This window comes from Eubalaena glacialis, chromosome 14 (genome assembly GCF_028564815.1).
Source record: "Eubalaena glacialis isolate mEubGla1 chromosome 14, mEubGla1.1.hap2.+ XY, whole genome shotgun sequence".
Lineage (NCBI taxonomy): Eukaryota > Metazoa > Chordata > Mammalia > Artiodactyla > Balaenidae > Eubalaena > Eubalaena glacialis.
Genome location: NC_083729.1, coordinates 68515668 through 68587756, shown reverse-complemented (window position 1 = coordinate 68587756; position 72089 = coordinate 68515668).

Below are 72089 nucleotides of genomic sequence, written 5' to 3'. Positions count from 1 at the left end.
CGTTTCTTTTTATGGCTGAGTAATATTCCATTGTATATATGTGCCACATCTTCTCTATCCATTCATCCATTGATGGACACTTAGGTTGCTTCCATGTCCTGGATATCGGAAATAGAGCTGCAATGAACATTTTGGTACATGACTCTTTCTGAATTATGGTTTTCTCAGGGTATATGCCCAGTAGTGGGATTGCTGGGTCGTATGGTAGTTCTATTTTTAGTTTTTTAAGCAACCTCCATACTGTTCTCCATAGTGGCTCCATAGTATCAATTTACATTACCACCAACAGTTCAAGAGTGTTCCCTTTTCTCCACACCCTCTCCAGCATTTATTGTTTCTCGATTTTTTGATGATGGCCACTGTGACCGGTGTGAGATGATATCTCATTGGAGTTTTGATTTGCATTTCTCTAATGATTAAGGAAATTGAGCATTCTTTCATGTGTTTGTTGGCAATCTGTATACCTTCTGTGGAGAAATGTCTATTTAGGTCTTCTGCCCATTTTTGGATTGGGTTGTTTGTTCTTTTGTTCTTGAGCTGCATGAGCTGCTTGTAAACCTTGGAGATTAATCCTTTGTCAGTTGCTTCAATTGCAAATATTTTCTCCCGTTCTGAGGGTTGTCTTTTGGTCTTGTTTATGGTTTCCTTTGCTGTGCAAAAGCTTTTAAGGTTCTTTAGGTCCCATTGGTTTATTTTTGTTTTTATTTCCATTTTTCTAGGAGGTGGGTCAAAAAGGATCTTGCTGTGATTTATGTTATAGAGTGTTCTCCCTAGGTTTTCCTCTAAGAGTTTGATAGTGTCTGGCCTTACATTTAGGTCTTTAATCCATTTGGAGTTTATTTTTGTGTATGGTGTTAGGGAGTGTTCTAATTTCATACTTTTACAGGTACCTGTCCAACTTTCCCAGCACCACTTATTGAAGAGGCTGTCTTTTCTAGACTGTATATGCTTGCCTCCTTTATCAAAGATAAGGTGACCATATGTGCGTGGGTTTATCTCTGGGCTTTCTATCCTGTTCCATTGATCTATGTTTCTGTTCTTGTGCCAGTGCCATACTGTCTTGATTACTGTAGCTTTGTAGTATACTCTGAAGTCAGGGAGCCTGATTCCTCCAGCTCCATCTTTCGTTCTCAGGATTGCTTTGGCTATTCGGAGTCTTTTGTGTTTCCATACAAATTGTGAAATTTTTTGTTCTAGTTCTCTGAAAAATGCCAGTGGTAGTTTGATAGGGATTGCATTGAATCTGTAGATTGCTTTGGGTAGTAGAGTCATTTTCACAATGTTGATTCTTCCAATCCAAGAACATGGTATATCTCTCCATCTATTTGTATCATCTTTAATTTCTTTCATCAGTGTCTTATAATTTTCTGCATACAGGTCTTTTGTCTCCTTAGGTAGGTTTATTCCTAGATATTATATTCTTTCTGTTGCAATGGTAAATGGGACTGTTTTCTTAAATTCACTTTCAGATTTTTCATCTTTAGTGTATAGGAATGCCAGAGATTTCTGTGCATTAATTTTGTATCCTGCTACTTTACCAAAGTCATTGATTAGCTCTAGTAGTTTTCTGGTGGCATCTTTAGAATCCTCTGTGTAGAGTATCATGTCATCTGCAAACAGTGACAGCTTTACTTCTTCTTTTCCGATTTGGATTCCTTTTATTTCTTTTTCTTCTCTGAGTGCTGTGGCGAAAACTTCCAAAAGTATGTGCAATAATAGTCGTGAGAGTGGGCAACCTTGTCTTGTTCCTGATCTTAGTGGAAATGGTTTCAGTTTTTCACCATTGAGGACGGTGTTGAGTGTGGGTTTGTCATATATGGCCTTTATTATGTTGAGGAAAGTTCCCTCTAGGCCTACTTTCTGCAGGGTTTTTATCATAAATGGGTGTTGAATTTTGTCAAAAGCTTTCTCTGCATCTATTGAGATGATCACATGGTTTTTCTCCTTCAATTTGTTAATATGGTGTATCACGTTGACTGATTGGCGTATATTGAAGAATCCTTGCATTCCTGGAATAAACGCCACTTGATCATGGTGTATGATCCTTTTAACGTGCTGTTGGATTCTGTTTGCTAGTATTTTGTTGAGGATTTTGCATCTCTGTTCATCAGTGATATTGGCCTGTAGTTTGCTTTCTTTGTGATATCTTTGTCTGGTTTTGGTATCAGGATGGTGTTGACCCCGAAGAATGAGTTTGGGAGTGTTCCTCCCTCTGCTATGTTTTGGAAGAGTCTGAGAAGGATAGGTGTTAGCTCTTCTCTAAATGTTTGATAGAATTCACCTGTGAAGCCATCTGTTCCTGTGGTTTTGTTTGTGTGAAGATTTTAAATCACAGCCTCAATTTCAGTGCTTGTGACTGGTCTGTTCATATTTTCTCTTTCTTCCTGGTTCAGTCCCGGCAGGTTGTGCATTTCTAAGAATCTGTCCATTTCTTCCAGGTTGTCCATTTTATTGGCATGCAGTTGCTTGTAGTAATCTCTCATGATCGTTTGTATTTCTGCAGTGTCCGTGGTTACTTCTCCTTTTTCATTTCTAATTCTATTGATTTGAGTCTTCTCGCATTTTTTCTTGAGGAGTCTGGTTAATGGTTTATCAATTTTGTTTATCTTCTCAAAGAACCAGCTTTTCGTTTTATTGATCTTTGCTATCGTTTCCTTCATTTCTTTTTCATTTAGTTCTGATCTGATCTTTATGATTTCTTTCCTTCTGCTAACTTTGGGGTTTTTTTGTTCTTCTTTCTCTAATTGCTTTAGGTGCAAGGTTAGGTTGTTTATTTGAGATGTTTCCTGTTTCTTGAGGTAGGCTTGTAGTGTTATAAACTTCCCTCTTTGAACTGCTTTTGCTGCATCCCATAGGTTTTGGGTTATCGTGTCTCCATTTTCATTTGTTTCTAGGTAGTTTTTGATTTCCCTTTTGATTTCTTCAGTGATCACTTCGTTATTAAGTAGTGTATTGTTTAGCCTCCATGGGTTTGTATTTTTTACAGATCTTTTCCTGTAATTGATATCTAGTCTCATAGTGTTGTGGTCGGAAAAGATACTTGATATGATTTCAATTTTCTTAGATTTACCAAGGCTTGATTTGTGACCCAAGATATGATCTATCCTGGAGAATGTTCCATGAGCACTTGAGAAAAATGTGTATTCTGTTGTTTTGGGTGGAATGTCCTACAGATATCAATTAAGTCCATCTTGTTTAATGAATCATTTAAAGCTTGTGTTTCCTTATTTATTTTCATTTTGGATGATCTGTCCATTGGCGAAAGTGGGCTGTTAAAGTCCCCTACTATGACTGTGTTCCTGTCAATTTCCCCTTTTATGGCTGTTAGAATTTGCCTTATGTATTGATGTGCTCCTATGTTGGGTGCATAAATATTTACAATTGCTATATCTTCTTCTTGGATAAATCCCTTGATCATTATGTCGTGTCCTTCTTTGCCTCTTGTAATAGTCTTTATTTTAAAGTCCATTTTGTCTGATATGAGAATTGCTACTCCAGCTTTCTTTTGCTCTCCATTTGTTTGGAATATCTTTTTCCATCCCCTCACTTTCAGTCTGTATGTTTCCCTAGGTCTGAAGTGGGTCTCTTGTAGACAGCATATATACAGGTCTTGTTTTTGTATCCATTCAGCCAGTCTATGTCTTTGGTGGGAGCATTGAATTCCCTTATGTTTAAGATAGTTATCAATATGTGTGTTCCCATTACCATTTTCTTAATTGTTTTTGGTTTGTAACTGTAGGTGTTTTCCTTTTGTTGTGTTTCCCACCTAGAGAAGTTCCTTTACTATTTGTTGTAAAGCTGGTTTGGTGGTATTGAATTCTCTTAGCTTTTGCTTCTGTGTAAATGATCTGATTTCTCCATTGAATCTGAATGAATCCTTGTTGAGTAGAGTAATCTTGCTTGTAGGTTTTTCTCTTTCATCCCTTTAAATATGTCCTTCCACGCCCTTCCAGCTTGCCGAGTTTCTGCTGAAAGATCAGCTGTTAACCTTATGGGGATTCCCTTGTATGGTATTTCTTGCTTTTCCCTTGCTGCTTTTAATATTTTTTCTTTGTATTTAATTGTTGTAATCTGATTAATATATGTCTTGGCGTGTTTCTCCTTGGATTTATCCTCTTTGGGACTCTGTGCTTCCTGGACTTGATTGACTGTTTCCTTTCACATATTACGGAAGTTGTCAATTATAATCTCTTCAAATATTTTCTCAGTCCCTTTTTTTTCCTCTTCTTCTTCTGCAACCCTTATAATTTGAATGCTGGTGTATTTAATGTTCTCTCAGAGGTCTCTGAGCCTGTCCTCAATTCTTTTCATTCTTTCTTCTTTATTCTGCTCTGTGGTAGTGATTTCCACTGTTTTATCTTCCAGGTCTCCTTTTTTTTTCAGATGAACTGATTACTTTATTGGCCAGGAACAAATTGCCCAGTTTTATCACTCCACAAAGAGTAGAAAAGTCATTAGCGATGGACCTTGTCTCACAGCCCCAACTCTACTTTTGAGAAAAATTATATAGAAATAATAAATTAGTGCTTAAACATTTGTTATAGTAAGATTATTGTGAACCATAATACTGCTTTGTGGTCATCTTTCCAAGAAAAACATGACTGGACTAGAAAAATGAAAGTGTATATATATATATATATATATATACATATATATATTTATATATATATATTTATATATATATATTATTATGTTACTTTTTTAACATCTTTATTGGAGTATAAGTGCTTTACAATGGTGTGTTTGTTAGTTTCTGCTTTATAACAAAGTGAATGAGTTATACATATACATATGTTCCCATATCACTTCCCTCTTGGATCTCCTTCCGTCCTACCCTCCCTATGCCACCCCTCTAGGTGGTCACAAAGCACCGAGCTGATGTCCCTCTGCTATACGGTTGCTTGCCACTAGCTATCTCTTTTACGTTTGGTAGTGTATATATGTCCATGCCACTCTCTCACTTTGTCACAGCTTACCCTTCTCCCTCCCCATATCCTCAAGTCCATTCTCTAGTAGGTCTGTGTCTTTATTCCCGTCTTACCCCTAGGTTCTTCATGACCTTTTTTCTTTTTCCTTCGATTCCATATATATGTGTTAGCATACGGTATTTGTTTTTCTCTTTCTGACTTACTTCACTCTGTATGACAGACTCTACGTCCATCCACCTCACTACAAATATCTCAATTTCGTTTCTTTTTATGGCTGAGTAATATTCCATTGTATATATGTGCCACATCTTCTCTATCCATTCATCCGATGATGGACACTTAGGTTGCTTCCATGTCCTGGCTATTGGAAATAGAGCTGCAATGAACATTTTGGTACATGACTCTTTCTGAATTATGGTTTTCTCAGGGTATATGCCCAGTAGTGGGATTGCTGGGTCGTATGGTAGTTCTATTTTTAGTTTCTTAAGCAACCTCCATACTGTTCTCCATAGTGGCTCCATAGTATCAATTTACATTACCACCAACAGTTCAAGAGTGTTCCCTTTTCTCCACACCCTCTCCAGCATTTATTGTTTCTCGATTTTTTGATGATGGCCATTGTGACCGGTGTGAGATGATATCTCATTGGAGTTTTGATTTGCATTTCTCTAATGATTAATGAAATTGAGCATTCTTTCATGTGTTTGTTGGTAATCTGTATACCTTCTGTGGAGAAATGTCTATTTAGGTCTTCTGCCCATTTTTGGATTGGGTTGTTTGTTCTTTTGTTCTTGAGCTGCATGAGCTGCTTGTAAACCTTGGAGATTAATCCTTTGTCAGTTGCTTCAATTGCAAATATTTTCTCCCATTCTGAGGGTTGTCTTTTGGTCTTGTTTATGGTTTCCTTTGCTGTGCAAAAGCTTTTAAGGTTCTTTAGGTCCCATTGGTTTATTTTTGTTTTTATTTCCATTTTTCTAGGAGGTGGGTCAAAAAGGATCTTGCTGTGATTTATGTTATAGAGTGTTCTCCTTACGTTTTCCTCTAAGAGTTTGATAGTGTCTGGCCTTACATTTAGGTCTTTAATCCATTTGGAGTTTATTTTTGTGTATGGTGTTAGGGAGTGTTCTAATTTCATACTTTTACAGGTACCTGTCCAATTTTCCCAGCACCACTTATTGAAGAGGCTGTCTTTTCTAATCTGTATATGCTTGCCTCCTTTATCAAAGATAAGGTGACCATATGTGTGTGGGTTTATCTCTGGGCTTTCTATCCTGTTCCATTGATCTATGTTTCTGTTCTTGTGCCAGTGCCATACTGTCTTGATTACTGTAGCTTTGTAGTATACTCTGAAGTCAGGGAGCCTGATTCCTCCAGCTCCATCTTTCGTTCTCAGGATTGCTTTGGCTATTCGGAGTCTTTTGTGTTTCCATACAAGTTGTGAAATTTTTTGTTCTAGTTCTCTGAAAAATGCCAGTGGTAGTTTGATAGGGATTGCATTGAATCTGTAGATTGCTTTGGGTAGTAGAGTCATTTTCACAATGTTGATTCTTCCAATCCAAGAACATGGTATATCTCTCCATCTATTTGTATCATCTTTAATTTCTTTCATCAGTGTCTTATAATTTTCTGCATACAGGTTTTTTGTCTCCTTAGGTAGGTTTATTCCTAGATATTTTATTCTTTCTGTTGCAATGGTAAATGGGACTGTTTTCTTAAATTCACTTTCAGATTTTTCATCTTTAGTGTATAGGAATGCCAGAGATTTCTGTGCATTAATTTTGTATCCTGCTACTTTACCAAAGTCATTAATTAGCTGTAGTAGTTTTCTGGTAGCATCTTTAGGATTCTCTATGTAGAGTATCATGTCATCTGCAAACAGTGACAGCTTTACTTCTTCTTTTCCGATTTGGATTCCTTTTATTTCTTTTTCTTCTCTGAGTGCTGTGGCGAAAACTTCCAAAAGTATGTGGAATAATAGTCGTGAGAGTGGGCAACCTTGTCTTGTTCCTGATCTTAGTGGAAATGGTTTCAGTTTTTCACCATTGAGGACAATGTTGAGTGTGGGTTTGTCATATATGGCGTTTATTATGTTGAGGAAAGTTCCCTCTAGGCCCGCTTTCTGCAGGGCTTTTATCATAAATGGGTGTTGAATTTTGCCAAAAGTTTTCTCTGCATCTATTGAGATGATCATATGGTTTTTGTCCTTCAATTTGTTAATGTGGTGTATCACGTTGACTGATTGGCGTATATTGAAGAATCCTTGCATTCCTGGAATAAACCCCACTTGATCATGGTGTATGATCCTTTTAACGTGCTGTTGGATTCTGTTTACTAGTATTTTGTTGAGGATTTTTGCATCTCTGGTCATCAGTGATATTGGCCTGTAGTTTTCTTTCTTTGTGATATCTTTGTCTGGTTTTGGTATCAGGATGATGGTGGCCGTTAAGAATGAGTTTGGGAGTGTTCCTCCCTCTGCTATGTTTTTGAAGTGTTTGAGAAGGATAGGTGCTAGCTCTTCTCTAAATGCATGATAGAATTCACCTGTGAAGCCATCTGTTCCTGTGGTTTTGTTTGTGTGAAGATTTTTAATCCCAGCCTCAATTTCAGTGCTTGTGACTGGTCTGTTCATATTTTCTCTTTCTTCCTGGTTCAGTCGCGGCAGGTTGTGCATTTCTAAGAATCTGTCCATTTCTTCCAGGTTGTCCATTTTATTGGCATGCAGTTGCTTGTAGTAATCTCTCATGATCGTTTGTATTTCTGCAGTGTCCGTGGTTACTTCTCCTTTTTCATTTCTAATTCTATTGATTTGAGTCTTCTCCCATTTTTTCTTGAGGAGTCTGGTTAATGGATTATCAATTTTGTTTATCTTCTCAAAGAACCAGCTTTTCGTTTTATTGATCTTTGCTATCGTTTCCTTCATTTCTTTTTCATGTAGTTCTGATCTGATCTTTATGATTTCTTTCCTTCTGCTAACTTTGGGGTTTTTTTGTTCTTCTTTCTCTAATTGCTTTAGGTGCAAGGTTAGGTTGTTTATTTGAGATGTTTCCTGTTTCTTGAGGTAGGCTTTTAGTGTAATAAACTTCCCTCTTTGAACTGCTTTTGCTGCATCCCCTAGGTTTTGGGTCATCCTGTCTCCATTATCATTTGTTTCTAGGTAGTTTTTGATTTCCCTTTTGATTTCTTCAGTGATCACTTCGTTATTAAGTAGTGTATTGTTTACCTCCATGGGTTTGAATTTTTTACAGATATTTCCTGTAATTGATATCTAGTCTCATAGTGTTGTGGTCAGAAAAGATACTTGATATGATTTCAATTTTCTTAGATTTACCAAGGCTTGATTTGTGAGCCAAGATATGATCTATCCTGGAGAATGTTCCATGAGCACTTGAGAAATTGTGTATTCTGTTGTTTTGGGTGGAATGTCCTACAGATATCAATTAAGTCCATCTTGTTTAATGAATCATTTAAAGCTTGTGTTTCCTTATTTATTTTCATTTTGGATGATCTGTCCGTTGGCGAAAGTGGGCTGTTAAAGTCCCCTACTATGACTGTGTTCCTGTCAATTTCCCCTTTTATGGCTGTTAGAATTTGCCTTATGTATTGATGTGCTCCTATGTTGGGTGCAGAAATATTTACAATTGCTATATCTTCTTCTTGGATAGATCCCTTGATCATTAGGTCGTGTCCTTCTTTGCCTCTTGTAATAGTCTTTATTTTAAAGTCTATTTTGTCTGATATGAGAATTGCTACTCCAGCTTTCTTTTGCTTTCCATTTGTTTGGAATATCTTTTTCCATCCCCTCACTTTCAGTCTGTATGTTTCCCTAGGTCTGAAGTGGGTCTCTTGTAGACAGCATATATACAGGTCTTGTTTTTGTATCCATTCAGCCAGTCTATGTCTTTGGTGGGAGCATTGAATTCCCTTATGTTTAAGATAGTTATCAATATGTGTGTTCCCATTACCATTTTCTTAATTGTTTTTGGTTTGTAACTCTAGGTGTTTTCCTTTTGTTGTGTTTCCCGCCTAGAGAAGTTCCTTTACTATTTGTTGTAAAGCTGGTTTGGTGGTACTGAATTCTCTTAGCTTTTGCTTCTGTGTAAATGATCTGATTTCTCCATTGAATCTGAATGAATCCTTGTTGAGTAGAGTAATCTTGCTTGTAGGTTTTTCTCTTTCATCCCTTTAAATATGTCCTTCCACGCCCTTCCAGCTTGCCGAGTTTCTGCTGAAAGATCAGCTGTTAACCTTATGGGGATTCCCTTGTATGGTATTTCTTGCTTTTCCCTTGCTGCTTTTAATATTTTTTCTTTGTATTTAATTGTTGTAATCTGATTAATATATGTCTTGGCGTGTTTCTCCTTGGATTTATCCTCTTTGGGACTCTGTGCTTCCTGGACTTGATTGACTGTTTCCTTTCACATATTACGGAAGTTGTCAATTATAATCTCTTCAAATATTTTCTCAGTCCCTTTTTTTTCCTCTTCTTCTTCTGCAACCCTTATAATTTGAATGCTGGTGTATTTAATGTTGTCTCAGAGGTCTCTGAGCCTGTCCTCAATTCTTTTCATTCTTTCTTCTTTATTCTGCTCTGTGGTAGTGATTTCCACTGTTTTATCTTCCAGGTCTCTTTTTTTTTTCAGATGAACTGATTACTTTATTGGCCAGGAACACATTGTCCAGTTTTATCACTCCACAAAGAGTAGAAAAGTCATTAGCGATGGACCTTGTCTCACAGCCCCAACTCTACTTTTGAGAAAAATTATATAGAAATAATAAATTTGTGCTTAAACTTTTGTTATAGTAATATTACTGTGAACCCTAATACTGCTTTGTGGTCATCTTTCCAAGAAAAACATGACTGGACTAGAAAAATGAAAGTGTATATATATATATATATATATATATATATATTTATATATTATTATGTTACTTTTTTAACATCTTTATTGGAGTATAAGTGCTTTACAATGGTGTGTTTGTTAGTTTCTGCTTTATAACAAAGTGAATCAGTTATACATATACATATGTTGCCATATCTCTTCCCTCTTGGATCTCCTTCCCTCCCACGATCCCTATCCCACCCCTCTAGGTGGTCACAAAGCACCGAGCTGATGTCCCTCTGCTATGCGGTTGCTTGCCACTAGCTATCTCTTTTACGTTTGGTTGTGTAAATATGTCCATGCCACTCTCTCATTTTGTCACAGCTTACCCTTCTCCCTCCCCATATCCTCAAGTCCATTCTTTAGTAGGTCTGTGTCTTTATTCCCGTCTTACCCCTAGGTTCTTCATGACCTTTTTTCTTTTTCCTTAGATTCCATATATATGTGTTAGCATACGGTATTTGTTTTTCTCTTTCTGACTTACTTCACTCTGTATGACAGACTCTACATCCATCCACCTCACTACAAATATCTCAATTTCGTTTCTTTTTATGGCTGAGTAATATTCCATTGTATATATGTGCCACATCTTCTCTATCCATTCATCCATTGATGGACACTTAGGTTGCTTCCATGTCCTGGATATCGGAAATAGAGCTGCAATGAACATTTTGGTACATGACTCTTTCTGAATTATGGTTTTCTCAGGGTATATGCCCAGTAGTGGGATTGCTGGGTCGTATGGTAGTTCTATTTTTAGTTTTTTAAGCAACCTCCATACTGTTCTCCATAGTGGCTCCATAGTATCAATTTACATTACCACCAACAGTTCAAGAGTGTTCCCTTTTCTCCACACCCTCTCCAGCATTTATTGTTTCTCGATTTTTTGATGATGGCCACTGTGACCGGTGTGAGATGATATCTCATTGGAGTTTTGATTTGCATTTCTCTAATGATTAAGGAAATTGAGCATTCTTTCATGTGTTTGTTGGCAATCTGTATACCTTCTGTGGAGAAATGTCTATTTAGGTCTTCTGCCCATTTTTGGATTGGGTTGTTTGTTCTTTTGTTCTTGAGCTGCATGAGCTGCTTGTAAACCTTGGAGATTAATCCTTTGTCAGTTGCTTCAATTGCAAATATTTTCTCCCGTTCTGAGGGTTGTCTTTTGGTCTTGTTTATGGTTTCCTTTGCTGTGCAAAAGCTTTTAAGGTTCTTTAGGTCCCATTGGTTTATTTTTGTTTTTATTTCCATTTTTCTAGGAGGTGGGTCAAAAAGGATCTTGCTGTGATTTATGTTATAGAGTGTTCTCCCTAGGTTTTCCTCTAAGAGTTTGATAGTGTCTGGCCTTACATTTAGGTCTTTAATCCATTTGGAGTTTATTTTTGTGTATGGTGTTAGGGAGTGTTCTAATTTCATACTTTTACAGGTACCTGTCCAACTTTCCCAGCACCACTTATTGAAGAGGCTGTCTTTTCTAGACTGTATATGCTTGCCTCCTTTATCAAAGATAAGGTGACCATATGTGCGTGGGTTTATCTCTGGGCTTTCTATCCTGTTCCATTGATCTATGTTTCTGTTCTTGTGCCAGTGCCATACTGTCTTGATTACTGTAGCTTTGTAGTATACTCTGAAGTCAGGGAGCCTGATTCCTCCAGCTCCATCTTTCGTTCTCAGGATTGCTTTGGCTATTCGGAGTCTTTTGTGTTTCCATACAAATTGTGAAATTTTTTGTTCTAGTTCTCTGAAAAATGCCAGTGGTAGTTTGATAGGGATTGCATTGAATCTGTAGATTGCTTTGGGTAGTAGAGTCATTTTCACAATGTTGATTCTTCCAATCCAAGAACATGGTATATCTCTCCATCTATTTGTATCATCTTTAATTTCTTTCATCAGTGTCTTATAATTTTCTGCATACAGGTCTTTTGTCTCCTTAGGTAGGTTTATTCCTAGATATTATATTCTTTCTGTTGCAATGGTAAATGGGACTGTTTTCTTAAATTCACTTTCAGATTTTTCATCTTTAGTGTATAGGAATGCCAGAGATTTCTGTGCATTAATTTTGTATCCTGCTACTTTACCAAAGTCATTGATTAGCTCTAGTAGTTTTCTGGTGGCATCTTTAGAATCCTCTGTGTAGAGTATCATGTCATCTGCAAACAGTGACAGCTTTACTTCTTCTTTTCCGATTTGGATTCCTTTTATTTCTTTTTCTTCTCTGAGTGCTGTGGCGAAAACTTCCAAAAGTATGTGCAATAATAGTCGTGAGAGTGGGCAACCTTGTCTTGTTCCTGATCTTAGTGGAAATGGTTTCAGTTTTTCACCATTGAGGACGGTGTTGAGTGTGGGTTTGTCATATATGGCCTTTATTATGTTGAGGAAAGTTCCCTCTAGGCCTACTTTCTGCAGGGTTTTTATCATAAATGGGTGTTGAATTTTGTCAAAAGCTTTCTCTGCATCTATTGAGATGATCACATGGTTTTTCTCCTTCAATTTGTTAATATGGTGTATCACGTTGACTGATTGGCGTATATTGAAGAATCCTTGCATTCCTGGAATAAACGCCACTTGATCATGGTGTATGATCCTTTTAACGTGCTGTTGGATTCTGTTTGCTAGTATTTTGTTGAGGATTTTGCATCTCTGTTCATCAGTGATATTGGCCTGTAGTTTGCTTTCTTTGTGATATCTTTGTCTGGTTTTGGTATCAGGATGGTGTTGACCCCGAAGAATGAGTTTGGGAGTGTTCCTCCCTCTGCTATGTTTTGGAAGAGTCTGAGAAGGATAGGTGTTAGCTCTTCTCTAAATGTTTGATAGAATTCACCTGTGAAGCCATCTGTTCCTGTGGTTTTGTTTGTGTGAAGATTTTAAATCACAGCCTCAATTTCAGTGCTTGTGACTGGTCTGTTCATATTTTCTCTTTCTTCCTGGTTCAGTCCCGGCAGGTTGTGCATTTCTAAGAATCTGTCCATTTCTTCCAGGTTGTCCATTTTATTGGCATGCAGTTGCTTGTAGTAATCTCTCATGATCGTTTGTATTTCTGCAGTGTCCGTGGTTACTTCTCCTTTTTCATTTCTAATTCTATTGATTTGAGTCTTCTCGCATTTTTTCTTGAGGAGTCTGGTTAATGGTTTATCAATTTTGTTTATCTTCTCAAAGAACCAGCTTTTCGTTTTATTGATCTTTGCTATCGTTTCCTTCATTTCTTTTTCATTTAGTTCTGATCTGATCTTTATGATTTCTTTCCTTCTGCTAACTTTGGGGTTTTTTTGTTCTTCTTTCTCTAATTGCTTTAGGTGCAAGGTTAGGTTGTTTATTTGAGATGTTTCCTGTTTCTTGAGGTAGGCTTGTAGTGTTATAAACTTCCCTCTTTGAACTGCTTTTGCTGCATCCCATAGGTTTTGGGTTATCGTGTCTCCATTTTCATTTGTTTCTAGGTAGTTTTTGATTTCCCTTTTGATTTCTTCAGTGATCACTTCGTTATTAAGTAGTGTATTGTTTAGCCTCCATGGGTTTGTATTTTTTACAGATCTTTTCCTGTAATTGATATCTAGTCTCATAGTGTTGTGGTCGGAAAAGATACTTGATATGATTTCAATTTTCTTAGATTTACCAAGGCTTGATTTGTGACCCAAGATATGATCTATCCTGGAGAATGTTCCATGAGCACTTGAGAAAAATGTGTATTCTGTTGTTTTGGGTGGAATGTCCTACAGATATCAATTAAGTCCATCTTGTTTAATGAATCATTTAAAGCTTGTGTTTCCTTATTTATTTTCATTTTGGATGATCTGTCCATTGGCGAAAGTGGGCTGTTAAAGTCCCCTACTATGACTGTGTTCCTGTCAATTTCCCCTTTTATGGCTGTTAGAATTTGCCTTATGTATTGATGTGCTCCTATGTTGGGTGCATAAATATTTACAATTGCTATATCTTCTTCTTGGATAAATCCCTTGATCATTATGTCGTGTCCTTCTTTGCCTCTTGTAATAGTCTTTATTTTAAAGTCCATTTTGTCTGATATGAGAATTGCTACTCCAGCTTTCTTTTGCTCTCCATTTGTTTGGAATATCTTTTTCCATCCCCTCACTTTCAGTCTGTATGTTTCCCTAGGTCTGAAGTGGGTCTCTTGTAGACAGCATATATACAGGTCTTGTTTTTGTATCCATTCAGCCAGTCTATGTCTTTGGTGGGAGCATTGAATTCCCTTATGTTTAAGATAGTTATCAATATGTGTGTTCCCATTACCATTTTCTTAATTGTTTTTGGTTTGTAACTGTAGGTGTTTTCCTTTTGTTGTGTTTCCCACCTAGAGAAGTTCCTTTACTATTTGTTGTAAAGCTGGTTTGGTGGTATTGAATTCTCTTAGCTTTTGCTTCTGTGTAAATGATCTGATTTCTCCATTGAATCTGAATGAATCCTTGTTGAGTAGAGTAATCTTGCTTGTAGGTTTTTCTCTTTCATCCCTTTAAATATGTCCTTCCACGCCCTTCCAGCTTGCCGAGTTTCTGCTGAAAGATCAGCTGTTAACCTTATGGGGATTCCCTTGTATGGTATTTCTTGCTTTTCCCTTGCTGCTTTTAATATTTTTTCTTTGTATTTAATTGTTGTAATCTGATTAATATATGTCTTGGCGTGTTTCTCCTTGGATTTATCCTCTTTGGGACTCTGTGCTTCCTGGACTTGATTGACTGTTTCCTTTCACATATTACGGAAGTTGTCAATTATAATCTCTTCAAATATTTTCTCAGTCCCTTTTTTTTCCTCTTCTTCTTCTGCAACCCTTATAATTTGAATGCTGGTGTATTTAATGTTCTCTCAGAGGTCTCTGAGCCTGTCCTCAATTCTTTTCATTCTTTCTTCTTTATTCTGCTCTGTGGTAGTGATTTCCACTGTTTTATCTTCCAGGTCTCCTTTTTTTTTCAGATGAACTGATTACTTTATTGGCCAGGAACAAATTGCCCAGTTTTATCACTCCACAAAGAGTAGAAAAGTCATTAGCGATGGACCTTGTCTCACAGCCCCAACTCTACTTTTGAGAAAAATTATATAGAAATAATAAATTAGTGCTTAAACATTTGTTATAGTAAGATTATTGTGAACCATAATACTGCTTTGTGGTCATCTTTCCAAGAAAAACATGACTGGACTAGAAAAATGAAAGTGTATATATATATATATATATATACATATATATATTTATATATATATATTTATATATATATATTATTATGTTACTTTTTTAACATCTTTATTGGAGTATAAGTGCTTTACAATGGTGTGTTTGTTAGTTTCTGCTTTATAACAAAGTGAATGAGTTATACATATACATTTGTTCCCATATCACTTCCCTCTTGGATCTCCTTCCGTCCTACCCTCCCTATGCCACCCCTCTAGGTGGTCACAAAGCACCGAGCTGATGTCCCTCTGCTATACGGTTGCTTGCCACTAGCTATCTCTTTTACGTTTGGTAGTGTATATATGTCCATGCCACTCTCTCACTTTGTCACAGCTTACCCTTCTCCCTCCCCATATCCTCAAGTCCATTCTCTAGTAGGTCTGTGTCTTTATTCCCGTCTTACCCCTAGGTTCTTCATGACCTTTTTTCTTTTTCCTTCGATTCCATATATATGTGTTAGCATACGGTATTTGTTTTTCTCTTTCTGACTTACTTCACTCTGTATGACAGACTCTACGTCCATCCACCTCACTACAAATATCTCAATTTCGTTTCTTTTTATGGCTGAGTAATATTCCATTGTATATATGTGCCACATCTTCTCTATCCATTCATCCGATGATGGACACTTAGGTTGCTTCCATGTCCTGGCTATTGGAAATAGAGCTGCAATGAACATTTTGGTACATGACTCTTTCTGAATTATGGTTTTCTCAGGGTATATGCCCAGTAGTGGGATTGCTGGGTCGTATGGTAGTTCTATTTTTAGTTTCTTAAGCAACCTCCATACTGTTCTCCATAGTGGCTCCATAGTATCAATTTACATTACCACCAACAGTTCAAGAGTGTTCCCTTTTCTCCACACCCTCTCCAGCATTTATTGTTTCTCGATTTTTTGATGATGGCCATTGTGACCGGTGTGAGATGATATCTCATTGGAGTTTTGATTTGCATTTCTCTAATGATTAATGAAATTGAGCATTCTTTCATGTGTTTGTTGGTAATCTGTATACCTTCTGTGGAGAAATGTCTATTTAGGTCTTCTGCCCATTTTTGGATTGGGTTGTTTGTTCTTTTGTTCTTGAGCTGCATGAGCTGCTTGTAAACCTTGGAGATTAATCCTTTGTCAGTTGCTTCAATTGCAAATATTTTCTCCCATTCTGAGGGTTGTCTTTTGGTCTTGTTTATGGTTTCCTTTGCTGTGCAAAAGCTTTTAAGGTTCTTTAGGTCCCATTGGTTTATTTTTGTTTTTATTTCCATTTTTCTAGGAGGTGGGTCAAAAAGGATCTTGCTGTGATTTATGTTATAGAGTGTTCTCCTTACGTTTTCCTCTAAGAGTTTGATAGTGTCTGGCCTTACATTTAGGTCTTTAATCCATTTGGAGTTTATTTTTGTGTATGGTGTTAGGGAGTGTTCTAATTTCATACTTTTACAGGTACCTGTCCAATTTTCCCAGCACCACTTATTGAAGAGGCTGTCTTTTCTAATCTGTATATGCTTGCCTCCTTTATCAAAGATAAGGTGACCATATGTGTGTGGGTTTATCTCTGGGCTTTCTATCCTGTTCCTTTGATCTATGTTTCTGTTCTTGTGCCAGTGCCATACTGTCTTGATTACTGTAGCTTTGTAGTATACTCTGAAGTCAGGGAGCCTGATTCCTCCAGCTCCATCTTTCGTTCTCAGGATTGCTTTGGCTATTCGGAGTCTTTTGTGTTTCCATACAAGTTGTGAAATTTTTTGTTCTAGTTCTCTGAAAAATGCCAGTGGTAGTTTGATAGGGATTGCATTGAATCTGTAGATTGCTTTGGGTAGTAGAGTCATTTTCACAATGTTGATTCTTCCAATCCAAGAACATGGTATATCTCTCCATCTATTTGTATCATCTTTAATTTCTTTCATCAGTGTCTTATAATTTTCTGCATACAGGTTTTTTGTCTCCTTAGGTAGGTTTATTCCTAGATATTTTATTCTTTCTGTTGCAATGGTAAATGGGACTGTTTTCTTAAATTCACTTTCAGATTTTTCATCTTTAGTGTATAGGAATGCCAGAGATTTCTGTGCATTAATTTTGTATCCTGCTACTTTACCAAAGTCATTAATTAGCTGTAGTAGTTTTCTGGTAGCATCTTTAGGATTCTCTATGTAGAGTATCATGTCATCTGCAAACAGTGACAGCTTTACTTCTTCTTTTCCGATTTGGATTCCTTTTATTTCTTTTTCTTCTCTGAGTGCTGTGGCGAAAACTTCCAAAAGTATGTGGAATAATAGTCGTGAGAGTGGGCAACCTTGTCTTGTTCCTGATCTTAGTGGAAATGGTTTCAGTTTTTCACCATTGAGGACAATGTTGAGTGTGGGTTTGTCATATATGGCGTTTATTATGTTGAGGAAAGTTCCCTCTAGGCCCGCTTTCTGCAGGGCTTTTATCATAAATGGGTGTTGAATTTTGCCAAAAGTTTTCTCTGCATCTATTGAGATGATCATATGGTTTTTGTCCTTCAATTTGTTAATGTGGTGTATCACGTTGACTGATTGGCGTATATTGAAGAATCCTTGCATTCCTGGAATAAACCCCACTTGATCATGGTGTATGATCCTTTTAACGTGCTGTTGGATTCTGTTTACTAGTATTTTGTTGAGGATTTTTGCATCTCTGGTCATCAGTGATATTGGCCTGTAGTTTTCTTTCTTTGTGATATCTTTGTCTGGTTTTGGTATCAGGATGATGGTGGCCGTTAAGAATGAGTTTGGGAGTGTTCCTCCCTCTGCTATGTTTTGGAAGTGTTTGAGAAGGATAGGTGTTAGCTCTTCTCTAAATGCATGATAGAATTCACCTGTGAAGCCATCTGTTCCTGTGGTTTTGTTTGTGTGAAGATTTTTAATCCCAGCCTCAATTTCAGTGCTTGTGACTGGTCTGTTCATATTTTCTCTTTCTTCCTGGTTCAGTCGCGGCAGGTTGTGCATTTCTAAGAATCTGTCCATTTCTTCCAGGTTGTCCATTTTATTGGCATGCAGTTGCTTGTAGTAATCTCTCATGATCGTTTGTATTTCTGCAGTGTCCGTGGTTACTTCTCCTTTTTCATTTCTAATTCTATTGATTTGAGTCTTCTCCCATTTTTTCTTGAGGAGTCTGGTTAATGGATTATCAATTTTGTTTATCTTCTCAAAGAACCAGCTTTTCGTTTTATTGATCTTTGCTATCGTTTCCTTCATTTCTTTTTCATGTAGTTCTGATCTGATCTTTATGATTTCTTTCCTTCTGCTAACTTTGGGGTTTTTTTGTTCTTCTTTCTCTAATTGCTTTAGGTGCAAGGTTAGGTTGTTTATTTGAGATGTTTCCTGTTTCTTGAGGTAGGCTTTTAGTGTAATAAACTTCCCTCTTTGAACTGCTTTTGCTGCATCCCCTAGGTTTTGGGTCATCCTGTCTCCATTATCATTTGTTTCTAGGTAGTTTTTGATTTCCCTTTTGATTTCTTCAGTGATCACTTCGTTATTAAGTAGTGTATTGTTTACCTCCATGGGTTTGAATTTTTTACAGATATTTCCTGTAATTGATATCTAGTCTCATAGTGTTGTGGTCAGAAAAGATACTTGATATGATTTCAATTTTCTTAGATTTACCAAGGCTTGATTTGTGAGCCAAGATATGATCTATCCTGGAGAATGTTCCATGAGCACTTGAGAAATTGTGTATTCTGTTGTTTTGGGTGGAATGTCCTACAGATATCAATTAAGTCCATCTTGTTTAATGAATCATTTAAAGCTTGTGTTTCCTTATTTATTTTCATTTTGGATGATCTGTCCGTTGGTGAAAGTGGGCTGTTAAAGTCCCCTACTATGACTGTGTTCCTGTCAATTTCCCCTTTTATGGCTGTTAGAATTTGCCTTATGTATTGATGTGCTCCTATGTTGGGTGCATAAATATTTACAATTGCTATATCTTCTTCTTGGATAGATCCCTTGATCATTGTGTCGTGTCCTTCTTTGCCTCTTCTAATAGTCTTTATTTTAAAGTCTATTTTGTCTGATATGAGAATTGCTACTCCAGCTTTCTTTTGCTTTCCATTTGTTTGGAATATCTTTTTCCATCCCCTCAATTTCAGTCTGTATGTTTCCCTTGGTTTGAAGTGGGTCTCTTGTAGACAGCATATATACAGGTCTTGTTTTTGTATCCATTCAGCCAGTCTATGTCTTTGGTGGGAGCATTGAATTCCCTTATGTTTAAGATAGTTATCAATATGTGTGTTCCCATTACCATTTTCTTAATTGTTTTTGGTTTGTAACTGTAGGTGTTTTCCTTTTGTTGTGTTTCCCGCCTAGAGAAGTTCCTTTACTATTTGTTGTAAAGCTGGTTTGGTGGTATTGAATTCTCTTAGCTTTTGCTTCTGTGTAAATGATCTGATTTCTCCATTGAATCTGAATGAATCCTTGTTGAGTAGAGTAATCTTGCTTGTAGGTTTTTCTCTTTCATCCCTTTAAATATGTCCTTCCACGCCCTTCCAGCTTGCCGAGTTTCTGCTGAAAGATCAGCTGTTAACCTTATGGGGATTCCCTTGTATGGTATTTCTTGCTTTTCCCTTGCTGCTTTTAATATTTTTTCTTTGTATTTAATTGTTGTAATCTGATTAATATATGTCTTGGCGTGTTTCTCCTTGGATTTATCCTCTTTGGGACTCTGTGCTTCCTGGACTTGATTGACTGTTTCCTTTCACATATTACGGAAGTTGTCAATTATAATCTCTTCAAATATTTTCTCAGTCCCTTTTTTTTCCTCTTCTTCTTCTGCAACCCTTATAATTTGAATGCTGGTGTATTTAATGTTGTCTCAGAGGTCTCTGAGCCTGTCCTCAATTCTTTTCATTCTTTCTTCTTTATTCTGCTCTGTGGTAGTGATTTCCACTGTTTTATCTTCCAGGTCTCCTTTTTCTTTCAGATGAACTGATTACTTTATTGGCCAGGAACAAATTGCCCAGTTTTATCACTCCACAAAGAGTAGAAAAGTCATTAGCGATGGACCTTGTCTCACAGCCCCAACTCTACTTTTGAGAAAAATTATATAGAAATAATAAATTAGTGCTTAAACATTTGTTATAGTAATATTACTGTGAACCATAATACTGCTTTGTGGTCATCTTTCCAAGAAACACATGACTGGACTAGAAAAATGAATGTGTATATATATATATATATATATATATATATATATATATATATATATATACACACATATATTTATTATTATATTACTTTTTGAACATCTTTATTGGAGTATAATTGCTTTACAATGGTGTGTTTGTTAGTTTCTGCTTTATAACAAAGTGAATCATTTATACATACACATATGTTCCCATATCTCTTCCTCTTGGATCTCCTTCCCTCCCACCCTCCCTATCCCACCACTCTAGGTGGTCACAAAGCACCGAGCTGGTGTCCCTCTGCTATGCGGTTGCTTGCCACTAGCTATCTCTTTTACGTTTTGTAGTGTATATATGGCCATTTCACTCTCTCACTTTGTCACAGCTTACCCTTCTCCCTCCCCATATCCTGAAGTCCATTCTCTAGTAGGTCTGTGTCTTTATTCCCGTCTTACCCCTAGGTTCTTCATGACCTTTTTTCTTTTTCCAAAATTCCATATATATGTGTTAGCATACGGTATTTGTTTTTCTCTTTCTGACTTACTTCACTCTGTATGACAGACTCTACGTCCATCCACCTCACTACAAATATCTCAATTTCCTTTCTTTTTATGGCTGAGTAATATTCCATTGTATATATGTGCCACATCTTCTCTCTCCATTCATCCGATGATGAACACTTAGGTTGCTTCCATGTACTGGCTATTGGAAATAGAGTGGCAATGAACATTTTGGTACATGACTCTTTCTGAATTATGGTTTTCTCAGGGTATATGCCCAGTGGTGGGATTGCTGGGTCGTATGGTAGTTCTATTTTTAGTTTTTTAAGGAAACTCCATACTGTTCTCCATAGTGGCTGTATCAATTTACATTACCACCAACAGTTCAAGAGTGTTTCCTTTTCTCCACACCCTCTCCAGCATTTATTGTTTCTCGATTTTTTGATGATGGCCATTGTGACCGGTTTGAGATGATATCTCATTGGAGTTATGATTTGCATTTCTCTAATTATTAATGAAATTGAGCATCCTTTCATGTGTTTGTTGGCAATCTGTATACCTTCTGTGGAGAAATGTCTATTTAGGTCTTCTGCCCATTTCTGGATTGGGTTGTTTGTTCCTTTGTTCTTGAGCTGCATGAGCTGCTTGTAAACCTTGGAGATTAATCCTTTGTCAGTTGCTTCATTTGCAAATGTTTTCTCCCATTCTGAGGGTTGTCTTTTGGTCTTGTTTATAGTTTCCTTTGCTGTGCAAAAGCTTTTAAGGTTCTTTAGGTCCCATTGGTATATTTTTGTTTTTATTTCCAATTTTCTAGGAGGTGGGTCAAAAAGGATCTTGCTGTGATTTATGTTATAGAGTGTTCTCCCTAGGTTTTCCTCTAAGAGTGTGATAGTGTCTGGCCTTACATTTAGGTCTTTAATCCATTTGGAGTTTATTTTTGTGTATGGTGTTAGGGAGTGTTCTAATTTCATACTTTTACAGGTACCTGTCCAATTTTCCCAGCACCACTTATTGAAGAGGCTGTCTTTTCTAGACTGTATATGCTTGCCTCCTTTATCAAAGATAAGGTGACCATATGTGCGTGGGTTTATCTCTGGGCTTTCTATCCTGTTCCATTGATCTATGTTTCTGTTCTTGTGCCAGTGCCATACTGTCTTGATTACTGTAGCTTTGTAGTATACTCTGAAGTCAGGGAGCCTGATTCCTCCAGCTCCATCTTTCGTTCTCAGGATTGCTTTGGCTATTCGGAGTCTTTTGTGTTTCCATACAAATTGTGAAATTTTTTGTTCTAGTTCTCTGAAAAATGCCAGTGGTAGTTTGATAGGGATTGCATTGAATCTGTAGATTGCTTTGGGTAGTAGAGTCATTTTCACAATGTTGATTCTTCCAATCCAAGAACATGGTATATCTCTCCATCTATTTGTATCATCTTTAATTTCTTTCATCAGTGTCTTATAATTTTCTGCATACAGGTCTTTTGTCTCCTTAGGTAGGTTTATTCGAAGATATGAAATTCTTTCTGTTGCAATGGTAAATGGGAGTGTTTTCTTATTTTCCTTTTCAGATTTTTCATCTTTAGTGTATAGGAATGCCAAAGATTTCTGTGCATTAATTTTGTATCCTGATACTTTACCAAATACATTGATTAGCTCTAGTAGTTTTCTGGTAGCATCTTTAGGATTCTGTGTGTACAGTATCATGTCATCTGCAAACAGTGACAGCTTTACTTCTTCTTTTCCGATTTGGATTCCTTTTATTTCTTTTTCTTCTCTGAGTGCTGTGGCGAAAACTTCCAAAACTATGTGGAATAATAGTGGTGAGAGTGGGCAACCTTTTCTTGTTCCTGATCTTAGTGGAAATGGTTTCATTTTTCACAATTGAGGATGATGTTGAGTGTGGGTTTGTCATATATGGCCTTTATTATGTTGAGGAAAGTTCCCTCTAGGCCTACTTTCTGCAGGGTTTTTATCATAAATGGGTGTTGAATTTTGTCAAAAGCTTTCTCTGCATCTATTGAGATGATCATATGGTTTTTCTCCTTCAATTTGTTAATATGGTGTATCACGTTGACTGATTGGCGTATATTGAAGAATCCTTGCATTCCTGGAATAAACGCCACTTGATCATGGTGTATGATCCTTTTAACGTGCTGTTGGATTCTGTTTGCTAGTATTTTGTTGAGGATTTTTGCATCTCTGTTCATCAGTGATATTGGCCTGTAGTTTGCTTTCTTTGTGATATCTTTGTCTGGTTTTGGTATCAGGATGGTGTTGGCCCCGAAGAATGAGTTTGGGAGTGTTCCTCCCTCTGCTATGTTTTGGAAGAGTCTGAGAAGGATAGGTGTTAGCTCTTCTCTAAATGTTTGATAGAATTCACCTGTGAAGCCATCTGTTCCTGGGGTTTTGTTTGTGTGAAGATTTTAAATCACAGCCTCAATTTCAGTGCTTGTGACTGGTCTGTTCATATTTTCTCTTTCTTCCTGGTTCAGTCCCGGCAGGTTGTGCATTTCTAAGAATCTGTCCATTTCTTCCAGGTTGTCCATTTTATTGGCATGCAGTTGCTTGTAGTAATCTCTCATGATCGTTTGTATTTCTGCAGTGTCCGTGGTTACTTCTCCTTTTTCATTTCTAATTCTATTGATTTGAGTCTTCTCGCATTTTTTCTTGAGGAGTCTGGTTAATGGTTTATCAATTTTGTTTATCTTCTCAAAGAACCAGCTTTTCGTTTTATTGATCTTTGCTATCGTTTCCTTCATTTCTTTTTCATTTAGTTCTGATCTGATCTTTATGATTTCTTTCCTTCTGCTAACTTTGGGGTTTTTTTGTTCTTCTTTCTCTAATTGCTTTAGGTGCAAGGTTAGGTTGTTTATTTGAGATGTTTCCTGTTTCTTGAGGTAGGCTTGTAGTGTTATAAACTTCCCTCTTTGAACTGCTTTTGCTGCATCCCATAGGTTTTGGGTTATCGTGTCTCCATTTTCATTTGTTTCTAGGTAGTTTTTGATTTCCCTTTTGATTTCTTCAGTGATCACTTCGTTATTAAGTAGTGTATTGTTTAGCCTCCATGGGTTTGTATTTTTTACAGATCTTTTCCTGTAATTGATATCTAGTCTCATAGTGTTGTGGTCGGAAAAGATACTTGATATGATTTCAATTTTCTTAGATTTACCAAGGCTTGATTTGTGACCCAAGATATGATCTATCCTGGAGAATGTTCCATGAACACTTGAGAAAAATGTGTATTCTGTTGTTTTGGGTGGAATGTCCTACAGATATCAATTAAGTCCATCTTGTTTAATGTATCATTTAAAGCTTGTGTTTCCTTATTTATTTTCATTTTGGATGATCTGTCCATTGGCGAAAGTGGGCTGTTAAAGTCCCCTCCTATGACTGTGTTCCTGTCAATTTCCCCTTTTATGGCTGTTAGAATTTGACTTATGTATTGATGTGCTCCTATGTTGGGTGCATAAATATTTACAATTGCTATATCTTCTTCTTGAATAGATCCCTTGATCATTATGTCGTGTCCTTCTTTGCCTCTTGTAATAGTCTTTATTTTAAAGTCTATTTTGTCTGATATGAGAATTGCTACTCCAGCTTTCTTTTGCTTTCCATTTGTTTGGAATATCTTTTTCCATCCCCTCACTTTCAGTCTGTATGTTTCCCTAGGTCTGAAGTGGGTCTCTTGTAGACAGCATATATACAGGTCTTGTTTTTGTATCCATTCAGCCAGTCTATGTCTTTGGTGGGAGCATTGAATTCCCTTATGTTTAAGATAGTTATCAATATGTGTGTTCCCATTACCATTTTCTTAATTCTTTTTGGTTTGTTACTGTAGGTCTTTTCCTTTTGTTGTGTTTCCCGCCTAGAGAAGTTCCTTTACTATTTGTTGTAAAGCTGGTTTGGTGGTACTGAATTCTCTTAGCTTTTGCTTCTGTGTAAATGATCTGATTTCTCCATTGAATCTGAATGAATCCTTGTTGAGTAGAGTAATCTTGCTTGTAGGTTTTTCTCTTTCATCCCTTTAAATATGTCCTTCCACGCCCTTCCAGCTTGCCGAGTTTCTGCTTAAAGATCAGCTGTTAACCTTATGGGGATTCCCTTGTATGGTATTTCTTGCTTTTCCCTTGCTGCTTTTAATATTTTTTCTTTGTATTTAATTGTTGTAATCTGATTAATATATGTCTTGGCGTGTTTCTCCTTGAATTTATCCTCTTTGGGACTCTGTGCTTCCTGGACTTGATTGACTGTTTCCTTTCACATATTACGGATGTTGTCAATTATAATCTCTTCAAATATTTTCTCAGTCCCTTTTTTTTCCTCTTCTTCTTCTGCAACCCTTATAATTTGAATGCTGGTGTATTTAATGTTGTCTCAGAGGTCTCTGAGCCTGTCCTCAATTCTTTTCATTCTTTCTTCTTTATTCTGCTCTGTGGTAGATATTTCCACTGTTTTATCTTCCAGGTCTCTTTTTTTTTTTCAGATGAACTGATTACTTTATTGGCCAGGAACAAATTGCCCAGGTTTATCACTCCACAAAGAGTAGAAAAGTCATTAGCGATGGATCTTGTCTCACAGCCCCAACTCTACTTTTGAGAAAAATTTTATAAAACTAATAAATTTGTGCTTAAACATTTGTTATAGTAATATTACTGTGAACCCTAATACTGCTTTGTGGTCATCTTTCCAAGAAAAACATGACTGGACTAGAAAAATGAAAGTGTGTATACACATATATATATATATATATATATAATTATGTTATTTTTTAACATCTTTATTGGAGTATAAGTGCTTTACAATGGTGTGTTTGTTAGTTTCTGCTTTATAACAAAGTGAATCAGTTATACATATACATATGTTCCCATATCTCTTCCTCTTGGATCTCCTTCCCTCCCAACCTCCCTATCCCACCCCTATTGGTGGTCACAAAGCACCGAGCTGATGTCCCTCTGCTATGCAGTAGCTTGCCACTAGCTATCTCTTTTACATTTGGTAGTGTATATATGTCCATGCCACTCTCTCACTTTGTCACAGCTTCCCCTTCTCCCTCCCCATATCCTCAAGTCCATTCTCTAGTAGGTCTGTGTCTTTATTCCCGTCTTACCCCTAGGTTCTTCATGACCTTTTTTCTTTTTCCTTAGATTCCATATATATGTGTTAGCATACGGTATTTGTTTTTCTCTTTCTGACTTACTTCACTCTGTATGACAGACTCTACATCCATCCACCTCACTACAAATATCTCAATTTCATTTCTTTTTATGGCTGAGTAATATTCCATTGTATATATGTGCCACATCTTCTCTATCCATTCATCCGTTGATGGACACTTAGGTTGCTTCCATGTCCTGGCTATTGGAAATAGAGCTGCAATGAACATTTTGGTACATGACTCTTTCTGAATTTTGGTTTTCTCAGGGTATATGCCCAGTAGTGGGATTGCTGGGTCGTATGGTAGTTCTATTTTTAGTTTTTTAAGCAACCTCCATCCTGTTCTCCATAGTGGCTCCATAGTATCAATTTACATTACCACCAACAGTTCTAGAGTGTTCCCTTTTCTCCACACCCTCTCCAGCATTTATTGTTTCTCGATTTTTTTGATGATGGCCATTGTGACCGGTGTGAGATAATATCTCATTGGAGTTTTGATTTGCATTTCTCTAATGATCAATGAAATTGAGTATCTTTCATGTGTTTGTTGGCAATCTGTATACCTTCTGTGGAGAAATGTCTATTTAGGTCTTCTGCCCATTTTTGGATTGGGTTGTTTGTTCTTTTGTTCTTGAGCTGCATGAGCTGCTTGTAAACCTTGGAGATTAATCCTTTGCCAGTTGCTTCAATTGCAAATATTTTCTCCCATTCTGAGGGTTGTCTTTTGGTCTTGTTTATGGTTTCCTTTGCTGTGCAAAAGCTTTTAAGGTTCTTTAGGTCCCACTGGTTTATTTTGTTTTCATTTCCATTTTTCTAGGAGGTGGGTCAAAAAGGATCTTGTTGTGATTTATGTTATAGAGTGTTCTCCTTACGTTTTCCTCTAAGAGTTTGATAGTGTCTGGCCTTACATTTAGGTCTTTAATCCATTTGGAGTTTATTTTTGTGTATGGTGTTAGGGAGTGTTCAAATTTCATACTTTTACAGGTACCTGTCCAACTTTCCCAGCACCACTTATTGAAGAGGCTGTCTTTTCTAGACTGTATATGCTTGCCTCCTTTATCAAAGATAAGGTGACCATATGTGTGTGGGTTTATCTTTGGGCTTTCTATCCTGTTCCATTGATCTATGTTTCTGTTCTTGTGCCAGTGCCATACTGTCTTGATTACTGTAGCTTTGTAGTATACTCTGAAGTCAGGGAGCCTGATTCCTCCAGCTCCATTTTTCGTTCTCAGGATTGCTTTGGCTATTCGGAGTCTTTTGTGTTTCCATACAAATTGTGAAATTTTTTGTTCTAGTTTTCTGAAAAATGCCAGTGGTAGTTTGATAGGGATTGCATTGAATCTGTAGATTGCTTTGGGTAGTAGAGTCATTTTCACAATGTTGATTCTTCCAATCCAAGAACATGGTATATCTCTCCATCTATTTGTATCATCTTTAATTTCTTTCATCAGTGTCTTATAATTTTCTGCATACAGGTCTTTTGTCTCCTTAGGTAGGTTTATTCCTAGATATTTTATTCTTTCTGTTGCAGTGGTAAATGGGAGTGTTTTCTTAAATTCACTTTCAGATTTTTCATCTTTAGTGTATAGGAATGCCAGAGATTTCTGTGCATTAATTTTGTATCCTGCTACTTTACCAAAGTCATTGATTAGCTCTAGTAGTTTTCTGGTAGCATCTTTAGAATTCTCTGTGTAGAGTATCATGTCATCTGCAAACAGTGACAGCTTTACTTCTTCTTTTCCGCTTTGGATTCCTTTTATTTCTTTTTCTTCTCTGAGTGCTGTGGCTAAAACTTCCAAAAGTATGTGGAATAATAGACGTGAGAGTGGGAAACCTTGTCTTGTTCCTGATCTTAGTGGAAATGTTTTCATTTTTCACAATTGAGGATGATGTTGAGTGTGGGTTTGTCATATATGGCCTTTATTATGTTGAGGAAAGTTCCCTCTAGGCCTACTTTCTGTAGGGTTTTTATCATAAATGGGTGTTGAATTTTGTCAAAAGCTTTCTCTGCATCTATTGAGATGATCATATGGTTTTTCTCCTTCAATTTGTTAATATGGTGTATCACGTTGACTGATTGGCGTATATTGAAGAATCCTTGCATTCCTGGAATAAACGCCACTTGATCATGGTGTATGATCCTTTTAACGTGCTGTTGGATTCTGTTTGCTAGTATTTTGTTGAGGATTTTTGCATCTCTGTTCATCAGTGATATTGGCCTGTAGTTTGCTTTCTTTGTGATATCTTTGTCTGGTTTTGGTATCAGGATGGTGTTGGCCCCGAAGAATGAGTTTGGGAGTGTTCCTCCCTCTGCTATGTTTTGGAAGAGTCTGAGAAGGATAGGTGTTAGCTCTTCTCTAAATGTTTGATAGAATTCACCTGTGAAGCCATCTGTTCCTGGGGTTTTGTTTGTGTGAAGATTTTAAATCACAGCCTCAATTTCAGTGCTTGTGACTGGTCTGTTCATATTTTCTCTTTCTTCCTGGTTCAGTCCCGGCAGGTTGTGCATTTCTAAGAATCTGTCCATTTCTTCCAGGTTGTCCATTTTATTGGCATGCAGTTGCTTGTAGTAATCTCTCATGATCGTTTGTATTTCTGCAGTGTCCGTGGTTACTTCTCCTTTTTCATTTCTAATTCTATTGATTTGAGTCTTCTCGCATTTTTTCTTGAGGAGTCTGGTTAATGGTTTATCAATTTTGTTTATCTTCTCAAAGAACCAGCTTTTCGTTTTATTGATCTTTGCTATCGTTTCCTTCATTTCTTTTTCATTTAGTTCTGATCTGATCTTTATGATTTCTTTCCTTCTGCTAACTTTGGGGTTTTTTTGTTCTTCTTTTTCTAATTGCTTTAGGTGCAAGGTTAGGTTGTTTATTTGAGATGTTTCCTGTTTCTTGAGGTAGGCTTATAGTGTTATAAACTTCCCTCTTTGAACTGCTTTTGCTGCATCCCATAGGTTTTGGGTTATCGTGTCTCCATTTTCATTTGTTTCTAGATAGTTTTTGATTTCCCTTTTGATCTCTTCAGTGATCACTTCTTTATTAAGTAGAGTATTGTTTAGCCTCCACGGGTTTGTATTTTTTACATATCTTTTCCTGTAATTGATATCTAGTCTCATAGTGTTGTGGTCGGAAAAGGTACTTGATATGATTTCAATTTTCTTAGATTTACCAAGGCTTGATTTGTGACCCAAGATATGATCTATCCTGGAGAATGTTCCATGAGCACTTGAGAACAATGTGTATTCTGTTGTTTTGGGTGGAATGTCCTACAGATATCAATTAAGTCCATCTTGTTTAATGAATCATTTAAAGCTTGTGTTTCCTTATTTATTTTCATTTTGGATGATCTGTCCGTTGGCGAAAGTGGGCTGTTAAAGTCCCCTACTATGACTGTGTTCCTGTCAATTTCCCCTTTTATGGCTGTTAGAATTTGCCTTATGTATTGATGTGCTCCTATGTTGGGTGCAGAAATATTTACAATTGCTATATCTTCTTCTTGGATAGATCCCTTGATCATTATGTCGTGTCCTTCTTTGCCTCTTGTAATAGTCTTTATTTTAAAGTCTATTTTGTCTGATATGAGAATTGCTACTCCAGCTTTCTTTTGCTTTCCATTTGTTTGGAATATCTTTTTCCATCCCCTCACTTTCAGTCTGTATGTTTCCCTAGGTCTGAAGTGGGTCTCTTGTAGACAGCATATATACAGGTCTTGTTTTTGTATCCATTCAGCCAGTCTATGTCTTTGGTGGGAGCATTGAATTCCCTTATGTTTAAGATAGTTATCAATATGTGTGTTCCCATTACCATTTTCTTAATTGTTTTTGGTTTGTAACTGTAGGTGTTTTCCTTTTGTTGTGTTTCCCGCCTAGAGAAGTTCCTTTACTATTTGTTGTAAAGCTGGTTTGGAGGTACTGAATTCTCTTAGCTTTTGCTTCTGTGTAAATGATCTGATTTCTCCATTGAATCTGAATGAATCCTTGTTGAGTAGAGTAATCTTGCTTGTAGGTTTTTCTCTTTCATCCCTTTAAATATGTCCTTCCACGCCCTTCCAGCTTGCCGAGTTTCTGCTGAAAGATCAGCTGTTAACCTTATGGGGATTCCCTTGTATGGTATTTCTTGCTTTTCCTTGCTGCTTTTAATATTTTTTCTTTGTATTTAATTGTTGTAATCTGATTAATATATGTCTTGGCGTGTTTCTCCTTGGATTTATCCTCTTTGGGACTCTGTGCTTCCTGGACTTGATTGACTGTTTCCTTTCACATATTACGGAAGTTGTCAATTATAATCTCTTCAAATATTTTCTCAGTCCCTTTTTTTTCCTCTTCTTCTTCTGCAACCCTTATAATTTGAATGCTGGTGTATTTAATGTTGTCTCAGAGGTCTCTGAGCCTGTCGTCAATTCTTTTCATTCTTTCTTCTTTATTCTGCTCTGTGGTAGTTATTTCCACTGTTTTATCTTCCAGGTCTCTTTTTTTTTTCAGATGAACTGATTACTTTATTGGCCAGGAACACATTGCCCAGGTTTATCACTCCACAAAGAGTAGAAAAGTCATTAGCGATGGACCTTGTCTCACAGCCCCAACTCTACTTTTGAGAAAAATTATATAGAAATAATAAATTTGTGCTTAAACATTTGTTATAGTAATATTACTGTGAACCTTAATACTGCTTTGTGGTCATCTTTCCAAGAAAAACATGACTGGACTAGAAAAATAAAAGTGTATATATATATATATATATATATATATATATATATATATATATATATATATATATATTTATATATATATTATTATGTTACTTTTTTAACATCTTTATTGGAGTATAAGTGCTTTACAATGGTGTGTTTGTTAGTTTCTGCTTTATAACAAAGTGAATCAGTTATACATATACATATGTTGCCATATCTCTTCCCTCTTGGATCTCCTTCCCTCCCACGATCCCTATCCCACCCCTCTAGGTGGTCACAAAGCACCGAGCTGATGTCCCTCTGCTATGCGGTTGCTTGCCACTAGCTATCTCTTTTACGTTTGGTTGTGTATATATGTCCATGCCACTCTCTCACTTTGTCACAGCTTACCCTTCTCCCTCCCCATATCCTCAAGTCCATTCTTTAGTAGGTCTGTGTCTTTATTCCCGTCTTACCCCTAGGTTCTTCATGACCTTTTTTCTTTTTCCTTAGATTCCATATATATGTGTTAGCATACGGTATTTGTTTTTCTCTTTCTGACTTACTTCACTCTGTATGACAGACTCTACGTCCATCCACCTCACTACAAATATCTCAATTTCGTTTCTTTTTATGGCTGAGTAATATTCCATTGTATATATGTGCCACATCTTCTCTATCCATTCATCCATTGATGGACACTTAGGTTGCTTCCATGTCCTGGATATCGGAAATAGAGCTGCAATGAACATTTTGGTACATGACTCTTTCTGAATTATGGTTTTCTCAGGGTATATGCCCAGTAGTGGGATTGCTGGGTCGTATGGTAGTTCTATTTTTAGTTTTTTAAGCAACCTCCATACTGTTCTCCATAGTGGCTCCATAGTATCAATTTACATTACCACCAACAGTTCAAGAGTGTTCCCTTTTCTCCACACCCTCTCCAGCATTTATTGTTTCTCGATTTTTTGATGATGGCCACTGTGACCGGTGTGAGATGATATCTCATTGGAGTTTTGATTTGCATTTCTCTAATGATTAAGGAAATTGAGCATTCTTTCATGTGTTTGTTGGCAATCTGTATACCTTCTGTGGAGAAATGTCTATTTAGGTCTTCTGCCCATTTTTGGATTGGGTTGTTTGTTCTTTTGTTCTTGAGCTGCATGAGCTGCTTGTAAACCTTGGAGATTAATCCTTTGTCAGTTGCTTCAATTGCAAATATTTTCTTCCATTCTGAGGGTTGTCTTTTGGTCTTGTTTATGGTTTCCTTTGCTGTGCAAAAGCTTTTAAGGTTCTTTAGGTCCCACTGGTTTATTTTGTTTTCATTTCCATTTTTCTAGGAGGTGGGTCAAAAAGGATCTTGCTGTGATTTATGTTATAGAGTGTTCTCCTTACGTTTTCCTCTAAGAGTTTGATAGTGTCTGGCCTTACATTTAGGTCTTTAATCCATTTGGAGTTTATTTTTGTGTATGGTGTTAGGGAGTGTTCAAATTTCATACTTTTACAGGTACCTGTCCAACTTTCCCAGCACCACTTATTGAAGAGGCTGTCTTTTCTAGACTGTATATGCTTGCCTCCTTTATCAAAGATAAGGTGACCATATGTGTGTGGGTTTATCTTTGGGCTTTCTATCCTGTTCCATTGATCTATGTTTCTGTTCTTGTGCCAGTGCCATACTGTCTTGATTACTGTAGCTTTGTAGTATACTCTGAAGTCAGGGAGCCTGATTCCTCCAGCTCCATTTTTCGTTCTCAGGATTGCTTTGGCTATTCGGAGTCTTTTGTGTTTCCATACAAATTGTGAAATTTTTTGTTCTAGTTTTCTGAAAAATGCCAGTGGTAGTTTGATAGGGATTGCATTGAATCTGTAGATTGCTTTGGGTAGTAGAGTCATTTTCACAATGTTGATTCTTCCAATCCAAGAACATGGTATATCTCTCCATCTATTTGTATCATCTTTAATTTCTTTCATCAGTGTCTTATAATTTTCTGCATACAGGTCTTTTCTCTCCTTAGGTAGGTTTATTCCTAGATATTTTATTCTTTCTGTTGCAGTGGTAAATGGGAGTGTTTTCTTAAATTCACTTTCAGATTTTTCATCTTTAGTGTATAGGAATGCCAGAGATTTCTGTGCATTAATTTTGTATCCTGCTACTTTACCAAAGTCATTGATTAGCTCTAGTAGTTTTCTGGTAGCATCTTTAGAATTCTCTGTGTAGAGTATCATGTCATCTGCAAACAGTGACAGCTTTACTTCTTCTTTTCCGCTTTGGATTCCTTTTATTTCTTTTTCTTCTCTGAGTGCTGTGGCTAAAACTTCCAAAAGTATGTGGAATAATAGACGTGAGAGTGGGAAACCTTGTCTTGTTCCTGATCTTAGTGGAAATGTTTTCATTTTTCACAATTGAGGATGATGTTGAGTGTGGGTTTGTCATATATGGCCTTTATTATGTTGAGGAAAGTTCCCTCTAGGCCTACTTTCTGTAGGGTTTTTATCATAAATGGGTGTTGAATTTTGTCAAAAGCTTTCTCTGCATCTATTGAGATGATCATAGGGTTTTTCTCCTTCAATTTGTTAATATGGTGTATCACGTTGACTGATTGGCGTATATTGAAGAATCCTTGCATTCCTGGAATAAACGCCACTTGATCATGGTGTATGATCCTTTTAACGTGCTGTTGGATTCTATTTGCTAGTATTTTGTTGAGGATTTTTGCATCTCTGTTCATCAGTGATATTGGCCTGTAGTTTGCTTTCTTTGTGATATCTTTGTCTGGTTTTGGTATCAGGATGGTGTTGGCCCCGAAGAATGAGTTTGGGAGTGTTCCTCCCTCTGCTATGTTTTGGAAGAGTCTGAGAAGGATAGGTGTTAGCTCTTCTCTAAATGTTTGATAGAATTCACCTGTGAAGCCATCTGTTCCTGGGGTTTTGTTTGTGTGAAGATTTTAAATCACAGCCTCAATTTCAGTGCTTGTGACTGGTCTGTTCATATTTTCTCTTTCTTCCTGGTTCAGTCCCGGCAGGTTGTGCATTTCTAAGAATCTGTCCATTTCTTCCAGGTTGTCCATTTTATTGGCATGCAGTTGCTTGTAGTAATCTCTCATGATCGTTTGTATTTCTGCAGTGTCCGTGGTTACTTCTCCTTTTTCATTTCTAATTCTATTGATTTGAGTCTTCTCGCATTTTTTCTTGAGGAGTCTGGTTAATGGTTTATCAATTTTGTTTATCTTCTCAAAGAACCAGCTTTTCGTTTTATTGATCTTTGCTATCGTTTCCTTCATTTCTTTTTCATTTAGTTCTGATCTGATCTTTATGATTTCTTTCCTTCTGCTAACTTTGGGGTTTTTTTGTTCTTCTTTTTCTAATTGCTTTAGGTGCAAGGTTAGGTTGTTTATTTGAGATGTTTCCTGTTTCTTGAGGTAGGCTTATAGTGTTATAAACTTCCCTCTTTGAACTGCTTTTGCTGCATCCCATAGGTTTTGGGTTATCGTGTCTCCATTTTCATTTGTTTCTAGGTAGTTTTTGATTTCCCTTTTGATCTCTTCAGTGATCACTTCTTTATTAAGTAGAGTATTGTTTAGCCTCCACGGGTTTGTATTTTTTACATATCTTTTCCTGTAATTGATATCTAGTCTCATAGTGTTGTGGTCGGAAAAGGTACTTGATATGATTTCAATTTTCTTAGATTTACCAAGGCTTGATTTGTGACCCAAGATATGATCTATCCTGGAGAATGTTCCATGAGCACTTGAGAACAATGTGTATTCTGTTGTTTTGGGTGGAATGTCCTACAGATATCAATTAAGTCCATCTTGTTTAATGAATCATTTAAAGCTTGTGTTTCCTTATTTATTTTCATTTTGGATGATCTGTCCGTTGGCGAAAGTGGGCTGTTAAAGTCCCCTACTATGACTGTGTTCCTGTCAATTTCCCCTTTTATGGCTGTTAGAATTTGCCTTATGTATTGATGTGCTCCTATGTTGGGTGCAGAAATATTTACAATTGCTATATCTTCTTCTTGGATAGATCCCTTGATCATTAGGTCGTGTCCTTCTTTGCCTCTTGTAATAGTCTTTATTTTAAAGTCTATTTTGTCTGATATGAGAATTGCTACTCCAGCTTTCTTTTGCTTTCCATTTGTTTGGAATATCTTTTTCCATCCCCTCACTTTCAGTCTGTATGTTTCCCTAGGTCTGAAGTGGGTCTCTTGTAGACAGCATATATACAGGTCTTGTTTTTGTATCCATTCAGCCAGTCTATGTCTTTGGTGGGAGCATTGAATTCCCTTATGTTTAAGATAGTTATCAATATGTGTGTTCCCATTACCATTTTCTTAATTGTTTTTGGTTTGTAACTCTAGGTGTTTTCCTTTTGTTGTGTTTCCCGCCTAGAGAAGTTCCTTTACTATTTGTTGTAAAGCTGGTTTGGAGGTACTGAATTCTCTTAGCTTTTGCTTCTGTGTAAATGATCTGATTTCTCCATTGAATCTGAATGAATCCTTGTTGAGTAGAGTAATCTTGCTTGTAGGTTTTTCTCTTTCATCCCTTTAAATATGTCCTTCCACGCCCTTCCAGCTTGCCGAGTTTCTGCTGAAAGATCAGCTGTTAACCTTATGGGGATTCCCTTGTATGGTATTTCTTGCTTTTCCCTTGCTGCTTTTAATATTTTTTCTTTGTATTTAATTGTTGTAATCTGATTAATATATGTCTTGGCGTGTTTCTCCTTGGATTTATCCTCTTTGGGACTCTGTGCTTCCTGGACTTGATTGACTGTTTCCTTTCACATATTACGGAAGTTGTCAATTATAATCTCTTCAAATATTTTCTCAGTCCCTTTTTTTTCCTCTTCTTCTTCTGCAACCCTTATAATTTGAATGCTGGTGTATTTAATGTTGTCTCAGAGGTCTCTGAGCCTGTCGTCAATTCTTTTCATTCTTTCTTCTTTATTCTGCTCTGTGGTAGTTATTTCCACTGTTTTATCTTCCAGGTCTCTTTTTTTTTTTCAGATGAACTGATTACTTTATTGGCCAGGAACACATTGCCCAGGTTTATCACTCCACAAAGAGTAGAAAAGTCATTAGCGATGGACCTTGTCTCACAGCCCCAACTCTACTTTTGAGAAAAATTATATAGAAATAATAAATTTGTGCTTAAACATTTGTTATAGTAATATTACTGTGAACCTTAATACTGCTTTGTGGTCATCTTTCCAAGAAAAACATGACTGCACTAGAAAAATAAAAGTGTATATATATATATATATATATATATATATATATATATATATATATATTTATATATACATTATTATGTTACTTTTTTAACATCTTTATTGGAGTATAAGTGCTTTACAATGGTGTGTTTGTTAGTTTCTGCTTTATAACAAAGTGAATCAGTTATACATATACATATGTTGCCATATCTCTTCCCTCTTGGATCTCCTTCCCTCCCACGATCCCTATCCCACCCCTCTAGGTGGTCACAAAGCACCGAGCTGATGTCCCTCTGCTATGCGGTTGCTTGCCACTAGCTATCTCTTTTACGTTTGGTTGTGTATATATGTCCATGCCACTCTCTCACTTTGTCACAGCTTACCCTTCTCCCTCCCCATATCCTCAAGTCCATTCTTTAGTAGGTCTGTGTCTTTATTCCCGTCTTACCCCTAGGTTCTTCATGACCTTTTTTCTTTTTCCTTAGATTCCATATATATGTGTTAGCATACGGTATTTGTTTTTCTCTTTCTGACTTACTTCACTCTGTATGACAGACTCTACGTCCATCCACCTCACTACAAATATCTCAATTTCGTTTCTTTTTATGGCTGAGTAATATTCCATTGTATATATGTGCCACATCTTCTCTATCCATTCATCCATTGATGGACACTTAGGTTGCTTCCATGTCCTGGATATCGGAAATAGAGCTGCAATGAACATTTTGGTACATGACTCTTTCTGAATTATGGTTTTCTCAGGGTATATGCCCAGTAGTGGGATTGCTGGGTCGTATGGTAGTTCTATTTTTAGTTTTTTAAGCAACCTCCATACTGTTCTCCATAGTGGCTCCATAGTATCAATTTACATTACCACCAACAGTTCAAGAGTGTTCCCTTTTCTCCACACCCTCTCCAGCATTTATTGTTTCTCGATTTTTTGATGATGGCCACTGTGACCGGTGTGAGATGATATCTCATTGGAGTTTTGATTTGCATTTCTCTAATGATTAAGGAAATTGAGCATTCTTTCATGTGTTTGTTGGCAATCTGTATACCTTCTGTGGAGAAATGTCTATTTAGGTCTTCTGCCCATTTTTGGATTGGGTTGTTTGTTCTTTTGTTCTTGAGCTGCATGAGCTGCTTGTAAACCTTGGAGATTAATCCTTTGTCAGTTGCTTCAATTGCAAATATTTTCTCCCGTTCTGAGGGTTGTCTTTTGGTCTTGTTTATGGTTTCCTTTGCTGTGCAAAAGCTTTTAAGGTTCTTTAGGTCCCATTGGTTTATTTTTGTTTTTATTTCCATTTTTCTAGGAGGTGGGTCAAAAAGGATCTTGCTGTGATTTATGTTATAGAGTGTTCTCCGTAGGTTTTCCTCTAAGAGTTTGATAGTGTCTGGCCTTACATTTAGGTCTTTAATCCATTTGGAGTTTATTTTTGTGTATGGTGTTAGGGAGTGTTCAAATTTCATACTTTTACAGGTACCTGTCCAACTTTCCCAGCACCACTTATTGAAGAGGCTGTCTTTTCTAGACTGTATATGCTTGCCTCCTTTATCAAAGATAAGGTGACCATATGTGCGTGGGTTTATCTCTGGGCTTTCTATCCTGTTCCATTGATCTATGTTTCTGTTCTTGTGCCAGTGCCATACTGTCTTGATTACTGTAGCTTTGTAGTATACTCTGAAGTCAGGGAGCCTGATTCCTCCAGCTCCATCTTTCGTTCTCAGGATTGCTTTGGCTATTCGGAGTCTTTTGTGTTTCCATACAAATTGTGAAATTTTTTGTTCTAGTTCTCTGAAAAATGCCAGTGGTAGTTTGATAGGGATTGCATTGAATCTGTAGATTGCTTTGGGTAGTAGAGTCATTTTCACAATGTTGATTCTTCCAATCCAAGAACATGGTATATCTCTCCATCTATTTGTATCATCTTTAATTTCTTTCATCAGTGTCTTATAATTTTCTGCATACAGGTCTTTTGTCTCCTTAGGTAGGTTTATTCCTAGATATTTTATTCTTTCTGTTGCAATGGTAAATGGGACTGTTTTCTTAAATTCACTTTCAGATTTTTCATCTTTAGTGTATAGGAATGCCAGAGATTTCTGTGCATTAATTTTGTATCCTGCTACTTTACCAAAGTCATTGATTAGCTCTAGTAGTTTTCTGGTGGCATCTTTAGAATCCTCTGTGTAGAGTATCATGTCATCTGCAAACAGTGACAGCTTTACTTCTTCTTTTCCGATTTGGATTCCTTTTATTTCTTTTTCTTCTCTGAGTGCTGTGGCGAAAACTTCCAAAAGTATGTGGAATAATAGTCGTGAGAGTGGGCAACCTTGTCTTGTTCCTGATCTTAGTGGAAATGGTTTCAGTTTTTCACCATTGAGGACGATGTTGAGTGTGGGTTTGTCATATATGGCCTTTATTATGTTGAGGAAAGTTCCCTCTAGGCCTACTTTCTGCAGGGTTTTTATCATAAATGGGTGTTGAATTTTGTCAAAAGCTTTCTCTGCATCTATTGAGATGATCATATGGTTTTTCTCCTTCAATTTGTTAATATGGTGTATCACGTTGACTGATTGGCGTATATTGAAGAATCCTTGCATTCCTGGAATAAACGCCACTTGATCATGGTGTATGATCCTTTTAACGTGCTGTTGGATTCTGTTTGCTAGTATTTTGTTGAGGATTTTGCATCTCTGTTCATCAGTGATATTGGCCTGTAGTTTACTTTCTTTGTGATATCTTTGTCTGGTTTTGGTATCAGGATGGTGTTGGCCCCGAAGAATGAGTTTGGGAGTGTTCCTCCCTCTGCTATGTTTTGGAAGAGTCTGAGAAGGATAGGTGTTAGCTCTTCTCTAAATGTTTGATAGAATTCACCTGTGAAGCCATCTGTTCCTGGGGTTTTGTTTGTGTGAAGATTTTAAATCACAGCCTCAATTTCAGTGCTTGTGACTGGTCTGTTCATATTTTCTCTTTCTTCCTGGTTCAGTCCCGGCAGGTTGTGCATTTCTAAGAATCTGTCCATTTCTTCCAGGTTGTCCATTTTATTGGCATGCAGTTGCTTGTAGTAATCTCTCATGATCGTTTGTATTTCTGCAGTGTCCGTGGTTACTTCTCCTTTTTCATTTCTAATTCTATTGATTTGAGTCTTCTCGCATTTTTTCTTGAGAAGTCTGGTTAATGGTTTATCAATTTTGTTTATCTTCTCAAAGAACCAGCTTTTCGTTTTTTTAATCTTTGCTATCGTTTCCTTCATTTCTTTTTCATTTAGTTCTGATCTGATCTTTATGATTTCTTTCCTTCTGCTAACTTTGGGGTTTTTTTGTTCTTCTTTCTCTAATTGCTTTAGGTGCAAGGTTAGGTTGTTTATTTGAGATGTTTCCTGTTTCTTGAGGTAGGCTTGTAGTGTTATAAACTTCCCTCTTTGAACTGCTTTTGCTGCATCCCACAGGTTTTGGGTTATCGTGTCTCCATTTTCATTTGTTTCTAGGTAGTTTTTGATTTCCCTTTTGATTTCTTCAGTGATCACTTCGTTATTAAGTAGTGTATTGTTTAGCCTCCATGGGTTTGTATTTTTTACAGATCTTTTCCTGTAATTGATATCTAGTCTCATAGTGTTGTGGTCGGAAAAGATACTTGATATGATTTCAATTTTCTTAGATTTACCAAGGCTTGATTTGTGACCCAAGATATGATCTATCCTGGAGAATGTTCCATGAGCACTTGAGAAAAATGTGTATTCTGTTGTTTTGGGTGGAATGTCCTACAGATATCAATTAAGTCCATCTTGTTTAATGTATCAGTTAAAGCTTGTGTTTCCTTATTTATTTTCATTTTGGATGATCTGTCCGTTGGCGAAAGTGGGCTGTTAAAGTCCCCTACTATGACTGTGTTCCTGTCAATTTCCCCTTTTATGGCTGTTAGAATTTGCCTTATGTATTGATGTGCTCCTATGTTGGGTGCATAAATATTTACAATTGCTATATCTTCTTCTTGGATAGATCCCTTGATCATTATGTCGTGTCCTTCTTTGCCTCTTGTAATAGTCTTTATTTTAAAGTCTATTTTGTCTGATATGAGAATTGCTACTCCAGCTTTCTTTTGCTCTCCATTTGTTTGGAATATCTTTTTCCATCCCCTCACTTTCAGTCTGTATGTTTCCCTAGGTCTGAAGTGGGTCTCTTGTAGACAGCATATATACAGGTCTTGTTTTTGTATCCATTCAGCCAGTCTATGTCTTTGGTGGGAGCATTGAATTCCCTTATGTTTAAGATAGTTATCAATATGTGTGTTCCCATTACCATTTTCTTAATTGTTTTTGGTTTGTAACTGTAGGTGTTTTCCTTTTGTTGTGTTTCCCGCCTAGAGAAGTTCCTTTACTATTTGTTGTAAAGCTGGTTTGGTGGTATTGAATTCTCTTAGCTTTTGCTTCTGTGTAAATGATCTGATTTCTCCATTGAATCTGAATGAATCCTTGTTGAGTAGAGTAATCTTGCTTGTAGGTTTTTCTCTTTCATCCCTTTAAATATGTCCTTCCACGCCCTTCCAGCTTGCCGAGTTTCTGCTGAAAGATCAGCTGTTAACCTTATGGGGATTCCCTTGTATGGTATTTCTTGCTTTTCCCTTGCTGCTTTTAATATTTTTTCTTTGTATTTAATTGTTGTAATCTGATTAATATATGTCTTGGCGTGTTTCTCCTTGGATTTATCCTCTTTGGGACTCTGTGCTTCCTGGACTTGATTGACTATTTCCTTTCACATATTACGGAAGTTGTCAATTATAATCTCTTCAAACATTTTCTCAGTCGCTTTTTTTTCGTCTTCTTCTTCTGCAACCCTTATAATTTGAATGCTGGTGTATTTAATGTTGTCTCAGAGGTCTCTGAGCCTGTCCTCAATTCTTTTCATTCTTTCTTCTTTATTCTGCTCTGTGGTAGTTATTTCCACTGTTTTATCTTCCAGGTCTCCTTTTTCTTTCAGATGAACTGATTACTTTATTGGCCAGGAAAAATTGCCCAGGTTTATCACTCCACAAAGAGTAGAAAAGTCATTAGCGATGGACCTTATCTCACAGCCCCAACTCTACTTTTGAGAAAAATTATATAGAAATAATAAATTTGTGCTTAAATATTTGTTATAGTAAGATTATTGTGAACCATAATACTGCTTTGTGGTCATCTTTCCAAGAAAAACATGACTGGACGAGAAAAATGAAAGTGTATATATATATATATATATATATATATATATATATATATATACATATATATATATATTATTATGTTACTTTTTTAACATCTTTATTGGAGTATAAGTGCTTTACAATGGTGTGTTTGTTAGTTTCTGCTTTATAACAAAGTGAATCAGTTATACATATACATATGTTCCCATATCTCTTCCCTCTTGGATCTCCTTCCGTCCCACCCTCCCTATGCCACCCCTCTAGGTGGTCACAAAACACCGAGCTGATGTCCCTCTGCTATGCGGTTGCTTGCCGCTAGCTATTTCTTTTACGTTTGGTAGTGTATATATGTCCATGCCACTCTCTCACTTTGTCACAGCTTACCCTTCTCCCTCCCCATATCCTCAAGTCCATTCTCTAGTAGGTCTGTGTCTTTATTCCCGTCTTACCCCTAGGTTCTTCATGACCTTTTTTCTTTTTCCTTCGATTCCATATATATGTGTTAGCATACGGTATTTGTTTTTCTCTTTCTGACTTACTTCACTCTGTATGACAGACTCTACGTCCATCCACCTCACTACAAATATCTCAATTTCGTTTCTTTTTATGGCTGAGTAATATTCCATTGTATATATGTGCCACATCTTCTCTATCCATTCATCCGATGATGGACACTTAGGTTGCTTCCATGTCCTGGCTATTGGAAATAGAGCTGCAATGAACATTTTGGTACATGACTCTTTCTGAATTATGGTTTTCTCAGGGTATATGCCCAGTAGTGGGATTGCTGGGTCGTATGGTAGTTCTATTTTAAGTTTTTTAAGCAACCTCCATACTGTTCTCCATAGTGGCTCCATAGTATCAATTTACATTACCACCAACAGTTCAAGAGTGTTCCCTTTTCTCCACACCCTCTCCAGCATTTATTGTTTCTCGATTTTTTGATGATGGCCATTGTGACCGGTGTGAGATGATATCTCATTGGAGTTTTGATTTGCATTTCTCTAATGATTAATGAAATTGAGCATTCTTTCAAGTGTTTGTTGGCAATCTGTATACCTTCTGTGGAGAAATGTCTATTTAGGTCTTCTGCCCATTTTTGGATTGGGTTGTTTGTTCTTTTGTTCTTGAGCTGCATGAGCTGCTTGTAAACCTTGGAGATTAATCCTTTGTCAGTTGCTTCAATTGCAAATTCTTTCTCCCATTCTGAGGGTTGTCTTTTGGTCTTGTTTATGGTTTCCTTTGCAGTGCAAAAGCATTTAAGGTTCTTTAAGTCCCATTGGTTTATTTTTGTTTTTATTTCCTTTTTTCTAGGAGGTGGGTCAAAAAGGATCTTGCTGTGATTTATGTTATAGAGTGTTCTCCTTACGTTTTCCTCTAAGAGTTTGATAGTGTCTGGCCTTACATTTAGGTCTTTAATCCATTTGGAGTTTATTTTTGTGTATGGTGTTAGGGAGTGTTCAAATTTCATACTTTTACAGGTACCTGTCCAACTTTCCCAGCACCACTTATTGAAGAGGCTGTCTTTTCTAGACTGTATATGCTTGCCTCCTTTATCAAAGATAAGGTGACCATATGTGCGTGGGTTTATCTCTGGGCTTTCTATCCTGTTCCATTGATCTATGTTTCTGTTCTTGTGCCAGTGCCATACTGTCTTGATTACTGTAGCTTTGTAGTATACTCTGAAGTCAGGGAGCCTGATTCCTCCAGCTCCATCTTTCGTTCTCAGGATTGCTTTGGCTATTCGGAGTCTTTTGTGTTTCCATACAAATTGTGAAATTTTTTGTTCTAGTTCTCTGAAAAATGCCAGTGGTAGTTTGATAGGGATTGCATTGAATCTGTAGATTGCTTTGGGTAGTAGAGTCATTTTCACAATGTTGATTCTTCCAATCCAAGAACATGGTATATCTCTCCATCTATTTGTATCATCTTTAATTTCTTTCATCAGTGTCTTATAATTTTCTGCATACAGGTCTTTTGTCTCCTTAGGTAGGTTTATTCCTAGATATTTTATTCTTTCTGTTGCAATGGTAAATGGGACTGTTTTCTTAAATTCACTTTCAGATTTTTCATCTTTAGTGTATAGGAATGCCAGAGATTTCTGTGCATTAATTTTGTATCCTGCTACTTTACCAAAGTCATTGATTAGCTCTAGTAGTTTTCTGGTGGCATCTTTAGAATCCTCTGTGTAGAGTATCATGTCATCTGCAAACAGTGACAGCTTTACTTCTTCTTTTCCGATTTGGATTCCTTTTATTTCTTTTTCTTCTCTGAGTGCTGTGGCGAAAACTTCCAAAAGTATGTGGAATAATAGTCGTGAGAGTGGGCAACCTTGTCTTGTTCCTGATCTTAGTGGAAATGGTTTCAGTTTTTCACCATTGAGGACGATGTTGAGTGTGGGTTTGTCATATATGGCCTTTATTATGTTGAGGAAAGTTCCCTCTAGGCCTACTTTCTGCAGGGTTTTTATCATAAATGGGTGTTGAATTTTGTCAAAAGCTTTCTCTGCATCTATTGAGATGATCATATGGTTTTTCTCCTTCAATTTGTTAATATGGTGTATCACGTTGACTGATTGGCGTATATTGAAGAATCCTTGCATTCCTGGAATAAACGCCACTTGATCATGGTGTATGATCCTTTTAACGTGCTGTTGGATTCTGTTTGCTAGTATTTTGTTGAGGATTTTGCATCTCTGTTCATCAGTGATATTGGCCTGTAGTTTACTTTCTTTGTGATATCTTTGTCTGGTTTTGGTATCAGGATGGTGTTGGCCCCGAAGAATGAGTTTGGGAGTGTTCCTCCCTCTGCTATGTTTTGGAAGAGTCTGAGAAGGATAGGTGTTAGCTCTTCTCTAAATGTTTGATAGAATTCACCTGTGAAGCCATCTGTTCCTGGGGTTTTGTTTGTGTGAAGATTTTAAATCACAGCCTCAATTTCAGTGCTTGTGACTGGTCTGTTCATATTTTCTCTTTCTTCCTGGTTCAGTCCCGGCAGGTTGTGCATTTCTAAGAATCTGTCCATTTCTTCCAGGTTGTCCATTTTATTGGCATGCAGTTGCTTGTAGTAATCTCTCATGATCGTTTGTATTTCTGCAGTGTCCGTGGTTACTTCTCCTTTTTCATTTCTAATTCTATTGATTTGAGTCTTCTCGCATTTTTTCTTGAGAAGTCTGGTTAATGGTTTATCAATTTTGTTTATCTTCTCAAAGAACCAGCTTTTCGTTTTTTTAATCTTTGCTATCGTTTCCTTCATTTCTTTTTCATTTAGTTCTGATCTGATCTTTATGATTTCTTTCCTTCTGCTAACTTTGGGGTTTTTTTGTTCTTCTTTCTCTAATTGCTTTAGGTGCAAGGTTAGGTTGTTTATTTGAGATGTTTCCTGTTTCTTGAGGTAGGCTTGTAGTGTTATAAACTTCCCTCTTTGAACTGCTTTTGCTGCATCCCACAGGTTTTGGGTTATCGTGTCTCCATTTTCATTTGTTTCTAGGTAGTTTTTGATTTCCCTTTTGATTTCTTCAGTGATCACTTCGTTATTAAGTAGTGTATTGTTTAGCCTCCATGGGTTTGTATTTTTTACAGATCTTTTCCTGTAATTGATATCTAGTCTCATAGTGTTGTGGTCGGAAAAGATACTTGATATGATTTCAATTTTCTTAGATTTACCAAGGCTTGATTTGTGACCCAAGATATGATCTATCCTGGAGAATGTTCCATGAGCACTTGAGAAAAATGTGTATTCTGTTGTTTTGGGTGGAATGTCCTACAGATATCAATTAAGTCCATCTTGTTTAATGTATCAGTTAAAGCTTGTGTTTCCTTATTTATTTTCATTTTGGATGATCTGTCCGTTGGCGAAAGTGGGCTGTTAAAGTCCCCTACTATGACTGTGTTCCTGTCAATTTCCCCTTTTATGGCTGTTAGAATTTGCCTTATGTATTGATGTGCTCCTATGTTGGGTGCATAAATATTTACAATTGCTATATCTTCTTCTTGGATAGATCCCTTGATCATTATGTCGTGTCCTTCTTTGCCTCTTGTAATAGTCTTTATTTTAAAGTCTATTTTGTCTGATATGAGAATTGCTACTCCAGCTTTCTTTTGCTCTCCATTTGTTTGGAATATCTTTTTCCATCCCCTCACTTTCAGTCTGTATGTTTCCCTAGGTCTGAAGTGGGTCTCTTGTAGACAGCATATATACAGGTCTTGTTTTTGTATCCATTCAGCCAGTCTATGTCTTTGGTGGGAGCATTGAATTCCCTTATGTTTAAGATAGTTATCAATATGTGTGTTCCCATTACCATTTTCTTAATTGTTTTTGGTTTGTAACTGTAGGTGTTTTCCTTTTGTTGTGTTTCCCGCCTAGAGAAGTTCCTTTACTATTTGTTGTAAAGCTGGTTTGGTGGTATTGAATTCTCTTAGCTTTTGCTTCTGTGTAAATGATCTGATTTCTCCATTGAATCTGAATGAATCCTTGTTGAGTAGAGTAATCTTGCTTGTAGGTTTTTCTCTTTCATCCCTTTAAATATGTCCTTCCACGCCCTTCCAGCTTGCCGAGTTTCTGCTGAAAGATCAGCTGTTAACCTTATGGGGATTCCCTTGTATGGTATTTCTTGCTTTTCCCTTGCTGCTTTTAATATTTTTTCTTTGTATTTAATTGTTGTAATCTGATTAATATATGTCTTGGCGTGTTTCTCCTTGGATTTATCCTCTTTGGGACTCTGTGCTTCCTGGACTTGATTGACTATTTCCTTTCACATATTACGGAAGTTGTCAATTATAATCTCTTCAAACATTTTCTCAGTCGCTTTTTTTTCGTCTTCTTCTTCTGCAACCCTTATAATTTGAATGCTGGTGTATTTAATGTTGTCTCAGAGGTCTCTGAGCCTGTCCTCAATTCTTTTCATTCTTTCTTCTTTATTCTGCTCTGTGGTAGTTATTTCCACTGTTTTATCTTCCAGGTCTCCTTTTTCTTTCAGATGAACTGATTACTTTATTGGCCAGGAAAAATTGCCCAGGTTTATCACTCCACAAAGAGTAGAAAAGTCATTAGCGATGGACCTTATCTCACAGCCCCAACTCTACTTTTGAGAAAAATTATATAGAAATAATAAATTTGTGCTTAAATATTTGTTATAGTAAGATTATTGTGAACCATAATACTGCTTTGTGGTCATCTTTCCAAGAAAAACATGACTGGACGAGAAAAATGAAAGTGTATATATATATATATATATATATATATATATATATATATATATACATATATATATATTTATATATATATATATATTATTATGTTACTTTTTTAACATCTTTATTGGAGTATAAGTGCTTTACAATGGTGTGTTTGTTAGTTTCTGCTTTATAACAAAGTGAATCAGTTATACATATACATATGTTCCCATATCTCTTCCCTCTTGGATCTCCTTCCGTCCCACCCTCCCTATGCCACCCCTCTAGGTGGTCACAAAACACCGAGCTGATGTCCCTCTGCTATGCGGTTGCTTGCCGCTAGCTATTTCTTTTACGTTTGGTAGTGTATATATGTCCATGCCACTCTCTCACTTTGTCACAGCTTACCCTTCTCCCTCCCCATATCCTCAAGTCCATTCTCTAGTAGGTCTGTGTCTTTATTCCCGTCTTACCCCTAGGTTCTTCATGACCTTTTTTCTTTTTCCTTCGATTCCATATATATGTGTTAGCATACGGTATTTGTTTTTCTCTTTCTGACTTACTTCACTCTGTATGACAGACTCTACGTCCATCCACCTCACTACAAATATCTCAATTTCGTTTCTTTTTATGGCTGAGTAATATTCCATTGTATATATGTGCCACATCTTCTCTATCCATTCATCCGATGATGGACACTTAGGTTGCTTCCATGTCCTGGCTATTGGAAATAGAGCTGCAATGAACATTTTGGTACATGACTCTTTCTGAATTATGGTTTTCTCAGGGTATATGCCCAGTAGTGGGATTGCTGGGTCGTATGGTAGTTCTATTTTTAGTTTCTTAAGCAACCTCCATACTGTTCTCCATAGTGGCTCCATAGTATCAATTTACATTACCACCAACAGTTCAAGAGTGTTCCCTTTTCTCCACACCCTCTCCAGCATTTATTGTTTCTCGATTTTTTGATGATGGCCATTGTGACCGGTGTGAGATGATATCTCATTGGAGTTTTGATTTGCATTTCTCTAATGATTAATGAAATTGAGCATTCTTTCAAGTGTTTGTTGGCAATCTGTATACCTTCTGTGGAGAAATGTCTATTTAGGTCTTCTGCCCATTTTTGGATTGGGTTGTTTGTTCTTTTGTTCTTGAGCTGCATGAGCTGCTTGTAAACCTTGGAGATTAATCCTTTGTCAGTTGCTTCAATTGCAAATACTTTCTCCCATTCTGAGGGTTGTCTTTTGGTCTTGTTTATGGTTTCCTTTGCTGTGCAAAAGCATTTAAGGTTCTTTAAGTCCCATTGGTTTATTTTTGTTTTTATTTCCTTTTTTCTAGGAGGTGGGTCAAAAAGGATCTTGCTGTGATTTATGTTATAGAGTGTTCTCCCTAGGTTTTCCTCTAAGAGTTTGATAGTGTCTGGCCTTACATTTAGGTCTTTAATCCATTTGGAGTTTATTTTTGTGTATGGTGTTAGGGAGTGTTCTAATTTCATACTTTTACAGGTACCTGTCCAACTTTCCCAGCACCACTTATTGAAGAGGCTGTCTTTTCTAGACTGTATATGCTTGCCTCCTTTATCAAAGATAAGGTGACCATATGTGCGTGGGTATATCTCTGGGCTTTCTATCCTGTTCCTTTGATCTATGTTTCTGTTCTTGTGCCAGTGCCATACTGTCTTGATTACTGTAGCTTTGTAGTATACTCTGAAGTCAGGGAGCCTGATTCCTCCAGCTCCATTTTTCGTTTTCAGGATTGCTTTCGCTATTCGGTGTCTTTTGTGTTTCCATACAAATTGTGAAATTTTTTGTTCTAGTTCTCTGAAAAATGCCAGTGGTAGTTTGATAGGAATTGCATTGAATCTGTAGATTGCTTTGGATAGTAGAGTCATTTTCACAATGTTGATTCTTCCAATCCAAGAACATGGTATATCTCTCCATCTATTTGTATCATCTTTAATTTCTTTCATCAGTGTCTTATAATTTTCTGCATACAGGTCTTTTGTCTCCTTAGGTAGGTTTATTCCTAGATATTTTATTCTTTCTGTTGCAATGGTAAATGGGACTGTTTTCTTAAATTCACTTTCAGATTTTTCATCTTTAGTGTATAGGAATGCCAGAGATTTCTGTGCATTAATTTTGTATCCTGCTACTTTACCAAAGTCATTAATTAGCTCTAGTAGTTTTCTGGTAGCATCTTTAGGATCCTCTGTGTAGAGTATCATGTCATCTGCAAACAGTGACAGCTTTACTTCTTCTTTTCCGCTTTGGATTCCTTTTATTTCTTTTTCTTCTCTGAGTGCTGTGGCGAAAACTTCCAAAAGTATGTGGAATAATAGTCGTGAGAGTGGGCAACCTTGTCTTGTTCCTGATCTTAGTGGAAATGGTTTCAGTTTTTCACCATTGAGGACGATGTTGAGTGTGGGTTTGTCATATATGGCCTTTATTATGTTGAGGAAAGTTCCCTCTAGGCCTACTTTCTGCAGGGTTTTTATCATAAATGGGTGTTGAATTTTGTCAAAAGCTTTCTCTGCATCTATTGAGATGATCATATGGTTTTTCTCCTTCAATTTGTTAATATGGTGTATCACGTTGACTGATTGGCGTATATTGAAGAATCCTTGCATTCCTGGAATAAACGCCACTTGATCATGGTGTATGATCCTTTTAACGTGCTGTTGGATTCTGTTTGCTAGTATTTTGTTGAGGATTTTTGCATCTCTGTTCATCAGTGATATTGGCCTGTAGTTTGCTTTCTTTGTGATATCTTTGTCTGGTTTTGGTATCAGGATGGTGTTGGCCCCGAAGAATGAGTTTGGGAGTGTTCCTCCCTCTGCTATGTTTTGGAAGAGTCTGAGAAGGATAGGTGTTAGCTCTTCTCTAAATGTTTGATAGAATTCACCTGTGAAGCCATCTGTTCCTGTGGTTTTGTTTGTGTGAAGATTTTAAATCACAGCCTCAATTTCAGTGCTTGTGACTGGTCTGTTCATATTTTCTCTTTCTTCCTGGTTCAGTCCCGGCAGGTTGTGCATTTCTAAGAATCTGTCCATTTCTTCCAGGTTGTCCATTTTATTGGCATGCAGTTGCTTGTAGTAATCTCTCATGATCGTTTGTATTTCTGCAGTGTCCGTGGTTACTTCTCCTTTTTCATTTCTAATTCTATTGATTTGAGTCTTCTCGCATTTTTTCTTGAGAAGTCTGGTTAATGGTTTATCAATTTTGTTTATCTTCTCAAAGAACCAGCTTTTCGTTTTTTTGATCTTTGCTATCGTTTCCTTCATTTCTTTTTCATTTAGTTCTGATCTGATCTTTATGATTTCTTTCCTTCTGCTAACTTTGGGGTTTTTTTGTTCTTCTTTCTCTAATTGCTTTAGGTGCAAGGTTAGGTTGTTTATTTGAGATGTTTCCTGTTTCTTGAGGTAGGCTTGTAGTGTTATAAACTTCCCTCTTTGAACTGCTTTTGCTGCATCCCATAGGTTTTGGGTTATCGTGTCTCCATTTTCATTTGTTTCTAGGTAGTTTTTGATTTCCCTTTTGATTTCTTCAGTGATCACTTCGTTATTAAGTAGTGTATTGTTTAGCCTCCATGGGTTTGTATTTTTTACAGATCTTTTCCTGTAATTGATATCTAGTCTCATAGTGTTGTGGTCGGAAAAGATACTTGATATGATTTCAATTTTCTTAGATTTACCAAGGCTTGATTTGTGACCCAAGATATGATCTATCCTGGAGAATGTTCCATGAGCACTTGAGAAAAATGTGTATTCTGTTGTTTTGGGTGGAATGTCCTACAGATATCAATTAAGTCCATCTTGTTTAATGTATCATTTAAAGCTTGTGTTTCCTTATTTATTTTCATTTTGGATGATCTGTCCATTGGCGAAAGTGGGCTGTTAAAGTCCCCTACTATGACTGTGTTCCTGTCAATTTCCCCTTTTATGGCTGTTAGAATTTGCCTTATGTATTGATGTGCTCCTATGTTGGGTGCATAAATATTTACAATTGCTATATCTTCTTCTTGGATAAATCCCTTGATCATTATGTCGTGTCCTTCTTTGCCTCTTGTAATAGTCTTTATTTTAAAGTCCATTTTGTCTGATATGAGAATTGCTACTCCAGCTTTCTTTTGCTCTCCATTTGTTTGGAATATCTTTTTCCATCCCCTCACTTTCAGTCTGTATGTTTCCCTAGGTCTGAAGTGGGTCTCTTGTAGACAGCATATATACAGGTCTTGTTTTTGTATCCATTCAGCCAGTCTATGTCTTTGGTGGGAGCATTGAATTCCCTTATGTTTAAGATAGTTATCAATATGTGTGTTCCCATTACCATTTTCTTAATTGTTTTTGGTTTGTAACTGTAGGTGTTTTCCTTTTGTTGTGTTTCCCGCCTAGAGAAGTTCCTTTACTATTTGTTGTAAAGCTGGTTTGGTGGTATTGAATTCTCTTAGCTTTTGCTTCTGTGTAAATGATCTGATTTCTCCATTGAATCTGAATGAATCCTTGTTGAGTAGAGTAATCTTGCTTATAGGTTTTTCTCTTTCATCCCTTTAAATATGTCCTTCCACGCCCTTCCAGCTTGCCGAGTTTCTGCTGAAAGATCAGCTGTTAACCTTATGGGGATTCCCTTGTATGGTATTTCTTGCTTTTCCCTTGCTGCTTTTAATATTTTTTCTTTGTATTTAATTGTTGTAATCTGATTAATATATGTCTTGGCGTGTTTCTCCTTGGATTTATCCTCTTTGGGACTCTGTGCTTCCTGGACTTGATTGACTATTTCCTTTCACATATTACGGAAGTTGTCAATTATAATCTCTTCAAATATTTTCTCAGTCCCTTTTTTTTCCTCTTCTTCTTCTGCAACCCTTATAATTTGAATGCTGGTGTATTTAATGTTGTCTCAGAGGTCTTTGAGCCTGTCCTCAATTCTTTTCATTCTTTCTTCTTTATTCTGCTCTGTGGTAGTGATTTCCACTGTTTTATCTTCCAGGTCTCTTTTTTTTTTCAGATGAACTGATTACTTTATTGGCCAGGAACAAATTGCCCAGGTTTATCACTCCACAAAGAGTAGAAAAGTCATTAGCGATGGACCTTGTCTCACAGCCCCAACTCTACTTTTGAGAAAAATTATATAGAAATAATACATTTGTGCTTAAACATTTGTTATTGTAATATTACTGTGAACCTTAATACTGCTTTGTGGTCATCTTTCCAAGAAAAACATGACTGGACTAGAAAAATAAAAGTGTATATATATATATATATATATATATATATATATATATATATATATTTATATATATATTATTATGTTACTTTTTTAACATCTTTATTGGAGTATAAGTGCTTTACAATGGTGTGTTTGTTAGTTTCTGCTTTATAACAAAGTGAATCAGTTATACATATACATATGTTGCCATATCTCTTCCCTCTTGGATCTCCTTCCCTCCCACGATCCCTATCCCACCCCTCTAGGTGGTCACAAAGCACCGAGCTGATGTCCCTCTGCTATGCGGTTGCTTGCCACTAGCTATCTCTTTTACGTTTGGTTGTGTATATATGTCCATGCCACTCTCTCACTTTGTCACAGCTTACCCTTCTCCCTCCCCATATCCTCAAGTCCATTCTCTAGTAGGTCTGTGTCTTTATTCCCGTCTTACCCCTAGGTTCTTCATGACCTTTTTTCTTTTTCCTTAGATTCCATATATATGTGTTAGCATACGGTATTTGTTTTTCTCTTTCTGACTTACTTCACTCTGTATGACAGACTCTACATCCATCCACCTCACTACAAATATCTCAATTTCGTTTCTTTTTATGGCTGAGTAATATTCCATTGTATATATGTGCCCCATCTTCTCTATCCATTCATCCATTGATGGACACTTAGGTTGCTTCCATGTCCTGGATATCGGAAATAGAGCTGCAATGAACATTTTGGTACATGACTCTTTCTGAATTATGGTTTTCTCAGGGTATATGCCCAGTAGTGGGATTGCTGGGTCGTATGGTAGTTCTATTTTTAGTTTTTTAAGCAACCTCCATACTGTTCTCCATAGTGGCTCCATAGTATCAATTTACATTACCACCAACAGTTCAAGAGTGTTCCCTTTTCTCCACACCCTCTCCAGCATTTATTGTTTCTCGATTTTTTGATGATGGCCACTGTGACCGGTGTGAGATGATATCTCATTGGAGTTTTGATTTGCATTTCTCTAATGATTAAGGAAATTGAGCATTCTTTCATGTGTTTGTTGGCAATCTGTATACCTTCTGTGGAGAAATGTCTATTTAGGTCTTCTGCCCATTTTTGGATTGGGTTGTTTGTTCTTTTGTTCTTGAGCTGCATGAGCTGCTTGTAAACCTTGGAGATTAATCCTTTGTCAGTTGCTTCAATTGCAAATATTTTCTCCCGTTCTGAGGGTTGTCTTTTGGTCTTGTTTATGGTTTCCTTTGCTGTGCAAAAGCTTTTAAGGTTCTTTAGGTCCCATTGGTTTATTTTTGTTTTTATTTCCATTTTTCTAGGAGGTGGGTCAAAAAGGATCTTGCTGTGATTTATGTTATAGAGTGTTCTCCCTAGGTTTTCCTCTAAGAGTTTGATAGTGTCTGGCCTTACATTTAGGTCTTTAATCCATTTGGAGTTTATTTTTGTGTATGGTGTTAGGGAGTGTTCAAATTTCATACTTTTACAGGTACCTGTCCAACTTTCCCAGCACCACTTATTGAAGAGGCTGTCTTTTCTAGACTGTATATGCTTGCCTCCTTTATCAAAGATAAGGTGACCATATGTGCGTGGGTTTATCTCTGGGCTTTCTATCCTGTTCCATTGATCTATGTTTCTGTTCTTGTGCCAGTGCCATACTGTCTTGATTACTGTAGCTTTGTAGTATACTCTGAAGTCAGGGAGCCTGATTCCTCCAGCTCCATCTTTCGTTCTCAGGATTGCTTTGGCTATTCGGAGTCTTTTGTGTTTCCATACAAATTGTGAAATTTTTTGTTCTAGTTCTCTGAAAAATGCCAGTGGTAGTTTGATAGGGATTGCATTGAATCTGTAGATTGCTTTGGGTAGTAGAGTCATTTTCACAATGTTGATTCTTCCAATCCAAGAACATGGTATATCTCTCCATCTATTTGTATCATCTTTAATTTCTTTCATCAGTGTCTTATAATTTTCTGCATACAGGTCTTTTGTCTCCTTAGGTAGGTTTATTCCTAGATATTTTATTCTTTCTGTTGCAATGGTAAATGGGACTGTTTTCTTAAATTCACTTTCAGATTTTTCATCTTTAGTGTATAGGAATGCCAGAGATTTCTGTGCATTAATTTTGTATCCTGCTACTTTACCAAAGTCATTGATTAGCTCTAGTAGTTTTCTGGTGGCATCTTTAGAATCCTCTGTGTGGAGTATCATGTCATCTGCAAACAGTGACAGCTTTACTTCTTCTTTTCCGATTTGGATTCCTTTTATTTCTTTTTCTTCTCTGAGTGCTGTGGCGAAAACTTCCAAAAGTATGTGGAATAATAGTCGTGAGAGTGGGCAACCTTGTCTTGTTCCTGATCTTAGTGGAAATGGTTTCAGTTTTTCACCATTGAGGACGATGTTGAGTGTGGGTTTGTCATATATGGCCTTTATTATGTTGAGGAAAGTTCCCTCTAGGCCTACTTTCTGCAGGGTTTTTATCATAAATGGGTGTTGAATTTTGTCAAAAGCTTTCTCTGCATCTATTGAGATGATCATATGGTTTTTCTCCTTCAATTTGTTAATATGGTGTATCACGTTGACTGATTGGCGTATATTGAAGAATCCTTGCATTCCTGGAATAAACGCCACTTGATCATGGTGTATGATCCTTTTAACGTGCTGTTGGATTCTGTTTGCTAGTATTTTGTTGAGGATTTTTGCATCTCTGTTCATCAGTGATATTGGCCTGTAGTTTACTTTCTTTGTGATATCTTTGTCTGGTTTTGGTATCAGGATGGTGTTGGCCCCGAAGAATGAGTTTGGGAGTGTTCCTCCCTCTGCTATGTTTTGGAAGAGTCTGAGAAGGATAGGTGTTAGCTCTTCTCTAAATGTTTGATAGAATTCACCTGTGAAGCCATCTGTTCCTGTGGTTTTGTTTGTGTGAAGATTTTAAATCACAGCCTCAATTTCAGTGCTTGTGACTGGTCTGTTCATATTTTCTCTTTCTTCCTGGTTCAGTCCCGGCAGGTTGTGCATTTCTAAGAATCTGTCCATTTCTTCCAGGTTGTCCATTTTATTGGCATGCAGTTGCTTGTAGTAATCTCTCATGATCGTTTGTATTTCTGCAGTGTCCGTGGTTACTTCTCCTTTTTCATTTCTAATTCTATTGATTTGAGTCTTCTCGCATTTTTTCTTGAGAAGTCTGGTTAATGGTTTATCAATTTTGTTTATCTTCTCAAAGAACCAGCTTTTCGTTTTTTTGATCTTTGCTATCGTTTCCTTCATTTCTTTTTCATTTAGTTCTGATCTGATCTTTATGATTTCTTTCCTTCTGCTAACTTTGGGGTTTTTTTGTTCTTCTTTCTCTAATTGCTTTAGGTGCAAGGTTAGGTTGTTTATTTGAGATGTTTCCTGTTTCTTGAGGTAGGCTTGTAGTGTTATAAACTTCCCTCTTTGAACTGCTTTTGCTGCATCCCATAGGTTTTGGGTTATCGTGTCTCCATTTTCATTTGTTTCTAGGTAGTTTTTGATTTCCCTTTTGATTTCTTCAGTGATCACTTCGTTATTAAGTAGTGTATTGTTTAGCCTCCATGGGTTTGTATTTTTTACAGATCTTTTCCTGTAATTGATATCTAGTCTCATAGTGTTGTGGTCGGAAAAGATACTTGATATGATTTCAATTTTCTTAGATTTACCAAGGCTTGATTTGTGACCCAAGATATGATCTATCCTGGAGAATGTTCCATGAGCACTTGAGAAAAATGTGTATTCTGTTGTTTTGGGTGGAATGTCCTACAGATATCAATTAAGTCCATCTTGTTTAATGTATCATTTAAAGCTTGTGTTTCCTTATTTATTTTCATTTTGGATGATCTGTCCGTTGGCGAAAGTGGGCTGTTAAAGTCCCCTACTATGACTGTGTTCCTGTCAATTTCCCCTTTTATGGCTGTTAGAATTTGCCTTATGTATTGATGTGCTCCTATGTTGGGTGCATAAATATTTACAATTGCTATATCTTCTTCTTGGATAGATCCCTTGATCATTATGTTGTGTCCTTCTTTGCCTCTTGTAATAGTCTTTATTTTAAAGTCTATTTTGTCTGATATGAGAATTGCTACTCCAGCTTTCTTTTGCTCTCCATTTGTTTGGAATATCTTTTTCCATCCCCTCACTTTCAGTCTGTATGTGTCCCTAGGTCTGAAGTGGGTCTCTTGTAGACAGCATATATACAGGTCTTGTTTTTGTATCCATTCAGCCAGTCTATGTCTTTGGTGGGAGCATTGAATTCCCTTATGTTTAAGATAGTTATCAATATGTGTGTTCCCATTACCATTTTCTTAATTGTTTTTGGTTTGTAACTGTAGGTGTTTTCCTTTTGTTGTGTTTCCCGCCTAGAGAAGTTCCTTTACTATTTGTTGTAAAGCTGGTTTGGTGGTATTGAATTCTCTTAGCTTTTGCTTCTGTGTAAATGATCTGATTTCTCCGTTGAATCTGAATGAATCCTTGTTGAGTAGAGTAATCTTGCTTGTAGGTTTTTCTCTTTCATCCCTTTAAATATGTCCTTCCACGCCCTTCCAGCTTGCCGAGTTTCTGCTGAAAGATCAGCTGTTAACCTTATGGGGATTCCCTTGTATGGTATTTCTTGCTTTTCCCTTGCTGCTTTTAATATTTTTTCTTTGTATTTAATTGTTGTAATCTGATTAATATATGTCTTGGCGTGTTTCTCCTTGGATTTATCCTCTTTGGGACTCTGTGCTTCCTGGACTTGATTGACTATTTCCTTTCACATATTACGGAAGTTGTCAATTATAATCTCTTCAAACATTTTCTCAGTCGCTTTTTTTTCGTCTTCTTCTTCTGCAACCCTTATAATTTGAATGCTGGTGTATTTAATGTTGTCTCAGAGGTCTCTGAGCCTGTCCTCAATTCTTTTCATTCTTTCTTCTTTATTCTGCTCTGTGGTAGTTATTTCCACTGTTTTATCTTCCAGGTCTCCTTTTTTTTTCAGATGAACTGATTACTTTATTGGCCAGGAAAAATTGCCCAGGTTTATCACTCCACAAAGAGTAGAAAAGTCATTAGCGATGGACCTTATCTCACAGCCCCAACTCTACTTTTGAGAAAAATTATATAGAAATAATAAATTTGTGCTTAAATATTTGTTATAGTAAGATTATTGTGAACCATAATACTGCTTTGTGGTCATCTTTCCAAGAAAAACATGACTGGACAAGAAAAATGAAAGTGTATATATATATATATATATATATATATATATATATATATATATACATATATATATATTTATATATATATATATATATTATTATGTTACTTTTTTAACATCTTTATTGGAGTATAAGTGCTTTACAATGGTGTGTTTGTTAGTTTCTGCTTTATAACAAAGTGAATCAGTTATACATATACATATGTTCCCATATCTCTTCCCTCTTGGATCTCCTTCCGTCCCACCCTCCCTATGCCACCCCTCTAGGTGGTCACAAAACACCGAGCTGATGTCCCTCTGCTATGCGGTTGCTTGCCGCTAGCTATTTCTTTTACGTTTGGTAGTGTATATATGTCCATGCCACTCTCTCACTTTGTCACAGCTTACCCTTCTCCCTCCCCATATCCTCAAGTCCATTCTCTAGTAGGTCTGTGTCTTTATTCCCGTCTTACCCCTAGGTTCTTCATGACCTTTTTTCTTTTTCCTTCTATTCCATATATATGTGTTAGCATACGGTATTTGTTTTTCTCTTTCTGACTTACTTCACTCTGTATGACAGACTCTACGTCCATCCACCTCACTACAAATATCTCAATTTCGTTTCTTTTTATGGCTGAGTAATATTCCATTGTATATATGTGCCACATCTTCTCTATCCATTCATCCGATGATGGACACTTAGGTTGCTTCCATGTCCTGGCTATTGGAAATAGAGCTGCAATGAACATTTTGGTACATGACTCTTTCTGAATTATGGTTTTCTCAGGGTATATGCCCAGTAGTGGGATTGCTGGGTCGTATGGTAGTTCTATTTTTAGTTTTTTAAGCAACCTCCATACTGTTCTCCATAGTGGCTCCATAGTATCAATTTACATTACCACCAACAGTTCAAGAGTGTTCCCTTTTCTCCACACCCTCTCCAGCATTTATTGTTTCTCGATTTTTTGATGATGGCCACTGTGACCGGTGTGAGATGATATCTCATTGGAGTTTTGATTTGCATTTCTCTAATGATTAAGGAAATTGAGCATTCTTTCATGTGTTTGTTGGCAATCTGTATACCTTCTGTGGAGAAATGTCTATTTAGGTCTTCTGCCCATTTTTGGATTGGGTTGTTTGTTCTTTTGTTCTTGAGCTGCATGAGCTGCTTGTAAACCTTGGAGATTAATCCTTTGTCAGTTGCTTCAATTGCAAATATTTTCTCCCGTTCTGAGGGTTGTCTTTTGGTCTTGTTTATGGTTTCCTTTGCTGTGCAAAAGCTTTTAAGGTTCTTTAGGTCCCATTGGTTTATTTTTGTTTTTATTTCCATTTTTCTAGGAGGTGGGTCAAAAAGGATCTTGCTGTGATTTATGTTATAGAGTGTTCTCCCTAGGTTTTCCTCTAAGAGTTTGATAGTGTCTGGCCTTACATTTAGGTCTTTAATCCATTTGGAGTTTATTTTTGTGTATGGTGTTAGGGAGTGTTCAAATTTCATACTTTTACAGGTACCTGTCCAACTTTCCCAGCACCACTTATTGAAGAGGCTGTCTTTTCTAGACTGTATATGCTTGCCTCCTTTATCAAAGATAAGGTGACCATATGTGCGTGGGTTTATCTCTGGGCTTTCTATCCTGTTCCATTGATCTATGTTTCTGTTCTTGTGCCAGTGCCATACTGTCTTGATTACTGTAGCTTTGTAGTATACTCTGAAGTCAGGGAGCCTGATTCCTCCAGCTCCATCTTTCGTTCTCAGGATTGCTTTGGCTATTCGGAGTCTTTTGTGTTTCCATACAAATTGTGAAATTTTTTGTTCTAGTTCTCTGAAAAATGCCAGTGGTAGTTTGATAGGGATTGCATTGAATCTGTAGATTGCTTTGGGTAGTAGAGTCATTTTCACAATGTTGATTCTTCCAATCCAAGAACATGGTATATCTCTCCATCTATTTGTATCATCTTTAATTTCTTTCATCAGTGTCTTATAATTTTCTGCATACAGGTCTTTTGTCTCCTTAGGTAGGTTTATTCCTAGATATTTTATTCTTTCTGTTGCAATGGTAAATGGGACTGTTTTCTTAAATTCACTTTCAGATTTTTCATCTTTAGTGTATAGGAATGCCAGAGATTTCTGTGCATTAATTTTGTATCCTGCTACTTTACCAAAGTCATTGATTAGCTCTAGTAGTTTTCTGGTGGCATCTTTAGAATCCTCTGTGTAGAGTATCATGTCATCTGCAAACAGTGACAGCTTTACTTCTTCTTTTCCGATTTGGATTCCTTTTATTTCTTTTTCTTCTCTGAGTGCTGTGGCGAAAACTTCCAAAAGTATGTGGAATAATAGTCGTGAGAGTGGGCAACCTTGTCTTGTTCCTGATCTTAGTGGAAATGGTTTCAGTTTTTCACCATTGAGGACGATGTTGAGTGTGGGTTTGTCATATATGGCCTTTATTATGTTGAGGAAAGTTCCCTCTAGGCCTACTTTCTGCAGGGTTTTTATCATAAATGGGTGTTGAATTTTGTCAAAAGCTTTCTCTGCATCTATTGAGATGATCATATGGTTTTTCTCCTTCAATTTGTTAATATGGTGTATCACGTTGACTGATTGGCGTATATTGAAGAATCCTTGCATTCCTGGAATAAACGCCACTTGATCATGGTGTATGATCCTTTTAACGTGCTGTTGGATTCTGTTTGCTAGTATTTTGTTGAGGATTTTGCATCTCTGTTCATCAGTGATATTGGCCTGTAGTTTACTTTCTTTGTGATATCTTTGTCTGGTTTTGGTATCAGGATGGTGTTGGCCCCGAAGAATGAGTTTGGGAGTGTTCCTCCCTCTGCTATGTTTTGGAAGAGTCTGAGAAGGATAGGTGTTAGCTCTTCTCTAAATGTTTGATAGAATTCACCTGTGAAGCCATCTGTTCCTGTGGTTTTGTTTGTGTGAAGATTTTAAATCACAGCCTCAATTTCAGTGCTTGTGACTGGTCTGTTCATATTTTCTCTTTCTTCCTGGTTCAGTCCCGGCAGGTTGTGCATTTCTAAGAATCTGTCCATTTCTTCCAGGTTGTCCATTTTATTGGCATGCAGTTGCTTGTAGTAATCTCTCATGATCGTTTGTATTTCTGCAGTGTCCGTGGTTACTTCTCCTTTTTCATTTCTAATTCTATTGATTTGAGTCTTCTCGCATTTTTTCTTGAGAAGTCTGGTTAATGGTTTATCAATTTTGTTTATCTTCTCAAAGAACCAGCTTTTCGTTTTTTTAATCTTTGCTATCGTTTCCTTCATTTCTTTTTCATTTAGTTCTGATCTGATCTTTATGATTTCTTTCCTTCTGCTAACTTTGGGGTTTTTTTGTTCTTCTTTCTCTAATTGCTTTAGGTGCAAGGTTAGGTTGTTTATTTGAGATGTTTCCTGTTTCTTGAGGTAGGCTTGTAGTGTTATAAACTTCCCTCTTTGAACTGCTTTTGCTGCATCCCACAGGTTTTGGGTTATCGTGTCTCCATTTTCATTTGTTTCTAGGTAGTTTTTGATTTCCCTTTTGATTTCTTCAGTGATCACTTCGTTATTAAGTAGTGTATTGTTTAGCCTCCATGGGTTTGTATTTTTTACAGATCTTTTCCTGTAATTGATATCTAGTCTCATAGTGTTGTGGTCGGAAAAGATACTTGATATGATTTCAATTTTCTTAGATTTACCAAGGCTTGATTTGTGACCCAAGATATGATCTATCCTGGAGAATGTTCCATGAGCACTTGAGAAAAATGTGTATTCTGTTGTTTTGGGTGGAATGTCCTACAGATATCAATTAAGTCCATCTTGTTTAATGTATCATTTAAAGCTTGTGTTTCCTTATTTATTTTCATTTTGGATGATCTGTCCGTTGGCGAAAGTGGGCTGTTAAAGTCCCCTACTATGACTGTGTTCCTGTCAATTTCCCCTTTTATGGCTGTTAGAATTTGCCTTATGTATTGATGTGCTCCTATGTTGGGTGCATAAATATTTACAATTGCTATATCTTCTTCTTGGATAGATCCCTTGATCATTATGTCGTGTCCTTCTTTGCCTCTTGTAATAGTCTTTATTTTAAAGTCTATTTTGTCTGATATGAGAATTGCTACTCCAGCTTTCTTTTGCTCTCCATTTGTTTGGAATATCTTTTTCCATCCCCTCACTTTCAGTCTGTATGTTTCCCTAGGTCTGAAGTGGGTCTCTTGTAGACAGCATATATACAGGTCTTGTTTTTGTATCCATTCAGCCAGTCTATGTCTTTGGTGGGAGCATTGAATTCCCTTATGTTTAAGATAGTTATCAATATGTGTGTTCCCATTACCATTTTCTTAATTGTTTTTGGTTTGTAACTGTAGGTGTTTTCCTTTTGTTGTGTTTCCCGCCTAGAGAAGTTCCTTTACTATTTGTTGTAAAGCTGGTTTGGTGGTATTGAATTCTCTTAGCTTTTGCTTCTGTGTAAATGATCTGATTTCTCCATTGAATCTGAATGAATCCTTGTTGAGTAGAGTAATCTTGCTTGTAGGTTTTTCTCTTTCATCCCTTTAAATATGTCCTTCCACGCCCTTCCAGCTTGCCGAGTTTCTGCTGAAAGATCAGCTGTTAACCTTATGGGGATTCCCTTGTATGGTATTTCTTGCTTTTCCCTTGCTGCTTTTAATATTTTTTCTTTGTATTTAATTGTTGTAATCTGATTAATATATGTCTTGGCGTGTTTCTCCTTGGATTTATCCTCTTTGGGACTCTGTGCTTCCTGGACTTGATTGACTATTTCCTTTCACATATTATGGAAGTTGTCAATTATAATCTCTTCAAACATTTTCTCAGTCGCTTTTTTTTCCTCTTCTTCTTCTGCAACCCTTATAATTTGAATGCTGGTGTATTTAATGTTGTCTCAGAGGTCTCTGAGCCTGTCCTCAATTCTTTTCATTCTTTCTTCTTTATTCTGCTCTGTGGTAGTTATTTCCACTGTTTTATCTTCCAGGTCTCCTTTTTCTTTCAGATGAACTGATTACTTTATTGGCCAGGAAAAATTGCCCAGGTTTATCACTCCACAAAGAGTAGAAAAGTCATTAGCGATGGACCTTATCTCACAGCCCCAACTCTACTTTTGAGAAAAATTATATAGAAATAATAAATTTGTGCTTAAATATTTGTTATAGTAAGATTATTGTGAACCATAATACTGATTTGTGGTCATCTTTCCAAGAAAAACATGACTGGACGAGAAAAATGAAAGTGTATATATATATATATATATATATATATATATATATATATACATATATATATATTTATATATATATATATATTATTATGTTACTTTTTTAACATCTTTATTGGAGTATAAGTGCTTTACAATGGTGTGTTTGTTAGTTTCTGCTTTATAACAAAGTGAATCAGTTATACATATACATATGTTCCCATATCTCTTCCCTCTTGGATCTCCTTCCGTCCCACCCTCCCTATGCCACCCCTCTAGGTGGTCACAAAACACCGAGCTGATGTCCCTCTGCTATGCGGTTGCTTGCCGCTAGCTATTTCTTTTACGTTTGGTAGTGTATATATGTCCATGCCACTCTCTCACTTTGTCACAGCTTACCCTTCTCCCTCCCCATATCCTCAAGTCCATTCTCTAGTAGGTCTGTGTCTTTATTCCCGTCTTACCCCTAGGTTCTTCATGACCTTTTTTCTTTTTCCTTAGATTCCATATATATGTGTTAGCATACGGTATTTGTTTTTCTCTTTCTGACTTACTTCACTCTGTATGACAGACTCTACGTCCATCCACCTCACTACAAATATCTCAATTTCGTTTCTTTTTATGGCTGAGTAATATTCCATTGTATATATGTGCCACATCTTCTCTATCCATTCATCCGATGATGGACACTTAGGTTGCTTCCATGTCCTGGCTATTGGAAATAGAGCTGCAATGAACATTTTGGTACATGACTCTTTCTGAATTATGGTTTTCTCAGGGTATATGCCCAGTAGTGGGATTGCTGGGTCGTATGGTAGTTCTATTTTTAGTTTTTTAAGCAACCTCCATACTGTTCTCCATAGTGGCTCCATAGTATCAATTTACATTACCACCAACAGTTCAAGAGTGTTCCCTTTTCTCCACACCCTCTCCAGCATTTATTGTTTCTCGATTTTTTGATGATGGCCATTGTGACCGGTGTGAGATGATATCTCATTGGAGTTTTGATTTGCATTTCTCTAATGATTAATGAAATTGAGCATTCTTTCAAGTGTTTGTTGGCAATCTGTATACCTTCTGTGGAGAAATGTCTATTTAGGTCTTCTGCCCATTTTTGGATTGGGTTGTTTGTTCTTTTGTTCTTGAGCTGCATGAGCTGCTTGTAAACCTTGGAGATTAATCCTTTGTCAGTTGCTTCAATTGCAAATACTTTCTCCCATTCTGAGGGTTGTCTTTTGGTCTTGTTTATGGTTTCCTTTGCTGTGCAAAAGCATTTAAGGTTCTTTAAGTCCCATTGGTTTATTTTTGTTTTTATTTCCTTTTTTCTAGGAGGTGGGTCAAAAAGGATCTTGCTGTGATTTATGTTATAGAGTGTTCTCCCTAGGTTTTCCTCTAAGAGTTTGATAGTGTCTGGCCTTACATTTAGGTCTTTAATCCATTTGGAGTTTATTTTTGTGTATGGTGTTAGGGAGTGTTCTAATTTCATACTTTTACAGGTACCTGTCCAACTTTCCCAGCACCACTTATTGAAGAGGCTGTCTTTTCTAGACTGTATATGCTTGCCTCCTTTATCAAAGATAAGGTGACCATATGTGCGTGGGTATATCTCTGGGCTTTCTATCCTGTTCCTTTGATCTATGTTTCTGTTCTTGTGCCAGTGCCATACTGTCTTGATTACTGTAGCTTTGTAGTATACTCTGAAGTCAGGGAGCCTGATTCCTCCAGCTCCATTTTTCGTTTTCAGGATTGCTTTCGCTATTCGGTGTCTTTTGTGTTTCCATACAAATTGTGAAATTTTTTGTTCTAGTTCTCTGAAAAATGCCAGTGGTAGTTTGATAGGAATTGCATTGAATCTGTAGATTGCTTTGGGTAGTAGAGTCATTTTCACAATGTTGATTCTTCCAATCCAAGAACATGGTATATCTCTCCATCTATTTGTATCATCTTTAATTTCTTTCATCAGTGTCTTATAATTTTCTGCATACAGGTCTTTTGTCTCCTTAGGTAGGTTTATTCCTAGATATTTTATTCTTTCTGTTGCAATGGTAAATGGGACTGTTTTCTTAAATTCACTTTCAGATTTTTCATCTTTAGTGTATAGGAATGCCAGAGATTTCTGTGCATTAATTTTGTATCCTGCTACTTTACCAAAGTCATTGATTAGCTCTAGTAGTTTTCTGGTAGCATCTTTAGGATCCTCTGTGTAGAGTATCATGTCATCTGCAAACAGTGACAGCTTTACTTCTTCTTTTCCGCTTTGGATTCCTTTTATTTCTTTTTCTTCTCTGAGTGCTGTGGCGAAAACTTCCAAAAGTATGTGGAATAATAGTCGTGAGAGTGGGCAACCTTGTCTTGTTCCTGATCTTAGTGGAAATGGTTTCAGTTTTTCACCATTGAGGACGATGTTGAGTGTGGGTTTGTCATATATGGCCTTTATTATGTTGAGGAAAGTTCCCTCTAGGCCTACTTTCTGCAGGGTTTTTATCATAAATGGGTGTTGAATTTTGTCAAAAGCTTTCTCTGCATCTATTGAGATGATCATATGGTTTTTCTCCTTCAATTTGTTAATATGGTGTATCACGTTGACTGATTGGTGTATATTGAAGAATCCTTGCATTCCTGGAATAAACGCCACTTGATCATGGTGTATGATCCTTTTAACGTGCTGTTGGATTCTGTTTGCTAGTATTTTGTTGAGGATTTTTGCATCTCTGTTCATCAGTGATATTGGCCTGTAGTTTGCTTTCTTTGTGATATCTTTGTCTGGTTTTGGTATCAGGATGGTGTTGGCCCCGAAGAATGAGTTTGGGAGTGTTCCTCCCTCTGCTATGTTTTGGAAGAGTCTGAGAAGGATAGGTGTTAGCTCTTCTCTAAATGTTTGATAGAATTCACCTGTGAAGCCATCTGTTCCTGTGGTTTTGTTTGTGTGAAGATTTTAAATCACAGCCTCAATTTCAGTGCTTGTGACTGGTCTGTTCATATTTTCTCTTTCTTCCTGGTTCAGTCCCGGCAGGTTGTGCATTTCTAAGAATCTGTCCATTTCTTCCAGGTTGTCCATTTTATTGGCATGCAGTTGCTTGTAGTAATCTCTCATGATCGTTTGTATTTCTGCAGTGTCCGTGGTTACTTCTCCTTTTTCATTTCTAATTCTATTGATTTGAGTCTTCTCGCATTTTTTCTTGAGAAGTCTGGTTAATGGTTTATCAATTTTGTTTATCTTCTCAAAGAACCAGCTTTTCGTTTTTTTGATCTTTGCTATCGTTTCCTTCATTTCTTTTTCATTTAGTTCTGATCTGATCTTTATGATTTCTTTCCTTCTGCTAACTTTGGGGTTTTTTTGTTCTTCTTTCTCTAATTGCTTTAGGTGCAAGGTTAGGTTGTTTATTTGAGATGTTTCCTGTTTCTTGAGGTAGGCTTGTAGTGTTATAAACTTCCCTCTTTGAACTGCTTTTGCTGCATCCCATAGGTTTTGGGTTATCGTGTCTCCATTTTCATTTGTTTCTAGGTAGTTTTTGATTTCCCTTTTGATTTCTTCAGTGATCACTTCGTTATTAAGTAGTGTATTGTTTAGCCTCCATGGGTTTGTATTTTTTACAGATCTTTTCCTGTAATTGATATCTAGTCTCATAGTGTTGTGGTCGGAAAAGATACTTGATATGATTTCAATTTTCTTAGATTTACCAAGGCTTGATTTGTGACCCAAGATATGATCTATCCTGGAGAATGTTCCATGAGCACTTGAGAAAAATGTGTATTCTGTTGTTTTGGGTGGAATGTCCTACAGATATCAATTAAGTCCATCTTGTTTAATGTATCATTTAAAGCTTGTGTTTCCTTATTTATTTTCATTTTGGATGATCTGTCCATTGGCGAAAGTGGGCTGTTAAAGTCCCCTACTATGACTGTGTTCCTGTCAATTTCCCCTTTTATGGCTGTTAGAATTTGCCTTATGTATTGATGTGCTCCTATGTTGGGTGCATAAATATTTACAATTGCTATATCTTCTTCTTGGATAAATCCCTTGATCATTATGTCGTGTCCTTCTTTGCCTCTTGTAATAGTCTTTATTTTAAAGTCCATTTTGTCTGATATGAGAATTGCTACTCCAGCTTTCTTTTGCTCTCCATTTGTTTGGAATATCTTTTTCCATCCCCTCACTTTCAGTCTGTATGTTTCCCTAGGTCTGAAGTGGGTCTCTTGTAGACAGCATATATACAGGTCTTGTTTTTGTATCCATTCAGCCAGTCTATGTCTTTGGTGGGAGCATTGAATTCCCTTATGTTTAAGATAGTTATCAATATGTGTGTTCCCATTACCATTTTCTTAATTGTTTTTGGTTTGTAACTGTAGGTGTTTTCCTTTTGTTGTGTTTCCCGCCTAGAGAAGTTCCTTTACTATTTGTTGTAAAGCTGGTTTGGTGGTATTGAATTCTCTTAGCTTTTGCTTCTGTGTAAATGATCTGATTTCTCCATTGAATCTGAATGAATCCTTGTTGAGTAGAGTAATCTTGCTTATAGGTTTTTCTCTTTCATCCCTTTAAATATGTCCTTCCACGCCCTTCCAGCTTGCCGAGTTTCTGCTGAAAGATCAGCTGTTAACCTTATGGGGATTCCCTTGTATGGTATTTCTTGCTTTTCCCTTGCTGCTTTTAATATTTTTTCTTTGTATTTAATTGTTGTAATCTGATTAATATATGTCTTGGCGTGTTTCTCCTTGGATTTATCCTCTTTGGGACTCTGTGCTTCCTGGACTTGATTGACTATTTCCTTTCACATATTACGGAAGTTGTCAATTATAATCTCTTCAAATATTTTCTCAGTCCCTTTTTTTTCCTCTTCTTCTTCTGCAACCCTTATAATTTGAATGCTGGTGTATTTAATGTTGTCTCAGAGGTCTTTGAGCCTGTCCTCAATTCTTTTCATTCTTTCTTCTTTATTCTGCTCTGTGGTAGTGATTTCCACTGTTTTATCTTCCAGGTCTCTTTTTTTTTTCAGATGAACTGATTACTTTATTGGCCAGGAACAAATTGCCCAGGTTTATCACTCCACAAAGAGTAGAAAAGTCATTAGCGATGGACCTTGTCTCACAGCCCCAACTCTACTTTTGAGAAAAATTATATAGAAATAATAAATTTGTGCTTAAACATTTGTTATTGTAATATTACTGTGAACCTTAATACTGCTTTGTGGTCATCTTTCCAAGAAAAACATGACTGGACTAGAAAAATAAAAGTGTATATATATATATATATATATATATATATATTTATATATATATTATTATGTTACTTTTTTAACATCTTTATTGGAGTATAAGTGCTTTACAATGGTGTGTTTGTTAGTTTCTGCTTTATAACAAAGTGAATCAGTTATACATATACATATGTTGCCATATCTCTTCCCTCTTGGATCTCCTTCCCTCCCACGATCCCTATCCCACCCCTCTAGGTGGTCACAAAGCACCGAGCTGATGTCCCTCTGCTATGCGGTTGCTTGCCACTAGCTATCTCTTTTACGTTTGGTTGTGTATATATGTCCATGCCACTCTCTCACTTTGTCACAGCTTACCCTTCTCCCTCCCCATATCCTCAAGTCCATTCTCTAGTAGGTCTGTGTCTTTATTCCCGTCTTACCCCTAGGTTCTTCATGACCTTTTTTCTTTTTCCTTAGATTCCATATATATGTGTTAGCATACGGTATTTGTTTTTCTCTTTCTGACTTACTTCACTCTGTATGACAGACTCTACATCCATCCACCTCACTACAAATATCTCAATTTCGTTTCTTTTTATGGCTGAGTAATATTCCATTGTATATATGTGCCCCATCTTCTCTATCCATTCATCCATTGATGGACACTTAGGTTGCTTCCATGTCCTGGATATCGGAAATAGAGCTGCAATGAACATTTTGGTACATGACTCTTTCTGAATTATGGTTTTCTCAGGGTATATGCCCAGTAGTGGGATTGCTGGGTCGTATGGTAGTTCTATTTTTAGTTTTTTAAGCAACCTCCATACTGTTCTCCATAGTGGCTCCATAGTATCAATTTACATTACCACCAACAGTTCAAGAGTGTTCCCTTTTCTCCACACCCTCTCCAGCATTTATTGTTTCTCGATTTTTTGATGATGGCCACTGTGACCGGTGTGAGATGATATCTCATTGGAGTTTTGATTTGCATTTCTCTAATGATTAAGGAAATTGAGCATTCTTTCATGTGTTTGTTGGCAATCTGTATACCTTCTGTGGAGAAATGTCTATTTAGGTCTTCTGCCCATTTTTGGATTGGGTTGTTTGTTCTTTTGTTCTTGAGCTGCATGAGCTGCTTGTAAACCTTGGAGATTAATCCTTTGTCAGTTGCTTCAATTGCAAATATTTTCTCCCGTTCTGAGGGTTGTCTTTTGGTCTTGTTTATGGTTTCCTTTGCTGTGCAAAAGCTTTTAAGGTTCTTTAGGTCCCATTGGTTTATTTTTGTTTTTATTTCCATTTTTCTAGGAGGTGGGTCAAAAAGGATCTTGCTGTGATTTATGTTATAGAGTGTTCTCCCTAGGTTTTCCTCTAAGAGTTTGATAGTGTCTGGCCTTACATTTAGGTCTTTAATCCATTTGGAGTTTATTTTTGTGTATGGTGTTAGGGAGTGTTCAAATTTCATACTTTTACAGGTACCTGTCCAACTTTCCCAGCACCACTTATTGAAGAGGCTGTCTTTTCTAGACTGTATATGCTTGCCTCCTTTATCAAAGATAAGGTGACCATATGTGCGTGGGTTTATCTCTGGGCTTTCTATCCTGTTCCATTGATCTATGTTTCTGTTCTTGTGCCAGTGCCATACTGTCTTGATTACTGTAGCTTTGTAGTATACTCTGAAGTCAGGGAGCCTGATTCCTCCAGCTCCATCTTTCGTTCTCAGGATTGCTTTGGCTATTCGGAGTCTTTTATGTTTCCATACAAGTTGTGAAATTTTTTGTTCTAGTTCTCTGAAAAATGCCAGTGGTAGTTTGATAGGGATTGCATTGAATCTGTAGATTGCTTTGGGTAGTAGAGTCATTTTCACAATGTTGATTCTTCCAATCCAAGAACATGGTATATCTCTCCATCTATTTGTATCATCTTTAATTTCTTTCATCAGTGTCTTATAATTTTCTGCATACAGGTCTTTTGTCTCCTTAGGTAGGTTTATTCCTAGATATTTTATTCTTTCTGTTGCAATGGTAAATGGGACTGTTTTCTTAAATTCACTTTCAGATTTTTCATCTTTAGTGTATAGGAATGCCAGAGATTTCTGTGCATTAATTTTGTATCCTGCTACTTTACCAAAGTCATTGATTAGCTCTAGTAGTTTTCTGGTGGCATCTTTAGAATCCTCTGTGTAGAGTATCATGTCATCTGCAAACAGTGACAGCTTTACTTCTTCTTTTCCGATTTGGATTCCTTTTATTTCTTTTTCTTCTCTGAGTGCTGTGGCGAAAACTTCCAAAAGTATGTGCAATAATAGTCGTGAGAGTGGGCAACCTTGTCTTGTTCCTGATCTTAGTGGAAATGGTTTCAGTTTTTCACCATTGAGGACGATGTTGAGTGTGGGTTTGTCATATATGGCCTTTATTATGTTGAGGAAAGTTCCCTCTAGGCCTACTTTCTGCAGGGTTTTTATCATAAATGGGTGTTGAATTTTGTCAAAAGCTTTCTCTGCATCTATTGAGATGATCATATGGTTTTTCTCCTTCAATTTGTTAATATGGTGTATCACGTTGACTGATTGGCGTATATTGAAGAATCCTTGCATTCCTGGAATAAACGCCACTTGATCATGGTGTATGATCCTTTTAACGTGCTGTTGGATTCTGTTTGCTAGTATTTTGTTGAGGATTTTTGCATCTCTGTTCATCAGTGATATTGGCCTGTAGTTTACTTTCTTTGTGATATCTTTGTCTGGTTTTGGTATCAGGATGGTGTTGGCCCCGAAGAATGAGTTTGGGAGTGTTCCTCCCTCTGCTATGTTTTGGAAGAGTCTGAGAAGGATAGGTGTTAGCTCTTCTCTAAATGTTTGATAGAATTCACCTGTGAAGCCATCTGTTCCTGTGGTTTTGTTTGTGTGAAGATTTTAAATCACAGCCTCAATTTCAGTGCTTGTGACTGGTCTGTTCATATTTTCTCTTTCTTCCTGGTTCAGTCCCGGCAGGTTGTGCATTTCTAAGAATCTGTCCATTTCTTCCAGGTTGTCCATTTTATTGGCATGCAGTTGCTTGTAGTAATCTCTCATGATCGTTTGTATTTCTGCAGTGTCCGTGGTTACTTCTCCTTTTTCATTTCTAATTCTATTGATTTGAGTCTTCTCGCATTTTTTCTTGAGAAGTCTGGTTAATGGTTTATCAATTTTGTTTATCTTCTCAAAGAACCAGCTTTTCGTTTTTTTGATCTTTGCTATCGTTTCCTTCATTTCTTTTTCATTTAGTTCTGATCTGATCTTTATGATTTCTTTCCTTCTGCTAACTTTGGGGTTTTTTTGTTCTTCTTTCTCTAATTGCTTTAGGTGCAAGGTTAGGTTGTTTATTTGAGATGTTTCCTGTTTCTTGAGGTAGGCTTGTAGTGTTATAAACTTCCCTCTTTGAACTGCTTTTGCTGCATCCCATAGGTTTTGGGTTATCGTGTCTCCATTTTCATTTGTTTCTAGGTAGTTTTTGATTTCCCTTTTGATTTCTTCAGTGATCACTTCGTTATTAAGTAGTGTATTGTTTAGCCTCCATGGGTTTGTATTTTTTACAGATCTTTTCCTGTAATTGATATCTAGTCTCATAGTGTTGTGGTCGGAAAAGATACTTGATATGATTTCAATTTTCTTAGATTTACCAAGGCTTGATTTGTGACCCAAGATATGATCTATCCTGGAGAATGTTCCATGAGCACTTGAGAAAAATGTGTATTCTGTTGTTTTGGGTGGAATGTCCTACAGATATCAATTAAGTCCATCTTGTTTAATGTATCATTTAAAGCTTGTGTTTCCTTATTTATTTTCATTTTGGATGATCTGTCCGTTGGCGAAAGTGGGCTGTTAAAGTCCCCTACTATGACTGTGTTCCTGTCAATTTCCCCTTTTATGGCTGTTAGAATTTGCCTTATGTATTGATGTGCTCCTATGTTGGGTGCATAAATATTTACAATTGCTATATCTTCTTCTTGGATAGATCCCTTGATCATTATGTCGTGTCCTTCTTTGCCTCTTGTAATAGTCTTTATTTTAAAGTCTATTTTGTCTGATATGAGAATTGCTACTCCAGCTTTCTTTTGCTCTCCATTTGTTTGGAATATCTTTTTCCATCCCCTCACTTTCAGTCTGTATGTTTCCCTAGGTCTGAAGTGGGTCTCTTGTAGACAGCATATATACAGGTCTTGTTTTTGTATCCATTCAGCCAGTCTATGTCTTTGGTGGGAGCATTGAATTCCCTTATGTTTAAGATAGTTATCAATATGTGTGTTCCCATTACCATTTTCTTAATTGTTTTTGGTTTGTAACTGTAGGTGTTTTCCTTTTGTTGTGTTTCCCGCCTAGAGAAGTTCCTTTACTATTTGTTGTAAAGCTGGTTTGGTGGTATTGAATTCTCTTAGCTTTTGCTTCTGTGTAAATGATCTGATTTCTCCGTTGAATCTGAATGAATCCTTGTTGAGTAGAGTAATCTTGCTTGTAGGTTTTTCTCTTTCATCCCTTTAAATATGTCCTTCCACGCCCTTCCAGCTTGCCGAGTTTCTGCTGAAAGATCAGCTGTTAACCTTATGGGGATTCCCTTGTATGGTATTTCTTGCTTTTCCCTTGCTGCTTTTAATATTTTTTCTTTGTATTTAATTGTTGTAATCTGATTAATATATGTCTTGGCGTGTTTCTCCTTGGATTTATCCTCTTTGGGACTCTGTGCTTCCTGGACTTGATTGACTATTTCCTTTCACATATTACGGAAGTTGTCAATTATAATCTCTTCAAACATTTTCTCAGTCGCTTTTTTTTCCTCTTCTTCTTCTGCAACCCTTATAATTTGAATGCTGGTGTATTTAATGTTGTCTCAGAGGTCTCTGAGCCTGTCCTCAATTCTTTTCATTCTTTCTTCTTTATTCTGCTCTGTGGTAGTGATTTCCACTGTTTTATCTTCCAGGTCTCCTTTTTTTTTCAGATGAACTGATTACTTTATTGGCCAGGAAAAATTGCCCAGGTTTATCACTCCACAAAGAGTAGAAAAGTCATTAGCGATGGACCTTATCTCACAGCCCCAACTCTACTTTTGAGAAAAATTATATAGAAATAATAAATTTGTGCTTAAATATTTGTTATAGTAAGATTATTGTGAACCATAATACTGCTTTGTGGTCATCTTTCCAAGAAAAACATGACTGGACAAGAAAAATGAAAGTGTATATATATATATATATATATATATATATATATATATATATATACATATATATATATTTATATATATATATATATATATTATTATGTTACTTTTTTAACATCTT